Source organism: Ruditapes philippinarum, unplaced genomic scaffold (genome assembly GCF_026571515.1).
Source record: "Ruditapes philippinarum isolate M1 unplaced genomic scaffold, ASM2657151v2 ctg5837_1_1_1_1, whole genome shotgun sequence".
NCBI lineage: Eukaryota > Metazoa > Mollusca > Bivalvia > Venerida > Veneridae > Ruditapes > Ruditapes philippinarum.
The window spans coordinates 39,410-106,807 of NW_026866863.1; the positions used below are offsets into that span (position 1 = coordinate 39,410).

General features: G+C 32.6%; 2 protein-coding genes and 1 long non-coding RNA gene across 8 annotated transcripts; 1 reads left to right on the plus strand and 2 right to left on the minus strand.

Moving 5' to 3' along the window:
* Window positions 1–23,247: 23,247 nt before the first annotated feature.
* Window positions 23,248–51,698, minus strand: LOC132734034 (uncharacterized). 6 transcript variants are annotated; one of them, XR_009626252.1, is made up of 5 exons: window positions 44,651–44,665; window positions 38,053–38,206; window positions 29,989–30,108; window positions 28,201–28,362; window positions 23,248–23,642 (listed from the first exon to the last, which is right to left on the minus strand). It is a non-coding gene; the product is annotated as an uncharacterized LOC132734034 (long non-coding RNA). The 6 variants fall into 6 exon arrangements; XR_009626250.1 differs by lacking the exon at window positions 44,651–44,665 and adding an exon at window positions 51,358–51,698 and having other exon boundaries at window positions 23,249–23,642; XR_009626251.1 differs by lacking the exon at window positions 44,651–44,665 and adding an exon at window positions 48,031–48,156 and having other exon boundaries at window positions 23,249–23,642.
* A 250-nt stretch (window positions 51,699–51,948) lies between these two features.
* LOC132734035 (uncharacterized) lies at window positions 51,949–53,064 on the plus strand. The gene is made up of 2 exons (XM_060720734.1): window positions 51,949–52,041; window positions 52,300–53,064. The coding sequence occupies exons 1-2, from the start codon at window positions 51,956–51,958 to the stop codon at window positions 52,661–52,663; spliced, it is 450 nt and encodes a 149-aa protein (XP_060576717.1). The 5' UTR covers window positions 51,949–51,955; the 3' UTR covers window positions 52,664–53,064.
* Window positions 53,065–54,924: 1,860 nt separating this feature from the next.
* Window positions 54,925–59,130, minus strand: LOC132734033 (uncharacterized). The gene is made up of 3 exons (XM_060720732.1): window positions 58,911–59,130; window positions 55,919–56,125; window positions 54,925–55,148 (listed from the first exon to the last, which is right to left on the minus strand). The coding sequence occupies exons 1-3, from the start codon at window positions 59,128–59,130 to the stop codon at window positions 54,925–54,927; spliced, it is 651 nt and encodes a 216-aa protein (XP_060576715.1).
* Between the last annotated feature and the right edge of the window lie 8,268 nt (window positions 59,131–67,398).

A 67,398-nucleotide genomic window follows, 5' to 3' on the forward strand; every position in this document is an offset into this window, starting at 1 on the left:
CTGTAGCATCCTTGTGACAGTCACACCTAAATTTGCTTATATGATTTCAATTGACCCCTTTTAGGGGTCAAGAGAGCTAAAAATAGAAAAACCTTTAGACATCTTCTTCTACAGAACCAATTTTATGAATGATCACCAAACTTTGTCTGTAGCATTTTAATGTAGTCTTTTATCAAATTTGCTCATATTAATGTGATTGGCCCCTTATAGGGGTCTCTAGACCTAAAAATAGAAAACCTTTAGACATCTTCTACAGAACCAATTGATAAATGATCACAAAACTAACTTTGTCTGTAGCATTCTTAGGTAGTCTTTTATCAAATTTGCTCATATTAATTTGATAGGCCCCTTTTAGAGGTCAAGGGAGCTAAAAATGAAATAAATCTTTAGACAGCTTTTTCTACAGAACTTACTAATGAATGATCACCAAACTTTGTTATTAGCATTCTTATAGTAAAATCTTTTATAAAAATTGCTCATATTAATTTGATTGGCCCCTTTTAGGGATTGCTAAAGCTAAGATACCCCAGACTATGGCATTTCTTTAAATTATAGTTTAATGAAAGGGGAACAACTCATGTTGAAATGTCAATGACCTGTTTGCTGATGAAATTATTTGAGGTCATGACCTCTTATGAAATAACTTGAGCACATTATACAGGATATATAAAGACTTAGTATCAAGCTTTATTTGGTTTCATTCATATTCACTTAATTACATCACTACATGCAGTGTTTTCTCTAGAGAGCGTTCTCTGCCTTTTTGACGCAGAACTTTTGCATTTGACGCGGTAATATACTAATATTATAGCCGTGCGTTTTCCGTGACACATATTTTTGCGAGCGTCGTAGTATATATTTTTCTATAAATAGCATGAATTTCATCAGCTGATCGGTCACATAATTTATCTTAGACGCTTTAGTGAATATAACACGTTAAAAGCGCTCAGACGCTTCAGATTGTGACGTCAATATCTGGGTAATCACAATGTCTGCTTCGAAAAAAAAAGCAGCGAAGATTGACTTTATTCTTCAATAAAGACAATGTTAACGTTGATGGGGCGACAGAATCTACCGTAAACAACTCTGCGCTTATACTAAATGAGGATCAATCGGCGAATGCTGAAACAACTGTAAAATCCAAGCAAAATGATAATGATCCAAAGCGAGTTTTTCGTACCGAGTGGCTTGAAAGTAATTTTTGGTTGCGATATGATGGTAAATGACTTGCACAGTTTGTATAACTGAAAATAAAGACAATCCATTCACATCGGGATGCACAAACTTTAGAGTTTTGTAGTACCGTATGGTACTGGTTACAGGAGTTGACGGAAGTTAATGGAAAGTTCGAAACTAGTGTGTAAGGCTTGACAGTTGGGCGCAATATTAATGTAATTTATAACTACAAGAAGAAGGCAATTCCTAGCTTGGCTACGATCCAGACGTGGAAGCTAAGTCGATTGTTTGTATTGTCAATCCCTTTATAATGAATCGCGACGGTTCTATATTGGTGGCAGCGGTATTTTTAATGAATTCCGTTCCGAAAGATAGACGCTACCAAAGCTCCATAATTTTACAGATTGGGCACGAATTTGCCCTCAAATAAAAAAAATTATTGTCCCATACTCACAAAAGTAATAAAGAAAAAATGTTCCATCAAAATTAACCCTGCTGTACTGGTCATTTATCAGGTCTAGGATTTCATGATATTTATTGACTGTCCGTAAATTTATGGATAGTATAGAAATTTAAAGATTTTTCAATCCATAAATTTAAAAATCTATATTTAATGTGAACTTTGCTGTTTTTAGTTTTACACTAAAATCCGCAGCTTCTGACTAGTTGTTTATATTTACAAAGGTAATGTGGTGAGTTTCATCTTTGTATGATGATTTTGAAATATTTGATAAAAGTGAAAATTGAAAGTCATCATATTGTTTTGAATCTTACCATAAATAGTGTTACATTTAATCTTAAAGTATGTAACCTTTTTAATTTTAACCTGTGGTTTTGTATTTTAATGCAACTTCTTCTATATTCTTACTTGATGTCTGTAAATTTACAGATACAAAAATCTGTAAAATTATGGATCGTCCAAAAATTTACAGACTGTCCGTAAATATCATGAAATCCTAGACCTGTTTATTCTGCATTATTTTATTCTACATAGTCTCATGGGAACACACTTGCAACATAGATATTTTTAACAAAGCCTCCAAAATATTAGGGCAAAATATTTCAATAACTAGAAGGGCAAGTAAAAGTTGAGCCGGACTAGTCTTTCAGCAAGTTCATTTGAAAAATTACACTGAAAACAATTGTTTTTGGTGAGCGACTCAGGGCCATCATGGCCCTCTTGTTTTTTCTTTTTACAAGCAAGAAAATAATAAGTAATAAACAAACACTTATATTATGTATTTAAGCTGACATCCGTTTCAGCATCTCTTTTTCATTACAATTCTTATGGGTTAAAATTGGTTTAACAATTAATAAACATGGCGGCATTGCCGTGTGGAAACGTAAGCTCTAAGGATTGTTGGCTCGTTGGTGTCAGAAACAAACTGTTATTTTATAGCACGACAATTGTGTACTTCGCGTTGTGTCTAGTGGAATTTGTTACAACAGCACAAGTTTTGATAGAACACTAATTCAAATCAACTTCTAAACAGTTTTTATTTCTCGGTTAAATAGTCCCTTATTCCGCGATTACAAATAAATGTAAATCAACAAAATAGCTCACCGTTTATTAATTATAAAATGCGAACAGAAAAATAAGTCAAAAAGTATCAAAGCCGCCCTGACGCTGAATTGGCAAACTTGAACTAGAACAGTTACACCCAGGATGCGCACTTTGAAGAAGCGCTAGCCTATTTTATGGAGTTCAGTTAATTATGCAGGTCATCGGGGTTAATTAATCATGCAATCAACTTTTGCGGGGTTAATTAATCATGCAATCAACTTTTGACCAATCGGATCGGTTTGACCTATTTACGCACGTCTCGTGAGCAAAAACCCCGGCCAAACCTATAAAATATCCCATATTTAGAAATGACCCCGAACTTTTGTGCAAAATAATGCTGACTGTATTGCTTCCTGGTCATCAGTCGTGCAGCAGGCGGAAATACAACAAACCTCCCGGCCGCAATAAGTCACAAATAACTTACATGTATGAAATATGCGCATTTGCATGACCAGTTCAACTGTCCGAATATTGACCTGGCTAGTACTTATAGCAAACATGTATATACATGAGGCATACCGTTATAGTGTTATAATTTCAATGATGAATATACTTCACACTTCTTGCTTAATACTTGTTGTTTCCAGGAATTGCAATGAGCTTATAACTTTATATACACTCGACCTTTAATAAATGCCGTATAAACTAACATGGCTTTGCTTGATGGATATTTATGTTTTTTCTTGTTAAAGGAACTTGAAGATAATGACAACGGGAAAGTGCAGCCGGATGAATTTCAAGCTTTTCTATGAAAACAATACATGGGAACGTGAAGACTGTATTCATAAATTGGCAGAATATGTTATGTGTGAAAGTAAAGAAGAAGGTACAGACAGCGGTAAGCAAAAAATAAAATCAGAAGGTTCAGTGTGAGCTATTAGTATAATACGGGGATACGCCGGCGTTCGTTGTCAGTAATCATGCGTCAACAATCATCTTCTTCTTTGAAACTGATCGGCAGATTTACCTCGAATTTGGTCTGTAGCGTTCTTGTGACAGTCACACTTAAATTTGCTCAGTTCATGTCATTTGGCCCCTTTTAAGGATCAACAGAGCTAAAACTAGAAAAAAACTTAAAACATCTTCTACTACTAAATCAAATGACGGATGATCACCAAAATTTTTCTGTAGCGTTTTATCAAATTTGCTCATTTTAATTTGATAAGCCCCTTTTAGGGGTCTCTAGAGATAAAAAAGAAACAATCTTTAGACATCTTCTACAGAACTAATTGATGGATGATTAACAAATTTTGTCTGCAGCATTCTTAGGTAGTCTTTTATCAAGTTTGCTCATATTATTAATAATTTGATTGGGCCCCTTTTAGGAGCCGCTTAAGCTAAAAATAGAAAAAAAAACATTTGAATATCTTCTCCTACTAAAATAATTGCTGGATGATTACCAAACTTTCTATGTAGCAAACTTTCTATTACCAAACTTTTGTCTGTAGCATTCTTAGGTAGTGTTTTATCGAGTTTGCTCATATTAATTTGATTGGCCCCTTATAGGTGCCGCTTAAGCGAAAACTAGAAAAATCTTGAAAAATCTCCTTCTACAGAACTAATTGATGGATGATCACCAAATTTTGTCTGTAGCATTCTTAGGTAGACTTTTATCAAGTTTGCTCATTTTATTAAATAATTTGATTGGTTCCTTCTAGGGGACGTTTAATCTATAAAAAGAAATAAAAACCTTTGAACAACTTTTCCTACTGAAATAAATGATGGATTATCACCAAACTTTGTCTGTGACATTCATAGGTATCAAGTATTTAGTGGCCGCTAAAGCTAAAATAGAAATACATTTAAACGTCTCTTTTTACAGAACTAATTGATGGATGTTCACCAATTTGTGTCTGTAGTATTCTTAGGTTGTCTTTTATCAAGTTTGCTCATATTAATTTGATTGGCCCTATTAGGGGCAGCTTAGGCTATAAATAGAAAGCATTTGAACATCATCGCCTACTGAAATAATTGATGATCACCAAACTTTGTCTGTAGCATTCCTAGGTAGTCTTTCATCAAGTTTGCTCAAATTTATTAGATTGGCCCCTTTAAGCTTAAGCTTAAATTCCTTGGGCCATAGCATTTCTACAAAATTATAGTTTAAAGATATGCTGTGCTCAAATTTAATATTAGAAAATATTGACAATGGATACACAGTCTCTTTATAAGTATAAAGTAAACGTATTTTGACTTCACACAAAGTAGTGTTTCAAACTCTTTACACAATAGGTGGTCATAGAATGAATATATAGTGTCATTAAAATAATTGCCTGTTTTTTTTATTGAAAAGATCAACTTTACTTGACAGCTTCCCTTACATAGTTTATTCATTCTTTAATCCGAATAAGACATATTCAGTAAGAATTTATAGATATTGTATATAAAAATTCTATTTCTGGTACTATTTAGTGTTCCAAAGTGCAAGGTAACAATAAAATAATGTATAAATATCTTTCAACTCTAGAATATGGATAGTATATTGCATTATTGAAGGGTAAGTTGTAGGCCAGTGTAAGGAATATTCCCCAGGAAATAAAATTAGGCATAAAGAAAGGTTATATTTGTTTCATGTACCTTACTAACAAAGATGAGTTTGTATGCTCAATAATTATTATCTTTATTAAATTTTGTTAAATATTGTTGTATTTTTTCATATTTTGTTGAATTGGATTCAAACTTAGACATAAAACATTTCAATAAATTTTGGAACATACTGTTAAACCTGAAGGTTCATGTGCATAATTGAATTTGGTATCAGTTGAGCTGTTACGGATATTTTTGAAACAATTTCACCTACATTCTCGGTGTTTCATGTACATACTTGAAATTTTGACCAGGTTGCAAATTGAATTAAAATATCAACATACTATTTTTGATATAATTATATGATATTGTTTGACCTAGTTTCTCGTTTTTTTGATGTACCTACTTGAATTATGGACAAGGTGTTTAGTTTCTGATCCTGAATTGAATTTCGGTATGAACTGGCCTACTTTTGATATTTTTGATATCGCTTAATCTGTTTTTATCTTTTATGTACAGTCAAGGGTGTAATTTGTGTTATTTGTTATTGAATTTGAATTGAATTTTAATATCAGCTATCCTACTTTTAATATCATTGACAATATTTGACATACTTTCTTGTTTTTTGACATATAGACTTTAAATTTGGAGCAGGGGTGTAATTTCTGTTTGATATCAACAGACCTTCTTTTGATATTTTTATATTGCTTGAACTACTTTCTTGATTTTTTGATGTACAGACTTGAACTTTGGACCGTGAGTGTAATTTCTGATGCCATATTAATTTTGATATCAGCTGACCTACTTTTGATATTATTGATATCAGCTAACTTTCTTGCTTGCTTTTTTGACATACAGACATTGAATTTGGATCATGGGTGCAAGTTCTGATTTCAAATCAATTTTTTTTATAAAATCTGATCTATTTTTTGATATCATTTGACCTTCTTTCTTGCTTTTTGCCGAACAGACATGAAATTTAGACCAAGGGTGTAATTTCTGATGCTGATTTTAATTTTGATATCAGCTGGCCTACATTTGATATTTTTTACTTTTTTACCTATTGTCTTTTTTGAAGTACAGTACTGTTATGTTACCATATAGAATGTATAAAAAATATGTTGTCCCAAACTGTAAACTTCAAACATATACACCCAACATAGTTTGCATATGATATTTTGTGTATTCATTCACAAAAGTTATAAAAAAGATTGTCCCACCAAATTTAACCCTGCTCTTTTGGTCATTTATTCTGTATTTATTCTTTATAATCTCATAGTAACACAATTGCAACATAGATATTTTTAACAAAGCCTTTCCAAAATATTTGGGCAACATATTTCAATTTATATAGTGGATAATGAAATGATGGGTTAGATGAGTGATCTAGGGCCATCTTAGTGGCCCTATTGTTTATTATGAAGGAAAACATTCAGTGTTGTGAAAATATATTACTAGAGGGGCACGTTAAAGTTGAGCTGAACTTGTCGAAAGAGCTGGACTTGCCTTTCAGCAAGTTTATTTGAATAATAATTTCCAACACTGAAAAGCAGTCGTTTCTGGTGAGCGACTCAGGGCCATCATGACCCTCTTGTTTCATTACTTGTTAGTATTTGCAGCAACTTCTGAGATTCGTTTATGTAAACGAAGCATAAATTGTTAAAAAATATTTTAATCATCTAACTACCCCCTTTCTTGAACTGTTACAGTTATTTGTTAAACTTATTAAGAAAATCGTAATGATTGATTTTCCTTCCCATTACCGAAAAATTTTAATTTTGTACAACTTACACATTGAAATGGCTTTGATAAATTAACTTAGGTGTAGCAAATATTTTAATACATTTTCATCCACAAAAGCACATTTTATCCTTATAACTGTTATTTAACAAAACAATGAAATATCATATATAAAAAATGTATAGAAATTACCATATTGCAGTTCTGGTCAAGTCCATACATACCTTCCGTGACACTGAGCTTGTTATGATCCCTGAGCAGATACCGGCACAAGATTATACCGGCAATGTCAGTGTACAAATAACTGGTGCAAGATGCGATTATAATATGTCATGCACATACTTATTCGCCAAAAATAAAATTGCATGCCAATCTGAAGGAGTGTGGGCGGAATGCAGTATCAATCGTAGGTCCTACAATGGTTGTTTCTATGTAGATTATAGTGTGGAGAAAGTATAAATGGTTACATTTAAAATTTTGAAAAGGATGAAATGACTCATATTTCAGGAAATGCATACGTAACTATGTTCAATAGACAAGTAAATATAATTCTACAATTTGGATCTAAAATGTTTCAGTCACAAAATACAGCTGTTCCTTCGTAAAATCACGTAGTTTGTCCTGTGAAATCACAGAACTTGTCCTATAAGTAAACTTCTTAGTCCAATGATACTGCTTTTCACATGAACATGTAAGCAATATTCCATGCTGACATTGCAAGACTCTAATCAAGCGCATTAAACCGTTTACCAAGATTAATACCGTCAAATTGAGGAGAGGAAACAATCTCATGTCAAATTAAAGGATTAAGTCTGGTTCAATATCTTTAATTTTATCGTCGCCATTGTTCGAGACATACGAAACATTAAATGTTAATACAAAATGCCGTTTGCTTATCAATAATATAATTAAAGCATGTTTAGAAGCTTCCTATAATGAATCTCTATAGACTTAGATATTTTTTTCTTATCCAACCGTATTTACGTATTCCATTACTTTGAAAATTTCAAAGGCTGGTCATAAGTGTTCAGGTTATTTTCAAAATGTTTCATTTTAGTGCCTGCAAAGACTGATTCGAATGTTACATATGAAAAGTACCTGGGTACTCTCAGCGTAACATTCTCAGGCAAAGTGTGTCAAAGATGGGACCGAACCATTCCACAACAACACATGCTTGACGGCAACATGTTTAAAGTAGGTCCAATTTATGAATAGATAGATACTCACGAACACTTTATTCCATTCAATTATGACATCCATGCTCATTTCAATTTACAATTTCAGTTGTACATTTTCTTATACAATGTAAGAATAACCTGTATTGTAAAAATATACATTTCACTGATTACTGAGAACAGGTATGAATTGACTTTTTATTATCAGTTTAAATATGAGTTTATTGTTTATCTTTCTGAATATTATTTACATGTATTTCTATGTGTTGAGTGTTGTTGCGCATGGAATATAGTAATAATCTTAGTTTTGCAAAGAAAAAGCAAAAAAAATCCAATTCGGATGTGTTGGCGTTGTTGTTGATTAATATTGTTGTTAAGATTTTGTTTTTGGATATTGACATAAATACTGAAATTCATATAATATTGAAACTGTAATAGTTGACGCGTCGTTATAAGCCCATTTTCATGTTTACAATTAATGGAGATTCATTCCACCAATCAATTTAAAATTATACTCCCTTTCCTTTTTTGTTTGAATTATTATGAGCCCATTTTCATGTTTACCATTAATGGAGATTCATTCCACCAATCAATTTAAAATTATACTCCCTTTCCTTTTTTGTTTGAATTATTCTGTCCGGCATAAAAATAGTTGAACGGGCTGCTCCTCGGACAGCTAATGTTTTAATCTTGTTTCGGCAAATAAAAATGCTCATATGTCAATCCGTTACACCTGTATCTTTATATATTGCCATTTTGTTATGTATACTTGTTTGCGTAAGGTAATGACTCAAATATTGAAATTATCAATTTAATTATTCTTTTCTCTCTTTGGAATGTTTCCCATTATGTAGTACACCAATATTGAAATAATGAAAGAATTTCTAAACAAGCTTTCAGCTATCTAATTCACATTTTAATGCATTTGATCGATTTTAGTATTTGTGTGCGTGCGTATGTGCGTGTGTTTAGACGTGAATTTTAGTCGTTTTATTATTTAGAAAAAAGTAATCACATATGTAAGTTATACTGTTTTTTACCCAGGGAGAAGGTATATCTGACGCAGCTAATTATTGCAGAGACCCTTGGGATACAGGTCATCTTTGGTGCTTCACAACAGAATTTAATACACTATTAGAGCCCTGTTTATTACAAGGTAGAAATTGGTTTAAATGTAATCAAAGAAACACTGAATATTGTGGTCGAATTTTAAAGTTTTGAAAAAAAAAAGTTTTCTTTTTTTTCTAAAAATCTATTTCATGAAATGAAAAAGATAGTTCGCTAACATTGGATTCTTACTCCTCGGAAAATAAGATTATTAATTCCTATATCATTTTCACACCTGGATAAAGAAATCGAGGATCTAAATTTCAAAATAGTAAATTGCTTCACTTTTTCGTACAAGTTAAACATGTAGCTGGTAAAATAATACAAGAAATTCCAACTTTATTTACCTGTTTTTGAACCTTCATTTTGTTAGGTTTTATTTGTTTAACTGTCTTTGGAAACTGGCACGTGTTTTGAAATATACTTAGATTAATTAACTTTTCCCTCATTGCGTTTGATTTGAAGAAAAAGAAAATATTATTCTTTCATGTGAGGAAGCTATTCAGCTCTCTATTCTTGCCTGACAAGGTTAGCTGAGGTAGTAAAGCTGGAAAGTCGCTATATGACCTATACTATGTTGGTGCGAAGTAAAACCCAAAGAATATTTACCAACTATTGTCTAAACTTTACAACTGGAACGTAGATTTGTTTATCTAAAAATAATAAATATGCAAAAGTTATTTTGCAGTAAATTTGACTTTAATTATTAGGCCTGAATGCTACGATTTGCATTTGGTAACTAATATTTCTTTACTTCATAACTGACAGATATCAAAACTGAACGTATTTGTGTTAAAAATATAAAATATACGGGAAAAAGAAATACAACGATAACTGGAAAGCAATGCATAAGCTGGAACAAACTGAATCGTAAAACATCTTTATTTTCCACCGCTGATCTTGGTACATCATTCAACTATTGTCGCGATCCTTCAAATATAGGTTTCAATTGGTGCTATGTAGCGGTATCAAACTATACTGAACAATGGGAACCATGCCAAACAGAAGGTGACCGAAATTAGTATTCTTCAATTACTTGAACTTCTATTATCGTCTTTGTTTCCAGAATTTTATCTCTTCAGATATCAAGAAGATATAGCCACGTATCTGCAGATGCTCATTTGTAGATAAGAAAGTTTTTTTGTTGTACAAAATTAGGATTAAGAAATAGTTTGTAACTGATTAGATGTGTATCTTTATTTGATTGTCTTAATTTTCTCTTTATAGCTTTTTGTTAGTCATAGGTTTTATTCAGTTTTGCAACGATTAAAAGAAATAAATAAGACCATATGTCGCGCACTCGACACGAACAATACTCAAGGTCATGCAATAATATATTTTACATAAACAATTACAATTTCTGCTAAAGTGCTGTTTGTCTTTTCCAGAAAGTGAGATAAACATTAATGAAACCACCTTTCACATGAAGGACAACCTATTCATTTGCGACAATGGTAAATTGCTCCCAAATAGTTTTCGATGTAATAGAAGATTGGACTGTAATGATGGCAAAGATGAAATCAATTGTACTTTTTTTGGTAAATAGATATTGTGTTAATCTCATTACATAACTTAATAGGATTTTATCTTATTTTTTGCGGGTTTTTTAAAGTATACTCTATATTTATCAAAAAGGCAAATATGTTACAATGTTAATTATTCTTACAGATGTTATACCTGTTAAAATTATTGTATACATAACATTCACTCGTTCAGATGAAACATATATTTCTTAAAGAGTCTTCCTTATGAATTGTAGTTTGTTTGCCTTCAGCATCTGCAGGGCCTTATGGCCAAAGTATATTTTTAAGATAACGTAATTAGAGACTCCTTTACAAAAAAAATGTGTTGGTCCTGAAATGCCGATGGCTAATTGTAATATTAAGAGAGTAAAAGAATATCAAGTTTTTTGTTTAATTTGTCTACATCATCATCAACCACATCATCGGTCTCAAGTAAGTTTTTCTTCTTCTCAAATATCGGTAAGCTTGTTTAAATGACATGAAGCGTGTCTCTGACTGCCTCTATATCATTAACAAAACATCTAAAATTTGCAACCTATAGTTTTTGGATATTGATGTGTTCACTGGATCAAGTATATTAAAAAGAAAAGGAATAACATGCTCCAAAGTTGGAAAATGGAGCATGGTCAGCATATGTAGCTGTTGCACATTGGGTTTTGCTTGTGAAATTCAGTATTTATAGAGTTATCTCCCCTGATGTAGTAACAAATTGCAAATCTTTTAACTTTTGTCTCGCATAGTCAAAAAAGTATTTGCCTTGGGGCCGTGAAACGTTATAGAAATTTTGAAAACATATTGCTAAAATTAATAATTAATGTTTGTCTGAATGGACTTAATTACTTAAAGTGTTTGTGATGAAACCAATACGATTTTTGAAATATTAATTTTAAGTAATAGAATTTGTTTAATTATCACAACAATTATATTAAAAAACTAATTCCTATACATTGATTAAAGCCTTATAAACAATACTCTGTATCAAGACTAAGACAAGAATAGACTAAATGATTTTAAATTTTGTATAAGTTTTACCCTTTATATTCCTTTAACTTCAGTTCATCCAATGGCAGATAAAAATTTTGGAAAAAAATAACTCAAGACGATTTGAAATTGGATCTTTCTTTCGATGTAGATCAAATGAATATATTTCTGTAATCGCTACATGCGATGGAGTGATAGACTGTTTTGATGCATCAGATGAATTAGAATGTACCGAAAACAAAAATGGTATGATGCATATTATCAGTTTAACTGCTACGTTATAAGTAAAACATGGATGCATAGCCTTCAACGGCATTATATTAGGTCCAAAATTGACCAGCATAAGTACGTAGTATTCAAACAAGAAGATTATTCATAAATATTTTTATCAAAATCAGAATGAAACAGCATGAAATGAAACATGAAACAATGAGTAATATGCATAATATGCTCAATGTGTCTGGGACAGTAACCACACGGTCACGGATGCCCTATCCGTGCATTAATAAAATATATTTCTGCAAGCCTAAATTTTTTTTTAATTAAATTTTAGAAGGTAATACTTGCTCTAAACATCAGTTCCAATGTGACGATGGTGATTGTATACATATCAGTCAAGTTTGTAACTTCAAGAAAGATTGTATCGACGGGTCTGATGAAAATTGCGGTATGTGTTCTTAATGAGGTCATACAAGTTTCAATTAACTTATTTTATCTCTTTACTTTAAATCTTATAGCAAATGATATTTTGAAATCAACTTTATTAAAAAAATTCTTAGCTAATAATTGGTGCAGTGCTTTTTTCAAATCCAGCGGAGTCGCACACACAGTTGCTCCTGTATTAATGTGTGCATTTTTATGTGGGTGCATATAGCGTTGCACTTGTCCGTCCGTCCGTCAGTCCGTACGTCCCGAAATCTTGTGAACGCAACTCCTCTTAAACCGTATGGCAGATTTTGCTTAAACTTACAGGAATGAACAACCTTATTGTGTAGATGGTAGTACAGGAAGGAATTTTTGCTGCGACCAAATTTAACATAATTATGGCCCTTTCTTGATATTTTCACTATTATACTATGTAGAAATTTTGTGAACTCAACTCCTCTTAAACCGGATGGCAGATTTTGCTTAAACTTACAAGGATGAACAACCTTAATGTGTAGATGGTAGTAAAGGAAGGAATTTTCGCTGCGACCAAATTTAAGAGAATTATAGCCCTTTGTTAATTTTTTCACTATATACTATGTAGAATTTTTTGAATTCAACTCCTCTTAAACCGGATGACAGATTTTGCTTAAACTTACAGGGATGGACAACCTTAATGTGTAGATTGCAGTAAAGGAAGGAATTTTTGCTGCAACCAAATTTAACAGAATTATGGCCCTTTGTTGATTTTTTCATTATATATTATGTAGAAATTTTGTGAACGCAACTCCTCTTAAACCGGATGGCAGATTTTGCTTAAGCTTCCAGGGATGAACAACCTTAAGGTGTAGATGGTAGTAAAGGAAGGAATTTTTGCTGCGACCAAATTTAACAGAATTATGGCCCTTTGTTGATTTTTAGTTTTCAACTTGTGGCACATGTAGTCCAAAAAATGTTTGACCTAGAGTCATAAGATTGACAGAACAGTGGCGTGTAGGGGCATCCGTGTCCTATGGACACATTTCTAGTTATGCCCCCACAATGTGGGAGCATATAGCGTTGCACTTGTCCGTCCGTCCGTCCGTCAGTCAGTCCGTCCGTACGTCCCGAAATCTTGTGAACGCAACTCCTCTTAAACCGGTTGGCAGATTTTGCTTAAACTTACAGGAATGAACAACCTTAATGTGTAGATGGTAGTAAAGGAAGGAATTTTCGCTGCGACCAAATTTAAGAGAATTATGGCCCTTTGTTGATTTTTTCACTAGATACAATGTAGAAATTTTGTGAACGCAACTCCTCTTAAACCGTATGGCAGATTTTGCTTAAACTTACTGGGATGAACAACCTTAATGTGTAGATGGTAGTAAAGGAAGGAATTTTTGCTGCGACCAAATTTAACAGAATTATGGCCCTTTGTTGATTTTTTCACTATATACTATGTAGAAATTTTGTGAACGCAACTCCTCTTAAACCGGATGGCAGATTTTGCTTAAACTTACAAGGATGAACAACCTTTAGGTGTAGATGGTAGTAAAGGAAGGAATTTTTGCTGCGACCAAATTTAACAGAATTATGGCCCTTTGTTGATTTTTTTCACTATATACTATGTAGAAATTTTGTAAATGCAACTCCTTTTAAACCGGATGGCAGATTTTGCTTAAACATCCAGGGATGAACAACCTTAATGTGTAGATGGTAGTAAAGAAAGGAATTTTTGCTGCAACCAAATTTAACAAAATTATGGCCCTTTTTTATTTTTTCATTATATATTATGTTGAAATTTTGTGAATGCAACACCTCTTAAACCGGATGGCAGATTTTGCTTAAACTTCCAGGGATTAACAACCTTAATGTGTAGATGGTAGTAAAAGAAGGAATTTTTGCTGCGACCAAATTTAACAGAATTATGGCCCTTTGTTGATTTTTAGTTTTCAACTTGTGGCACATGTAGTCCAAAAAATATTTGACCTAGAGTCATAAGATTGACAGAACAGTGGTGTGTGGGGGCATCCGTGTCCTATGGACACATTTCTAGTTTCTATTTAAGAGCACCAATTGATTTATTTAAGAATTTACTCATTTTATTATCTAAGGCCTTATAACCGAAATGGGCTCCGCAAATACGTATAATATATTTGCATTTGTGAGTATAATATAACACATACATTTGACGCTCAATTTAAGAACAAATGTACACTTTCTCTGTTTGATAAATAGATAATGAACAGTGTTCGTATTTTACGGAATACAAATGCGGTAATGGACTATGCATTCCATTGACACAGCGCTGCGATGCAGTTCAACATTGTGAAGACGGATCAGATGAAGAAGCTTGTGGTTCGTTATATCTATATGAAATTGATAAAATTTTATTGTGACATCTTACCGGTGATGATATTTATGAAACAATATACATTCATGATTTCATCATAATATATATATTGATATATATTAAGGAAAAATATACCATTGCCAATCAAGATGAATCATAATGTAAGTTTCATTAAGTCAACTAAAATATTTTCATAACCCATTAGCAGATATATACGCCTTTTTACGCCTTGTCCACCCCCTTTTGATTTGTCTCAAATGGTGAAAAATGCCTTTTTTAGGCCCCCATCACTTGTTTTTATTTGAGAAAAGTGACACTTTTTCCGGCGCCGTCCCCTTTCAAAAGACACATCAAGGGGTTGCCAGATGGAGGATCGGCCCCCTTCTGTTTTGGGGGATTGAAGTGGGCGGCAGCCCTTCTCATTGCCAAGAAAATTGTGAACTTGTGGGAGGCTAAAAATGACTCCAGGTCGATCGTAAGGTAACGTGTAACCTAAGCTGAAAAGCCTTTGACACTATCTCAGGAAGTTTAATGAGTTTTGCCATTTTTTAAATGTCCCCTCGTTGCAATGGTAGCAGGAATTTAAAACTGAGCATGTTGTTACAAAGGCACTGGTCCAGTGAACATTTGTGCCAAATTTGATAAGTATTGGATCTGTTTTTATAGTTTTATAGCTATTAGAACTTGTAACGGGAGACTTTTTAATTAAAACAGCCATTTTTCCCAAAATGCTTATGCGGTAATGGGTTAAATGAATTGATATTCACCAGCCGGATAAATTTTACAATGCTCTGCTTTTATATTCTTTAAATTTAAATGGAGAATCCTACCAATTTTTCATAGATATATGTCAACATAACCTCGCCTTTCATTGTGACTTTGGAAGATGTATACCTGTAAGGTTAATTTGTGACGAGTATCAACATTGTGAAGACGGCACAGACGAAACTGATTGTGCCAACACAGTATTTGATTCTTGCCAAGATGTCTGGGAAAGTGGATATAGACAATCTGGATATTATGACGTTATGGGTTAGTTCAATGATATAGAAATTAAGTATTACTGTGTACAAATTTGCAAAATTAAGACTGAAAAAAAAAAAAACACTTTACAGTAATGTGTGCATTGATTTTAGAAAGTTCTTGTATAGGTTAAATCAACAAAATTGAGAAGACTTTGTTTTTGAGACGTTTTTTGTAGTACAATTGTAGTACAATTTAGTTTTTAGTTTTTTTTTCAATGATGATTAATATATATGCAGATACATTTCAAAAGACCTGTCTGTAAACCTTTAAAGAATATAAATATTTGTTTTGACATTTTACAGATAACCAAAGAAAGCTTCAGTTTTATTTGATGAAATGGACAATAACACAATCAAAACTGTTTTGAATTATGATATTTCGTTACGTGTTATTATCATCTTTTTTTTGAAATATATCGTTTTGAAATTTACGACAATCCAACAACATCGCGTGAAACAAACACGAATTTCGTACTTTATAACAAAGTTGATACAAGCTGTATTCTACAGGTATGTACATGGTAATATTTTTGGCCAGCTGAAAAATAATTTTCTTAACCAGGTGTTATATTTAACTAGAACTATCCCCGAAGGCGATTCATGCCCCCAACAATGACCTTGACAGAAATTGGAATAACTTTCATAGCAAAATATGTTTATTATATTGATTGAAATTGACACTGTACAAAATAAATGATAGTATTTATTCAGTTAAAGTGTTTTCAGTACTGATATTTTTAACTGACAAACACAATAGCTTTCTACATTTTCCTTAAAATTAAATAAATCATAAAATGTTACTTTAATTATTTGTAAAGTTTCAAGTCAATATAACTTTACACTATTCCATTCAATTAAAATTTCTTACAAGAGTCAATGCCAGATAGGGGATGGTAATTCTGTCAAAGTATATATCAATTTTATAAATAGATCTAAATAAAAATATAATGACAAAAAAAAATCCAAATGTTCTTATTTGACCTTAAAGGTCAAGATCATATTTGAATCATCCGACATCGATTGTGTAAGAAGTGTTGTTTTCACCAAAAAGGTATCACATTGATAGCTAATAACAAAGCTTTGAGAATTCAAGCTAAGTTCAAAAATGTGATTTTGGCTATAAAGTGTCTTTAAATCAAATCATTAAATTTTGTCTGCAAAATTTGAAGAAAGAGGTTTTTTAATAAAAATTTAATAAAAACATTTTCAATGCCAATAAAAATTTACAGCAAAAAAAAAAACAATGGAAAATTTTAAAAATTAACTTTAAGGTCCATGTCTTTTTTGAATACAGGTAAAGGTGAGTAAATTTTTTTATTAAGGTTTTGGGGTCCTTTATAAATGTGATGGTTAAAAATATATGTTATCACTGTTAAAAAAAAAACCAAAAGATTAAATTATTTGACATAAAGGTCAAATTTTTTTTATATCATAATAAAGGAAAAATGCCAACCTTGAAGGAAAAAATTCCCAGATGATTGATGTTCCAACAAGTATAGAAAAAATTCATTATGGTAGCAAAGTTTTTACCCCCTTTGGGGAAAATTTTTTGTGAAATTTTAAAAAAATTTTAAAAGGATGCATGATTACGTCTTAAAATAAATCTTAAACTATCTAAGTCATGTCACTTGGCACACAGCGTGCATTTGTACGAACGCACGCGCGCGCGCAGTTCGTTCGCTTGCACGCACACGGCACGCTTACCGGTCACGGCAATCAGGGATTCTCTCGATGCAGCGCATTGCTTGTGTTAGAGCTTGATGTGATTCGCACGCACGCACGCACGCACGCAACGCACGCACGCACGCACGCACAACACACACACACACACACACACACACACATACCGGTCTTCCCAACATTGAGAGGTATCTTATTCTGTAGGCATACATCCCTGAGGTCTACCCTTTATGAATAAAGGTATTCTACTTCTAAAACCATAGATCGGCTACAATTTTTAAACAGTATTTTATGCAATCACCTTTGTTTAAAACGTATCTCAACTTTTTAAATATACGTAACATCGCATACATACTGTGGCCCCTTACCTCGGGGCCTGCGGCCACACACAACACATGTGCATGTTGATTACCAAGTGAGGTGCCACCCACACACTCAACTATCGCTGTTCATCACAGAGAGGTTATCTAACGCGGTTTGTTACCTCAGTGTGTCACAACACAACACTTGTGCATGACAACAGACCTGGGGGGGTATAACACACGCTACTAGATGCCGGTCCATCACAGATGAGGTTTTTAACGGGATCTTACCTCAAATATGTCTCACACTCACAACAGCGTGCACGTCAAAGACCTGATGGGGTATAATCGTAACTAACACAGTTTCAATCAGAGAGGGTTAAACCTTAAAATAAACATTAAAACTTTTTGAAAAATGTTTATTCTGTCCTCCGTCACGTGCAACTAGGACAGTCTCCCATTATAAACTAGTTTTCTATTAAATGTCCAAATTTAATTAAATTCACATTACTAAAATTCTTTGGAAAACTACAAAATGTTCTTTTTAAGACCGAAAAAAAAACGCTTTTCTTAACCGACATATAGGTACTTTTTAGTACCCACATGTCTCTCGTCGGAAAAATAGATGAAACGTTTAAAGGACATTAGTAATGGTTAATCGTAACAATTATTCGTCCCAGAAAATTCATATTTTACGTGCCCTAGTCGTTCAATTTTACTGGGAATACATCCCATATATAGAGACTGAGGATTTTCGTTAGTGGCGAAAATACCTCAACAGCGGGAAATGTTTAAAAAGAAGTGAAATCATATGTTTCCTTTAAGCCTTAATTAATTTATATTAATGACCAACTACAATGATAACTCTCTTTGAAGACCCATTCTGGGACTAGTCAAAATTGGTATAAATAGTGTGGTGTCTTAATTTTGGGGATTAAACTGGCACAAATCTATTTAAAGAGAACTTTTAAAAGTTTTGCCTTTTTATCGAGTTGGTCTTAAAAGCAGCACGCCTCCAGATTGCATGCTTCCCTTCTCATTAAGCCACCAATGTGGTCTATTAATTACAGTATGGTGGTTGTCAACTATAGCACCTCAAAAATGTGTTTTTGATAGTCCAGGCCATGATTGGCAAGTTTTTAGTATGGTGCTAGTAGGAGCACTTACTATGCTGAAATTACTGTTTTGAAAACGGGCGTTGAACCAAACTTTTATCAGTTTTTGACCATATACATGCCATACCTCTGTATCTTCACAAAAAGAACTGCCAAGAACAAATACCAACCAATGTCACAATAAAGATTGTTAGGGAATACAAATGTATCCACATTTGTGTCACTTGTTTGTTAAACCTGAATAAGACTTAAAAATCACGACGTTAAAAATAGAAGAAACAAGACCACTGCTAGGCCTGAAAGTGTTGTTTTTTTATGTAAGGACGAAGCATTTGTAAGACATGGGAATTAAATGAAGTATTACCTCCTTCCAAATAGCAATCCTCTTATGAAGTGTGAATATTGTGGGCCAAATGGAAACTTAAGTTATGCTCCGGAAACTGTTTTTCAAGTTTTAAGGTAATAGTGACCTTGAACTTTGACCTTGTGACCCCAAAATCAATAAGGGAATTCTACCTAATATAGACAATCATCCTATGAAGTTTAACACTGTGGGCCAAATGGAATTTAAGTTATGTTCTGGAAACTGTTTTCAGTTTTAAAAGTAATAATGACCTTGACCTTTGACCTTGTGACCCCAAAATCAATAGGGGTCTTCTACCCAATATGAACAATCATCCTATAAAGTTTGAATATTGTGGGCCAAATGGAATTTAAGTTATGCTCCAGAATCTGTTTTTAGTTTTAAGGTGATAGTGACCTTGTGACCCCAAAATCAATAGGGGTCTTCTACCCTGTATTGACAATCATACTATGAAGTTTGAACACTGTGGGCCAAATGGAACTTAACTTAAGCTCCAGAAACTGCTTTCAGTTGTAAGGTGAAACAGAAAGTGACCTTGACCTTTGACCCCAAAATCAATAGGGGTCTTCTATCCAATATGGACAATCATCCTATGAAGTTTGAACACTTTGGGCCAAATTGATCTCAAGTTATGCTTCAGAAACTGTTTTCAGTTTTAAGGATATAGTGACCTTGACCCTGTGACCCCAAAATCAATAGGGGTCTTCTACCCAATATGGACAATCATCCTATGAAGTTTGAATATTGTGGGCCAAATGGAACTTAAGTTATGTTCCGAAAACCAAATTGTTAACGGACAGACGGCGGACGTATGCCAGGGGTATAACATTCTTTCAGGCATATAAAAACAACAACACACTTTTCTTATAATCTATTTTATTAGAACAAAACATGTTTTGACACGAGCAAATTTATGTTCATACCTATCAAGTAGTTAGAATTAAAGCTGCAAACAAAAGAATCCTGTTCTCACAAGGTTATAGATGGTACTATTCACATGTAATTTTGTACATTATACAAACTGTATTGAAGCTAATCTTCTCACTTCTACAAGGTAGACTGAAGGACAGCTTAATAAAAATAGTGATTACTTATGCCTGATTATTTCAAAAAATGTTTAGCGGTTTAAAAGTTATGGAGGGACACAAACATTTTTTTTAACTTTGACCTGTAAGTGTGACCTCCAACTTTGGGATACCAACATAATTATTACACTCATTATTGCACATAGTCTAATTATGGTGATCACTTGTGCCAAGTTATTTATAAAAAATGTTCATGGTTTAAAAGTTATAGGAGCCGCGTCATGACAAAACCATCATAATGGGTTTGTTACCAGCACGAATCCAGACTAGCCTGCGCATCCGCGCAGTCTGATCAGGATCCATGCTGTTCGCTTACAAACTCTATAACAAGTAGAGAAACCGATAGCTAACAGCATGGATCCTGATCAGACTGCACGGATGCCCAGGCTGGTCTGGATCCATGCTGGTCACAAAGCCACTATGTTGGTTTTGTCATGACACGGCTCAATTTGAATGGACACAAAACTGTTACAGATCAACAGATTACAGAATGGGATTAAAACTTCAATTTCCAATTCCTCCATCCCTTTATATCATGTGTTAAGAGTGTAGATCCAGATCAGCAGGGACATGTGTCATCTGCACTTTTCCGTAAAATATAATTTATCAAGTTATTTCTGACAAAAAAGCTGTGCCAGTTGATCTGGTTCTACACTTGTTGCACACAGGAAAAACAAGTGTATGTGTATATGGATACATATGGAGAGGATTGATAGACCATGATCTTAATGGTAAACAAGTTGTAAATTTCAGGGCTATATCTACAAAGGAAAGGTGACCAGTTCTACCTAACCAATTTTCTAAGTCAAAATGGGGTCATAATTCACTAAAATTGCTGGACACAGTTACATCCTATTGTGGTTTGACCATGATTTTAATAGTAATAAAACAAGTATAGCAAGTTTCAGGGCTATATGTGCAAGAGAAGGTGACTGTTGCTAACTTGCCAAGGTCGTATTCGAACGAGGCCTTAATTCACACAAAATACTGAACACAGTAAATAGAGACTATTCCTTTCCTCCTAGCATACACCTTATTGGTTTGCAAACAGTGTAGATCCAGTCTGATTTGGATCTTCATTGCCTTTGAAATTATCATGTTATTTCTGACCAAAAAGTGAACATTCCTGCATAACATGCATATATGGTAATCAAGTAATCAAGGAAGGGATGAAGAACAACACACAGATGTCTTCCACATTCTACATGTTCTAATAAATCTACATTTTAACAGAAATATTATATGTAAATCTGTAAACTACTCCAGAAAGCTTAAATATCAAACATTCGCTATGCATTTTGTAACTTAATCTATCATTCAATCACAAATTAGATCATTACAATATCAAACAAGAGGGCCATGATGGCCCTGGATCGCTCACCTGACACAACCGCATCCAAGCAATGTCTTAAACAAGCATCATGATCAAGTTTGATGCAATTGAGTCAAACATGTGACGTCTAGTGTGTTATAAAGATTTTTCCATATTTGGGCAATGTGACCTAATTTTTGACCGGACACAACCCATATTCAAACTTGACCTAGAAATCATCAAAACAACCTTCCTGACAAATTTCCAGGAAATTTGGATAAAAAACTGCAGCCACTAGAGTGTTAAAAAGATTTTTCTATTTTTAGCTCCTGTGACCTAGTTTTTTACCGGACATGACCAATCTTAGCACTTGACCCAGAAAACATCAAAACAACATTCTTGACAAATTTCCAGAATATTTGAATTTAAACTGCAGCCACTAGAGTGTAAACAAGCTTAATCTATTTTTAGCTCCTGTGACCTAGTTTTTGACTTGAGATGACCTATCTTCGAACTTGACCTAGAAATCATCAAAACAACCTTCCTGACAAATTTCCAGAATATTTGAATCAATACTGCAGCCACTAAAGTGTTGACAAGCTTTTTCTATTTTTAGCTCCTGTGACCTAGTTTTTGACCGGAGATAACCCATCTTCGAACTTGACCTAGAAATCATCAAAACAACCTTCCTGACAAATTTCCAGAATATTTGGATGAAAACTGCAGCCCCTTATGTGTTAACAAGCTTTTCTATTTTTAGCTCCTGTGACATAGTTTTTGACCGGAGATGACCCATCTTCCAACTTGACTTAGATATCAACAAAACAACCTTCCTGACAAATTTCCAGAATATTTGGATGAAAACTGCAGCCTAGAGTGTGTTAACAAGCTTTTTCTATTTTTAGCTCATGTGACCTAGTTTTTGACTGAAGATGACCCATCTTCGAATTTGACCTAGATATCATTAAAACAACCTTCCTGACAAATTTCCAGAATATTTGGATGAAAACTGCAGCCTCTAAAGTGTTAACAAGCTTTTTCTATTTTTAGCTCCTGTGACCTAGTTTTTAAACCGGGATAACCCATCTTCAAACTCGATCTGTATTTCATTGAGACAAACATTCTGACAAAGTTTGATGATGATGCAATCAAAACTGTGACTGCTAGACTGTTAACAACTCAATTATTAAAGTGTTAACAAGCTTTTTCTATTTTTAGCTCCTGTGACCTAGTTTTTGACCGGAGATGACCTATCTTCGAACTTTACCTAGATATCATTAAAACAACCTTGACCTGACAAATTTCCAGAATATTTGGATGAAAACTGCAGCCTCTAGAGTGTTAACAAGGTTTTTCTATTTTTAGCTCCTGTGACCTAGTTTTTGACCCGAGATAACCCATCTTCAAACTCGATCTGTATTTCATTGAGACAAACATTCTGACAAAGTTTGATGATGATCCAATCAAAACTGTGACTGCTAGACTGATAACAACCCAAATGTTGACGACGCACGACGACGGACGCCGGACATAGCCCCATCACTATACCTCACCTTGACCACTTCGTGGTCAGGTGAGCTAAAAAGGAAAATATGTCCCTGGTTAAGCATCTGTATATACAACACTTTTCACTGATATATAAACATGAAGGGTAAACAAGAACCTTACTGTCAAGTCTTAATTGAAAACATAACATGGTATGTCCAACTAAATATCTGAACTACGTATCATTTTCAAATAAAATTAACCTTGTAATCCATAATTTTTTGACCTTGGCCACATTTTTGAAGAGTTTTGATTTATACTTTCAGTCATAATCCAGTTAAGTACAGTGTTTTTATTTTCTTCCATGATAATTCACTGAGACACTTTTATCTGTGAATTGCATTGATACAGTTCATCATTTCAGTTCACACCGCAAGGAAATATTTGCTTTAAAAATATCATGTAGAAGCTGGTCCTGTACATCAGAGTCGCTGGATTTGTGTGGCTAAAATATAAAAAGAGTTCAAACTTACTAATAATAACAACAATGATTTTAAGCTATAAACAAGAGCGCCATGATGGCTCTGTATCGCTCAACTGAATAATAACGTTTTTATTTTGACCTCAACAAGAGCCACAGCAAGCTGGGACCATGCTCAAACATTTTGTTATTACTAATGAGGCTTTTTTGTGATGGTCCTTCAAATGTCAAAGGTAAATATGAATTCCTCAATATTATGGGTGAGTGCCACATGCAGTTTATGTCAAAGTATGAACCAAATCTGTCTATAAATAACAAAGTCTGAGTTTTGTCATATCCGTTGTTTTGTCCAAGTACCAATCTAATCTATCAATCCAATCCATCTATTAATGACAAACTTACACAAGTTTTAGCTAAACTCAATATGAAGTTTGAAGTAGATACATTAAGAAATAACGAAGTTATTTAAAAAAGACAACATTTTCTTTCATAAAAATTCTAAGTTCAAGGGAAGTAATTCTGATATTTTGTGCTAGAGTTGTAAAACTGTCACATATGATGTGGTTGATGACCAGAAACTTATATTTAAAGTTTGAAGTAACACCTAAAGAAATAAACAACTTGTTGAGAAAAAGTATAAAAATTCAAATCAGAAATCTTGAAATTCAGTTAATTTGTTGCCATATCAACCAGAATTTTCAACATAGGAAGAAAAGAGAAAGATGTGCATAATTTCCAGACTGGCATCTACCTATATTTCAAGTTTCATAAATTTATTTTCAGTACTTTTTGAGTTATCACTGGATATCCAGTTTATGTGTAAAATTTGCCATATTTTCAGTCTATTTGTTGCCATAGCAACCAGGATTTTCAACATAGGAAGAAAAGAAAAAGACGTGCATAATCTCCATACTGCCATTTATCCATATATCAAATTCTAAGTTCTAAGTTTCATAAAAATGTTTTCAGTACTTTTTGCGTTATCGCGGGATCCAGTTTTGTGGACGGACGGACTTACAGACAGACAAACGAAGGAGGGTTAACCTAAAGTCCCCTCCGGTTAAAATGGTAGGGGACTAATACAGAAGTGACATTAAACAATAATATTTTTCAAGAAAAATTCTAAATTCTAAGTTCAAGGTGAGATAAATCTGAAAATATTGGTGCTAGAGTTGCAGGGCTCCAGATAATTTTTTAGGGCATTGAGTATTTACTCATTGATTTTTTTGTGAATGAGTAAAACTTGAAATCTGAAATTTGGCAGGAGTATTTTTACTCCTTAAAATGTTTGTAAAGGAGTAAAACATTTAATATGCTTCCATGTTTATTGTATTTTTATACTTGTAATAAAAGATATGTCAAAGTTATTTCTTATAATCTTGCATTTCCAAACAGCATACGTTTTATCTGAACCTGAGGAATGTTTTTGTTGCTCATACGTGGCAGCGCTAACTACAGTCAAACGTGTATTAAGCGACCGGGCAAGGGAATCACCAAAAACGGTCGCTTAATGAAACGGTCTCTTAAGACAGTCAGCATGATATAAAAGTCAAAATTTATAAATGACATCTTTTTTATTCGGTGGAATTGTTTTTCAACTTAATTCTTAGATAAATGTTGAATAATAAGTACGCTCCGATAATCTAAATGGATGCAAATGTAAAAATAACTTTCTGATATTTATTGACAAAACAGTTTTGATCCATTGCGTACATGTTTGACATTTTTTTCCAGAATTTTTTAACTTCTCCGTTGTTTTTCCTTGTCTCCAACACGAAAACCCTATTAGTGAAGATGTTTTCTGTTGTGCATTTTTTCATTTGAAATAAACAAACTACATCTATTTGTTACGATTAATTTAATGGCTGATCAAGTTCAAGGTCAATTCAATGCAGTCTAAATGTCAACAAGCGAAGCGTATACACCATCTCAGTATGGGCGGAGCGTTGCATTGTTTATCCGATATTATTGGATAATACACGTCACGCGTATACTTAACATCATTTGCGTACGCTAAAACGGTATGGGAAATAGAGTTTTTCACACGTTTATTGTTGTGTTTTGATTGCTGACACTTGTGACATAACGAGGTGGCGTTCTCTAAAAACACAATTACTTGAAAGGTAAAAGTGGTCGTTTAATGAAAAGATTGATGTCAATTAGGTGACTAATTAGCGGTCGCTGGTCGCGTTGAGCAAAAGTCGCTTAATACATTAAAGATATAGAGAGAAAATGATCGGGGGGAATAAAAAGTGGTCGTTTAAGACAAAAGTCGCTTAATACACGTGGTCGCATGGGCAAGTTAGACTGTATTTCATTAATTATAACCTTCACAATTACTTTCCGGTCGATTTTTTTTTCGGCTTAAAATACGAGTCAATTTGACAGCGACATTGTACCGGATGTTTATGAAATTGTGTTAATTCCACCACCTTACTATACATACGATAATAACCGATGATAGTCGGAACTACAGGAAGTTACCGTTAGATGTTGCAAAGCATTCATAGTTACGAAGTTAATTTCACCACCATACTATACATACGATAACAACCGATGATGGTCGGAACTACAGGAAGTAACCGGTAGACGCTTGCAAAGCGTTCAGACGAAATAATCACCGAGTTTACTTTCGGTTACGTTTACGCGAAAGAAATGTTGCTCAATGCGTAACCTGAATTTTGTGTGCGTTTTCATACTCTTAAATTTTGTTTTGAATGCGTAAACGTGTTATTTCCATGCGTAATTTACGCGTATACGCATCTTATCTGGAGCCCTGGAGTTGTGAACTTTGTCACATAAGATATGGTTGATGATAAGAAACATACATTTAAAGTTTGAAGTTGATCCCTTAAGAAGTAAAGAAGTGACAGTTAAAAATAATATTTTTTAGACAAATTCTAAGTTCAAGGGGAGATAAATCTGAAAACATTGATGCTGAAGTTATAAACCTTTTCACATCAGATGTGGTTGATTATAAGAAACATATATTTGAAGTATGAAGTTGATCCCTTTAGAAATAAAGAAGTGACAGTAAAAATTAATATTTTTAAGAAAACTTCTAAGTTGAATGGAGATAAATCTAAAAATATTATGAAAGTTATGAACCTTGTCACATTTGATATGGTTGATGATAATTAACATATATTTGAAGTTTGAAGTTGATACCTTAAGAAATGAAAAAGCAATAGTCTAGAGAAAAATACTGCACCAAAACTTTTATCTGAAATCTGGACGCGGACATGGACGTTGACGCCTGGGCCAGTAAAACAGTTCTCCATATACATCGTATAGTCAAGCTAAAAATCAAAACTATCTTGAGCATAATAAAATTTTCATGTACAAACTATTCAAGCCTCTCAAATAGATAATACTATTACATGACATGAAAGGCTTACTCATCATGTTTTTTTTTGAAAATTAAAATACATGTATCAAGTTTGTTTGTTTGTTTCATTAAGGGTTTTAAAGGGACTCCACTGAGGTTTTTTGACATGATGGGACTGAAAATATTTTTTCCAGATAATTGTACCATTTGATGTAGGTTTAGACCACTAATCTTTGTGCAAAATTTCATATCATTTGAGCACTTCGTTTTTTCCAAAATAATTATTCAAATGGTAAAAAATGACCCAAAAATGAAAAGTGTTTAAATGCTTGTCACTCAAATCGGACTAAGGAAAGCATAAAAATACGATTTTCAATTTATTTCAAAGTATATTTCTCAACTATCTTTGTATATATTTCTCTTTGAAGTGCCCCAGCTCATTTAAGTAAGAAATTCAAATGTTATGTTTTTAGGCTTTTAAACATCAGTGGATGGAGTCCCTTTAAATACCAATTTAACATCTTTTGCTCATATCTCAGTGGGTCAGTCCACCTAACTGGCTTTCGTGGAAATCTAACCATTAATTACCAATTTCTCTCCAAGTGACTGACTACTTTTCCCACATGATCTGCTTAAGATCACTTGTGTGAGACGAATGGCCATCAGACACAATGTCTGAGATCAATTGTAACAGAGAAATTTGCAAACAGCCTAGAAAAATCAAGTCACATGTCAATAATACATTGTAGGATCAGTTCGGATTTTATTCTAACACGACCCAAATTTTTCCCTATTGAACATAGAAGAACCGAAAGTGTGTGTTATTACGCTATAAAATCACTGTTTGACATTCTATATTGTGACGTAATCATTATACACGTGACATAACCACTAAAAATGTGACGCACTGACAATAAGTACGGAAACAAATCAGACGCAATTTAGCTAATTATCATGTACGGCAGCATTTATTTGTTGATGTTGTGTTAGAATCGAAATAATATATCCAAATCGATGATTTTATTGCTTGATAACATCACTGTTTGTCGTTCGGATGCGCATCATTATATCACTCGGGCTACGCCCTCGTGATATAATTCCCCGCATCCGAACTCCAAACAGTGATGTTATTGAGCAATAAAATCACAGTTTGGGATATATTATTTCTTAAATAGCACATCATTTGTGCTGTTATTCATGCTTCTTTTTAAACACAAAAAACATAAAACTACAAGTGCAGAAACATATTTTTACCTTGCTTCTTCTCTTTGACAGATAGTTCCATTGGGGTGACCACTGAGCTTGGTCAAAGATGGATGCTTTGAATTGAAACATTATGTGTTTAAGTCCATAGTTACACAAAACATAGGCACCAATCCAATAAGTTGTAGTTTACAGTCCAAGGAGGGAGTCGAGCTAAAAAATAAACAATTAATATCAGTGACAATTGAAACAAAACCCTGGGCAGCAATCCTTCACTGTTTCTTGATATAAGTGATCCACACACTGAGCTTGGAGTACATAGATTAAAGGATACTAAAGATACTGAGCAGAAACAAAAAGATGACACTTTAAATCTAAAACCCTTCCATGAATATCAAATTTTTGGTCATAACATAATTATTTAATGTCTCAAAATGCATCCATGAATAACAGTCTCAAAATGCATCCATGAATAACAAAATTAGGCCAGACAAATTTCAAGATATATAGACCGACCAACATGGTGACTGCTAACAGGCTCTCCCTCACATTTTTCTTGTGGTAGTTTAATAACTAATTAGACTTTTTTTTATTTGTATATGCAAGTAGCCTTCAAAAGTAACCCTTTACCTTTATGTTTTCAGATTAAAGGCAAATTCCTCATTAAAGTAACAAATGTCAATAAAGCAGTTTATCACTGCCACTATTGTGCAATACAATTAGTTAACTGATTGAATAATAAAGCACTATTTTCTAGTACATACAGTTGGGATTACAGGCAGCGAGACAGAAACGTACACACTGAGGTATAATAATTTTAAGTTTGAGTTTTAGTACAAACGGTGTGAGGTTCACTACACACAGTTTGCAGAGTGATCATACTATGTCAAACACACACTTACTGAGGTATCAATTACTTGTTATATAATATACATACCCTCCAATTCTTTCCATTATTTTCCAATTTACCTTTAAACTTGTAATGATATTTATGGTTTTTTAATGCCTGTACATTCAGTGCTTTTAATATACTAAACTCTTCATATTGCATTGTAGACTATTATATATTGCATTGTAGACATGCTAAGATTAAACACTGATGTAAACCAAAAATCAAAGTTTTTTTTGTTATTGTTGTTTTTTTCATTGTCCGAGTCATAATACATATTTCTTTTATTACTGTAAATTTAATTTAACATATTTATATCATTCTGTAAATTGTTTAATAAACACTGAATAGATTGGAAAGCATGTCGTTGACCCACACCAAACTCAGAATTCACAGACATCGAGATTTCTTTTGTGATAATATTATAAACAAGAGCTGTCAGAAGGACAGCAACGCTCGACTATTCTTAATGCTTGATAGTAAAAAAAAATGCTTGATACAGTAACCTCCTCCTGTTTACAGGTTGGGGTCATGATGGTGAACAAGTGCGCAAAGTTTCAAAGCCATATGTCAATGGACTTTGAAAATATTTGAACTATCACAAAAACTTAAACATAAATTCTAAGTCGAAAAGGGGGCATTATTCTGTCAAAATGCTTGATAAAGTTACCTCCTCCTGTCTACAGGTTGGGGTCATGATGGTGAACAAGTGTGCAAAGTTTCAAAGCCATATGTCAATGGACTTTGAAAATATTTGAACTATTACAAAAATTTTAACATAAGTGGTTACGCCGACGCCGACGCTCGGTGACTACAATAGCTCTACTTATTCTTATCGAATATTCAAGCTAAAAAGAACATTAACTCTGAGACTATCTAGCATTACCATTAAAAATATTCCAAGTAGGGAAGTTCATCAACATCACATAAATTACAGAATAAACACAAACCTTTCTGTCCCTCGACCTTATATGTCGATTTTAAGATATGTGTTCCAACTTGAAAAGCCTCATTATCTTTTAATTGATGCAATTGTCAACGTCATTTTTCCCCCCATGGATTAAGAATACCTGAAAACAGAAAGTATTCTATAAAAATTTTGAACATGCCGTTTTGATTTAAGTTGTTTTTTTTAATGCAAAGGTATTGTTTGAGTCAGTGTTGTTAGTTTGAAACTATTTACTACTATTGCTACAAACTTGATAAAAATGACAGGTTAATTAAGGAAAGTAAAAACAAAACAAACAAGAGGGCCATGATGGCCCAGAAGTCGCTCACCTGTATATAGGCCCCCCGGAGTGGGGCAAGTTTAAACCCCAGGGCTTTTATTTGAATAAACTTGGTAGACACCCATTAGAAGATGTTTCATGCTAACCATCTAAGGTCTAGCTTGTTTGGGTTTTTAAAAAAAAAGATTTTTTAAGTTTTTTCTTTACACATATACTAGTATTTAAAAACAATGACACTCCTGGGGCTGGGCCAGTTTTGACCCCAGGGCTTTTATTTGAACAATCTTTGTAGACACTTACTAGAAGATGTTTCATGCTTAACTCTTTCGCTGCCAATTTTCTGAGAAAACGATTGTCCCAGTGCCAAATAAATAACAGACAATTCCAGGAAATATAGTGTATATAGTGTATATACAAAACTAGCCCTAAAATAGTTATTTGTTGTTAGATTTTGATGAAACTTTCAGGAAATATTGTATTTATGTTACTCTTTATGATGTTACATTCCAAATATGTAAATTTTGAGAATGTGACCTTAACCTTGACCTTGCCTGACCTTAAACGACAAAAATTAGGAATAATTTCATTTATTGTCATTTCTCGGTATACCAAACTCTTCAAAACTCTTCAAAAGTTGTCTATATTTACAGTTATCTTCCTTTAACATAAAAAAGATACTAATATAAATATATTAGCCTTCTATTACACATTTGCAATCATTAAAAGAACGTCTGTAGTTGAATAGCGAGTCGCCATTTTGTTGCTACCAATTACAAAACAAGTTTCACTCGAAAAAACTGCTTCAAAATCGATAAAAATGACTTTTTTACATTGATTTTTCTTCACTTCCGCGTTTAATAACGTAAAACAGTCTATTTGCCGTAAAGTAGTCTAGATGTCGTTAAAATGAGTGTCGCAAAATGAAAGTAAACACACGTGGCAAAACATGTGACATCTGGTCGCCGATAGGCGACATTGGCAGTCTATACGAAAGTCGCTTATCGGCGACATTGGCAGCGAAAGAGTTAATATCTAAACTCTAGCTATTCGTGTTATTTCCAAGAAGATTTTTATATTTTGCTATACACATATAAGAAAAATCAACGTCCGTCGGGAAGGGCCAATTTTGACCCCAGGGCTCTAAGTTGAACAAACTTGGTAGACATCCATTAGAAAATGTTCCATGCTAAATATCTTAGCTCTAGCTCTTTGGGTTCTTTAAAAGAAAATTTTTAAGTTTTTATTATATGAATATAGGAAAAATCAATGACACCCTGGGTCAGGACCAATTTTTACAATATTCATATAGGGAAAATCACTGAGCGCCACGGGCGGGGCTAATTTTGACCCCAGGGCTCTTATTTGAACAAACTTGGTAGACATCCATTAGAACATGTTTCATGCTAAATAACTTAGCTTTAGCTCTTTGGGTTCTTTAAAAGAAGATTTTTAAGTTTTTACTATATGAATATAGGAAAAATCAATGACCCCCTGGGTCGGGACCAATTTTGACCCAAGGGCTTTTATTTGAACAAACTTGGTAGACACCCATTAGAACATGTTTCATGCTAAATATCTTAGCTCTAGCTCTATGGGTTCTTTAAAAGAAGATTTTTAATGTTTTTACTATATACATATAGGGAAAATCAATGACCCCCTGGGACGGGGCTAATTTTGACCCAATAAGGGCTCTTATTTGAACAAACTTGGTAGACATCCATTAGAACATGTTTAATGCTAAATAATTTAGCTTTAGCTCTTTGGGTTCTTTAAAAGAAGATTTTTAAGTTTTTACTATATGCATATAGGAAAAATCAATGACCCCCTGGGGCGGGGCCAATTTTGACCCAAGGGCTTTTATTTGAACAAACTTGGTAGACACTCACTAGAAGATGTTTCATGCCAAATATCTTAGCTGTAGCTCTTTCGGTTTTTTAGAAGATGATATTTAAAGCTTTTTCTTTTGGTTGCCATGGCAACCAGAGTTCTGCATGGAATTAAATTCTTTGAACAATTTTCAAAGGTGACCACCAAACAGACCTGGGGTAATCATTAATTGTAATCATTGATTTTGTAATTGATTACATGATTACACTGTAATCATCATGTAATTGATTACCTTGCCCAAAATTGATTATATTAATTGTAATCAATCAATTACAGCCTAAATCAAGACAGTAATTATGATTACATTTTGATTGACATTGATTACTTTCAGATTTAACAGAAAACTATTTAAATTCAAAGGATGCCTTTATTTTACATGATACAGTTTAATTTTTGTTTTACATTTATACTGTCAAAATCCTCAATTAAGACCACTATTCAGACTGAAACAAAGTGAATAGTCTAATCTTACATACTTTAAGACCATGGTCTACTTTAGTCATTTTGTATGAATAAACAATATGTATATAACATGTAACTACAAATACATTATAAAAGACACTATCAAAAAATGCTTTGATATTTAATCTGATAAAAAGAAAACATATTTCTGAAGAAATTTAACTTTAATTTTACAGTATCACTTATTATATGATGTACATAAATCAAATAAAAATTTTTCAAAAAAATAAATGTGCCGAATGCAACAATGTACCACTCTAAAATGGACCTTCTCACCTAATTTCATGCAATAACAGTTTTTCACACCTTTTGAAATCACAGCCCTCAAGCAGATCATAGCAACAAATTTAAGATCTTGAAAGATGTTGACTTAATTTAAGTGTTTCATTAGTCACATTAAAATTGAAACAAAAATTTGGACTGAATATGGTGGTCTTAGAAGTGAATAAGCAGGTGGTTAAATCTGGATCATGAAACCATTGGCATAACAAACCTTTTTGAAAATGGTCCTAAATGCGGGGGTGGTTTTTAATTCTGGGGTGGTCTAATGTACATTCAATGTAATCAATTATCAATCAATTACTCTCTTAAAGTAATTGTAATTCAATTGATTACAGAGGCAAGTGTGAGTAATCAATCTTAATCAATTACTATAAAATCTGAAAGTAATTGTAATTTAATCAATTACTGATCAATGTAATCATCCCCAGGTCTGCCACCAAAGGAACATTCCTGTGAATTTGGATGAAATTGGTTCAGCGGTTTATGAGGAGATGTTATTTAAAGTAAAAGTTTACGGACGACGGACGGATGGGCGGACGCAGTACGAAAAGCGATCACAAAAGCTCACCCTGTCACAAAGTGACAGGTGAGCTAAAAACCAAAACAATTGGTAGTCCTATATGTAAGTTGTTAGAGGAAACATATTTTAACAACTATACAGGATTTTCGCAGAGTGACCCTGATAGGGCTTCTAGGCTTTAGGTGAGGTATATGTAACCAGGAAATGGGAAAATTACCTCACTGTGTGTGTGTGTGTTTACCACGGTATGTTGGTGTGTTCTACAAAACTACCACACTCTGTTAGGAAAACATTACATTGCAAGTTAATTATGATTCTTGAGCAGTCATTTTGGACATTAGCAATTTTCCTCAATCAAGATGAACCAAGAATATTTTCTTATCAAAAACGCTCCCCTCCCCCAAAAAAGCACAAGAGGACCGTGAGGGTCCATGATTGCTCACCTGAGACCATGACAACTAATTGGAGAACAAGGAAAATGAAGCAAACTTGGAGCCAAGCAAGAGTCTGGATCAGTTTTTCTCAAAGGGCAAGATTAGAATCGGAAAAAAAAATAAATACCAGGGTTCTCACTAGGACTTTAAAACATGGAGTCCATGGACTCCAAGCCTGAAAAAGTTGGAGTCCAAAAGCGCATTGCAATTAATATGTTAACAGATTAGTCATTTAATGCTCACATATTTTGAATCTTCAAGAGACTTTCAAAGTTTATAGTTATTCAAAACAAAGTCTGAACCACATAGTATAATTATTGTTTTGTCGTTAATATTTACAATGTATTATGAAACAATAAAATTACAAGCAATTATCATAGTATTGCAAGCAATCCATAAGTCTCCTACCGGTTAGAACCCCAGCAACATTCTGATGGGCCACTGGCCATTCAATTTTACCAGTGAATGAATGACATGAATGAACTTAAATCTTTTGAGTTCTAAGTTTGTCTACATCACAGTAATGTGTTAAGTTTCCCTGCCCTTGTAAGGAAATTATGTTAATACAACCATGTCATATTATTACCATGTGGGATTTTAAAGTAAATCCTATAAGGAATGAAGAAGTTGGAGTGAAAAATACCAATTTCTCAAAAAAAATCTAAGTTCAAGGGGGACATAATTCTGGAAATAGTCTTGCTAGAGTATTTAACCTTCCAGAGTTCCAGATAACGTGCGTATCGGCGTATTTTACGCTTCAAAAGCAACTAAATACGCACCATATTTCAAATTTGTTGCGTTCATTTACGCACGCTATAAATCAAATACGCATAGAACGAAAAATCGAAGCGTATTTGGTGTGTACTTTCATTTTCGAAACAGCTGATTCCATTTCCGTTTAACAGTTGACTGTGTATCTTTTTCCGTTTAATACCCGCCAAAATACTTCCAACTAATTTTCATTCTGTAAACCAGTCAAATTATGTCTTTATCGCGTAGGCGCTTGGTAAAACGTGTGGCTTGATTTCCTTTATAATTGCAAGCGTTTGGTAATAAAGACGTACATCATGGCTGCTTCCAAACCAAAGCAGAGGAAAATTGACAATTTTTTTAACGCAACTCAGTTACCCGCTAAAACAATTGTGAATCCTATTGTTGAAGACATTTTAGATCGTGTATTTAAAACGAAAAGGGCGCACATAACTGTGAATCGCAACACAACACTTGAAAATTGGCAAAAATGTTATCCGTGGCTTCAAATTTCATAAACTGGTACTGAAGTACGAATGAAATATCTGACTTGTCATAAATTTAAAGCTGGCAATGTATGGGCTAATGAAGGTGCAATAAACATGCAGAAATCGGCAATTGACTGGTGATTATTTGTAACGTTACTGTTTATGTATTGTCACCGATTTTTGTTGTAAACAATATAAAATAAAATAAGAATATGGTAAAGGCCTTTCAATTGAAGTGAATTCACGCTGAATATCTGCTAAATTAATACAAAATAAATATCTTTAATGTATTTTCATTAAAATATATTCTATTTTCAAAGGATCATATTATTTTTGTACAAAAAAGTAAGTAATTTAATTGTACCCTTTTGATTTACGATATATCTAAATTTACCCCCACATTCTGAAAAGTGGGGGTAATTACCCCCAGTGTAAAAAAATTATCTGGAACTCTGCCTTCTCAAAAATGTTGAGTGATAATAAGAAACATATATATGAAGTTTGAAGTAGATACATTAGGAAATCAAGAAGTTATTTAAAAAAGACAACATTATTTTTCATAAAAATTCTAAGTTCAAGGGAGGTAATACTGATAATTTTTGTGCTAGAGTTGTAAACCTTGTCACATATGATGTGGTTGATGACCAGAAACTTATATATAAAGTTTGAAGTAAACACCTTAAGAAATAAAGAACTTATAGTGAAAAAGCTGAAAAATTTAAATCAGAAATCTTGAAATTCAGGCTATCTGTTGCCATAGCAACCAGAATTTTCAACATAGGAAGAAAAGAAAAAGATGTGCATAATCTCCGGACTGCCATCTACCCATATTTCAAGTTTCATAAAAATATTTTCAGTATTTTTTGAGTTATCACTAGATCAAGTTTATGTGTTAAATTTGCCATATTTTCAGACTATTTGTTGCCATAGCAACCAGAATTTTTAACATAGGAAGAAAAAAAGAAAGACCTGCATAATCTCCATACTGCCATCAGATCTATCCATATATCTAGTTTCATAAAAATATTTTCAGTACTTTTTGCGTTATAGCGGGATCCAGTTTTGTGGACGGACGGACGGACAGACAGACAGACGGAGGGTAAACCTAAAGTCCCCTCCGGTTAAACCGGTAGGGGACTAATAATGCATCAACACTGGAAATCATTTTTTGTTGTTGTTGTTTTTCACTTTTATACCAATCATATTTTATTCCAAATCAAATTTTATTCTAGTTAAATAAGTCCACTCTAAAGACAAAAAGTTTATATTAAAATTTTGTAAAAAAAAACAAAAAACATAAATGTATATAGACAGCAATTAGCAGAATGAATAGGAAAATCTTTTATAGCTTCACACAGTGTGTAAGAGATTCATCCGATTCAGACAATTATTTTAGCAAATGTCTTCAAAATGGGGCAAATTGAAAATATTTAAAGATTTAACGTTGATTAAATAAAAATAAGGAACAATTCATTTACGTTTGGCTTGGAAACTGAGAATTTTGTGCCCTTAAAAAAATTGCAAAATTTCTGGCAAATGTGAAATCGCAGATGTTCGGAATCAATTTTTGGATAGAATCTAAATATCAAAGAAAAGTGTATGTGTGTATTTTGGTTTGTTGTCCTGGCTTTTCGGCATAATATCTTTAATTCTTATAGAACGTTTTTGCAAAAATGAAAACTATAGCAAAATTTTGCCTAGAAAATGTCAAAAATATTCAACAATAATTCATAATTACACTCATTTGTAATTTGAGAAAAACATTAAAATTGCTGCATAAATAGTTAATCGTTTTGTCGGTAAATTTGCTAATTTCAAATCAACTGTTGATCAAAGATAAAAATTTGTGTTAATACATCCCTATATTTTATCAGTGAATAAAATTAGTTAAGTAATTATTGTCTTCATTGTTTGTTGTTTTTTTTCACACCTCTGTGGATGGCAAATGAAATAATTTAAGTCAAGATATTAACTAAGAATTATAGTTTGATATTAAAATAACATTTGGGACTAAAATTTAAGATTGAAATAAAAAAATCGAAATAAAGAAATCAAAATAAACAAATAAATTATATATTAGGAAGAAAATTGGGAATCTGAAACTCTGATCAAGATCTTTAGACTCACCTGAGTCAGAATACTTGTTAATTTGGGTTAAAAGATTGTATGCATGTAAGGAAAATCAATGACCACTGGGCCAGGTCAATTTTGACCTCAGTGCTTTTATTTGAACAAAGTTAGAAGATGTTTCATGCTTAATATCGAAGCTCTAGCTCATTGGTTTTTTAAAATTTTTACTATATACATATAAGGAAAATCAATAGCCACCTGGGGCGGACCGATTTGATCCTAGGGCTTTTATGTAGACACTCTAGCTCTTTGGGTTTTTTAAAAGAAGATTAGTTTTAGTTTAACTATATATATACATGTACATATAAGGAAAATCAATGGTCAAAAGGGGCGGCTTAATTTGACCCCAGGGCTTCCATTTCAACAAACTTGGTAGTCACCCATTACAAATGGTTCATGCTTTATATCTAATCTCTAACTCTTTGGGTTCTTTAAGAAGAAGGTTTTTTAAAGTTTTTAATTAATATTTACATATAAGGAAAATCAATGACTCCATCAGTGACAAAAATAACAGAAAAAAAAATTTCTGTTAGTTTGATTTGTCTGTTTGGATTTTTACGGCGTGTCAACGCATAACTGGCCATATCGTGCCGAATGCTAAAATAGGATTAAAATGTTATGCAAGTATTTGTAATTTCTAAATTAATAGAAGCATGCATAACACCATGATCCCAAATTTTAATATACATTTAAATTTTTTTAATTGCATTACTGTCAATGTAAATATATCAATATATCGTCAATATTTGTCTATCGATATATTGATACAAAATTTTCCATCATTGACAGCCATAGTAAGTTATACATGTTATGTGCAATATCAAGTATTTACCATAAGATTTTCACGTTGGATTTCAAGAAGAACCCTAATCCTGTTGAAAGTTCCTTTTCTCTGTTGATCCCTTCACTAGCTTTAATGATTTCCCCTTTGTAAACTAAAAGGAATACCCTTTTCTTCTATTTATTTCTGTCGCAACAGTCCCGGCCTGAAACGGAAAATGTATTTTAGAGACAAACAGGCCTGAGGCAATCTAATCTAATGTTAAAAAATGTTTCAAATGTATCATGTCCAAACAACAAACAAAGCAATCCTGGCAAGTACAATATCTCCCTGTGCATGCGGGAATGTTGAAAAGGTTATGCATACAGTTACTTAACCCTTTACCACATGTATACGCGAAACAACGCACTTTCGACCCCCCCCCCTTTTTTAGGCCTCAAATTGTGAAAAAATGTCCTATTTGGGCCCCAAACATAAGTTTTCGTTTGAGAAATGTTGCTAAAAAAATGAGCACTTTTTCGGCGCCGCCCCCATCCAAAAGATACATCAGGGGGGTGCCAGAAGGGGGATGTGCCCCCTTCTGTTAGGGGGGTTTGAAGGGGGACGGAGTCCCCCTCATCGCCAAGAAAATTTTGGACTTGTGAGAGGCTTAAAATGAGGCCAGGTCGATCATAATGTAACGTTTAACCAACGCTGAAAAGCCTTTGACTCCATCTCAATCCCTTGAGCAGTTGCAGCACTTTGAAATAAACTTTGATGGAAAAAATCGAGGCAAAAAAGTGATTTTTGGCAATTTTTAGATGTCCCCTCGTTGCCATGGTAACAGAAAATTTAAGACTGAGCATGTCTTTACAAAGGCAATGGTCCAGTCAACATTTGTGCCAAGTTTGATTAGTATTGAAGCATTTTTTATAGTTTCATAGCAGGTTGAACTTGTAACAGGAGGCTTTTCAGTGAAAACGGCCATTTTTCACAATATGCTAATGGGGGAAAGGGTTAAAAGCAAATCAACAAATATATTTGTGCAATGATAATGAGATTTAATACTCAACACTGTAACACTCATAGCCACAACTAACGCCACACTTTTTGTCCAATAAACAATACTGTGCATTTAATTAAAGGGAAAAACAAGGTTAGAATAAAAACTTGATTTCAGAAAACGAATACTATAAATAATAAATCTGCAAATTTTATGCCGCCAAATAATAATATTAAACCAATGATAACGAAATTTAAATCGCTAAATCGCCGATTTCTACAAATCAGTAGGCGCGGCCATGTTTGTGTATTGGCCGTATAAAAACAGGTGCGCGTGATGTCATTTCCCCACATCTTAGATTTATGATAAATCTAGTTGAATCGTAGCGAAATATTTACATAATAAAGTATTGACCAGACAATTTAATTTTCACAGGAGGTGTAGAGGCGATTTTTTATTGTTCAAAATACGTAACAATATCAAAAAATAAAAAAAAATAAATAAAAAATAAAAATTAAAGAAACAAATAAAAAATCAACGTCTACCGGTCGCACCACTTCAGGCCAGTGATGCCCGTTACTCCAAACAATGCTATGTTCATTAAAGTCTCGTCTTAATGTAATTAAACAATATTTCACAGAGTTAATAAATACACATGTTATTATTTAACAAAGTTTCACAATCAAATAATGCAATTAAATAAACAACGCACCAACGAATAATTGGCTGTTAATTATTGAACGGCGATAATTATCATTATTATTAAAATCCTACTAAAACGTGTTCTTAATAGTACATGTAATTAAATTTTTGCAATTTGATTCTGACTTTCAAATTAAAAGGTGTGAACATAATTATGTTGGTAGTAATGTACACATTTCAAAAATATAAGCAACTCTTTTGAAAAGTAAATTGTTTACATGTCTGTCAATGATGCTTCGTGGTACAGTAGAACTTCGGTAAGTCGAAGTTGAAGGGACTTGCGTAAAAACTTCGACACATCGGGACTTCGACTCATGAATCGCTCTCAATTCCATGACAAAATTTCGACCCGTGACTAGTCCTAATTATAAGCTCTATAACAAAACATATTTCATGTTTTTCCATCATTAATCTTATCTTTAAATTTTACAATGATAAATATAGCATGTCAAATTACGTTTTTCACGACTACCCAAAGAGTTACAAAAGGCGTATGAATACGAAAGGGCGATAACTAAACCAGCTTATAGTAAATATTTCGCGTGTTATTCTCACGCGACACCGGGTCAAGGATGTTTTCAAATGAAAGTAGTTCTTACTGTTTACTTTCAAATACCACTACAGCAATTAAAAAAGTTACGATTAAAGCATTTTATCACACATTTTATCGCAAACAAAGGCTGTTTGAACACACGGCTGTGTTATTAACACCTATCACACAAGTTGATTGGAAATCGTCTTCGCAGCCAGATAAGGTGTGAAAAATGTCTCGAGGTCAAAGGTGTCAAAACAATCCAACGACTTCGACTTATTTGTGGTAAATTGCACTAGATTTACTTTATACGGACCACGAAAAAACCTCGACACATCGAAAAATTCGACACATAAAATTTCGACTCATAAATAGGTTTTTATAAGGAATATATAGGGGGGAAAGTCGGGACTTTCATTTTTATTCGACACATCGAGAAAATCGACTAATCGAAGTTCGACTCATAGAAGTTCTACTGTATTTATTTACATCGTAATCGTAGCCTAATATTAACTGCATGCAAAACATTTTTATTGGCTGCTCAAAAATCTCATTTGCATAATTTATTCACACAATTGCTGGTTCTTACTACTTATGACCAATACTGTGCATTATCCATTTTAATTGTTCCTAATTTACACCAAATGTTCCTGTCACACTGTGTACTAACGGTTTTTATTGCTCCTTGTATGCCTCTGTGCCGACAGACCTTTTGATCATGCACAATGTTGCCCTGATTGGTTAATCACCCTTGTCAAATATTCTAATGACGAAATAGACTTTTTTTACACTTCATCAGTGAACTGAATGACCTTAGGGGAGTCAAGTTATACCGTAAATTACAGCATTTCATACTATAGCAACACATTTTTTCAGTTACCAATAATCATTTTGAATATTAAGTAGATTAATGTTTTTTGTTTTATTGGATTAAATTTACGGTAGTAGAAATGCGTATCTGTGTGGTAAGTAGATAACGTGGAAAAAAGCTATAGGGAACTGGATAAACCCGAGAATATGCGTAATAATAGGGGAATTATGCCTAATGGGCAACCTGTTGCTGTTGGTACCAGATTTGACTGGGTGCCTAATTAACCGAACGGACAGTTTTGTTTTCATACGATATTAGTCTAGCTGCCGATTTTCCTGCGCCATTTTATTTTTAGCGTCAATGTCGGAAAATCGCGTCCTCAGGAAATATCTGCATATTGGATTTAGTTGATATTTACCGCTGAGAAAAAGATACATGACCGGCGATGTACCCTATTCAGACAGCTTGTCTAGCGAAAATTAAGTACCAAATAAAAGGATATATCGTCAATTTGAAGAAGTTTCTCAAAGAACCCAAATTAAATTGATGGTTTATCTTTGAAAACTAAGCAGTCATTGCTTAAATCATGTGGTGGGATCATCAGCAAGCTTGAAAATCGGACAAAATTAATGATAATTAATGCCGCGGCGTCTTCAATTAATTAATTAAAGCAATGCAGTTCCATATGATGTTTTCATAAATAATAAATAATGTACGCAATAAGATTAATTAAGTTCTTCGTCAAGATATATTTCAGTTGTACCAGCGTGTACACCTTTACCGGAAGTGGGTATAACACGTCACAATCTCGGTCTCGTCTGTCTCGCGAGAATGACAGAACGCCAAAATGGCGGCGCCCATGAACTTATTTCTCAAGTAAAAAACAGTGTCTTAAAACACGAATTTCTCACTTAAAGGGTTGATGTCAACAAAAAACTGTCATGGTACCTCTTTTTTAATGATGAATATTTATATAAGACAGACATCAACCCATCCATTCCTATTCCTTTAAGATATGATTATTTCTGGTTATGACTTATTTATAATTTCCTGGACTCAGGGTGGTTAGAGTTAAGTTAAACCATTGTCCTTCACTTTTGACCTTGGCCCTGAACCAGCACAGTTGAAACATAATTTTTCATGCTTTGCATATTTCAGGGTTTTTTCTCCCTATTTTTTTCGAGGAGGCCTTAGCTTCTTACTTTTGGGAAAATTGTTGGTAAAACATTAATTTTTGGGAAGTTATTTTGTTGATATTTAGTTGGAATTTGTTCCAAACTGTGCATCAATGGGCATATTTAAATTCAAAATTGTTGTCAGACATATTTTCAATCATGATTGTACCGAAACAGACTGTATGTACATTTGTACACTCTCTCTAGATATGTTTAAATCTGACCCAATGGTAGAACTACTTTCACTCTGTATTGTTTCCTACAGATAATAGCCGATGACGTTCCGATTGCTGGGATGTAAGCATTTTTGTGCAACACAGATTAACAGTAAATAAATGATTTGTACCACAACCGGATCTTGTGAGAAGATCTCAACATCAGTTCCTTACAAACAGGCGGGATAACCCATAAAACTTTTAAAGACAGCTTGCATTTAATCTGTGGGGTCATAAAAACATTTGAATCATATTAAGAAAATAGTTTGTCTTAGCTTGTTTATGCATCCATAACATGCTTTGTTAAATATATGCACATATATTGCTGTGCTCTTTGATTTGTGTTTTGTTTTTGTCAACACACTCCGATAACACAAGCAAATTTATGCCTAAAATTGCTTTACTTCACTTTAACTCATATCTGAATCTTAACTTTATTGTCTTTACCTCATGTTACCGGACAGACACTTGTATACATATCTTTGAATATTGATAAAAATTAGTAAATAATGGAGGCGAACTTTCTGATACTGTACCCGTCTTGCTAAAACAGTTTTAATGATCTGTACCCTTCTTGTGTTTACACTGAACCATAACTTGGGAGTCATTGTTGAGGATTTTTATTGTTTTTTGTCATAATTTCCTTATTTTATCATGCAGAATATGAAGTTATTGTCTCTCTCACAAGAGCATGACACATCTGTTAGATCTATATAAATTAACCAATACTGCACAATGTATGAATGGAGCTTCATCATGTTTTCACTGTCTATGGAAATACCAGCATGAAGAAGCTGGCGGTTCAGTAATGAATAAGAAAAAATAACAAATTATGTATCTCATCTCCATTTACCATTCATTTTTCTATGGAAAGATATAAAGCTAAGCTATATCAAAAGTACTATAAATGTTTCTACAATTAATTATATAATGTCACATATCAATCCTCCTGGAAAAATCATTAGATGGATTTTTGGCAGATTACTTATTTCAACATGTTGAAAAGTGTTACACCTACAGTTGATTTCATTATGCTTTTTAAAACACCGTTTTATATTCTCAGAAATGCCTTGACTTTTATTTCTGATCGGTATGACTAGGATCACTCTTAATAAATCATTTTAAGGAGTTTCCTGAATACTGTTGTTGAACGTGTAAAAGGTAGTTTCCACTCTTTCAAGTTTATTTCCACTTATTTAAAAAAAAATTAAATTCTTGCCAGTGTATACAATTTCATAATGTTACTTGAAGTTTTCCTTTCTCATCCAAGGGTATATAGTGAGTGAACGGGTGAAGATCAAAATATGTTTTCATTTTGCCATAATCCCTTTTAATTTAATAATTAACTCTGCATAAACAATAAATAACATACAGATCCGAATGAAATTTCTGTAAATGTCCATTAGAATTTACGTATAACGCTTAGTTTATAAAAAGAGTGGGCAGTCTTTTTAAATTTAAGGCATATTTATAATTTTATCCTTAACTTTTCCCAATATCAGCTGTTGGTCAAACACCATTTTGACAGTCAATCTTTTGAAATATAAAGTCAATTCAGCTCAATTTGATTATGAAAATATGAGCATAATGTCACTTTAAAAAGTTTATCATTGGCTATAGTTATCTTAAGACAAAATATACATATAAATCCAGTTCCTTTCTGTAAATTGTCATATACATGTATTTCAGATGGATTTTGATGAATCATTTGAAGTAAGGGTCTTGACAGTTAAGCTTAGTGTAACAAACACTCAAAGTGCACCCATGAAAACACAAAATAGATGTTGGATCTGTGAAATAAGTGTTGACACCAAGTTTAATCATAAATGTTTTCTCCATTAAATCTTTAAAAATAATCACAAGTCAGGGTACAGATAAAATTGGTAAACTCACAAGTAGGGCTCACAATCACAAGCAAGTAACGTTCAGTTTACAGAAATGACCACAATGGTAAAACTTTAAATTTAATGTTCAAAATACATCAATATTTTTTGCAGAAGACTAAATTTTCGTTCGTAATTGATAACTTTATTAGTTCGATATCACAACCACTTATTTAACTCAATCAGCCTTGAAATAAGATGGATATTTGTTCATGTTCAGTGTTGATCACCTAAGAATTGTTTGTGAGTTTTCGATTATTTTATAGCCTTAATGCTAACATTTATATGTTGCATTACTTAGACGTTTAATAAAGTTTCTCTTCTACATTATACATATAGATTTACTGACCTAACGTCCATAAGTATCAACATAAATACCAATATATTAAACAAGTTAAACGGCAGTAAATGGCTGACACTGACATCTTCTCGCAAGATCTGGTTGGGGTTCAAATCGTTTATATACTGAGAGATTAAAAACCCGAAATATTAAAACATCACAAAGAAATAAAAACTCATCTTTTTGTTCAGACCCATAGACAAATCGGGTATGATTAGTAGAGGGTCATTTCTTTGTAAAAATTATAGAAAATACGACAATCTGTGATCAAGTATGATACTCTCCCAGAGCAAAACCAGTGTTGACAACTTTAAAATTGCCAATGTTCCAATCTAGGTGCTTATGTAACACAATTCTCTTTAAACTTAACCTTGTTGAAACTGCATTAAACATTGAAATGTCCATGAATCTTGCCTTTAGTCTTTTAACTATTTTTTCATGTGAATAAAACATAAAGAAAACTTTTTTTCTTTATTTTGCACCTACATACTTTGGGCCTGTGAAAATATCTCCAGGCCTATAACTTAGCCTAGGTTGAAGGCCCAAATGGCCTATGATCTAAAAAAGTTATTTTGTAGACTTCATTCATTCTAGGGATTTAGAAGTTATAAAGGGGATACAAAATATATGGCTGAATCTTTAAAGACGGGGAAGTCAAAGGCAGGGTTGGCTATAGACTAACTACATGCGTATATTTAAGAGAAAATCAAAAAAAAAAAAAAACAATTAAATAATATTCAGAATCCTATACTTATCAATGAAATTTTCAGTGTCAGTTTTAGTGGAGTGCTGCCAATTTCAATGTAACACAATGATAATTGGTGGGGTATTCCGATAACGGAACAAATCTCAACTTTTCGGATTCATAATAATAGTTGAATGTTCCGAGTGAAACAGAAAGAGGTACATAAAAAACCGCATGACACTTATAAAAACGGAAAAATGAAGAGATTGTTTTTACCCACTCCCCGGTTCATACAATCATGTAGGCTTTGCCTATATAATTTCATATTATAAGACACCACTGGTGACCATGACCTTGAACTGTTTGGGTCAAGGTATATGCACATTGTCTTGGTTGAACATTTGAGAAAAGCTTTTAGAAATTACTTTCAGAGGTTTGAAAACTATGGGGTGGACACAAAATAAAAAGGTTCAAACATTTTAACACCACTGGTAACCTGGACCTTGAGCTGGCCAAGTTAGAACATGGGTTTGCTTACCAACTTGATGGGATGAACATTTTATCAAAGTTTATTAAATTCATTCCAGGCATTTAGAAGATATAAACCAGACATTAAATCTATGATTCAAATCTTCAAACACCACTGGTGACCTTGACAGTGAGCCATCCAGGTTTGGACATGGCTCCTTCACCTTGTCTTGATTGAGTGAACATTTGACTAAAGTAAAGTAACGTTTCGTGAAATTCCTTCCGGTTGAAAAAGTTATGGAGCCAACACGAAATGTGCATGCATGAACGCAAGGTCTTTATGGAGACCATTCCCATGTTTCCTACAGGTTTTTTTTACTAACAAATTAATTGACACTGATTGTCTGAGCCTTTCCCTTCACAGACGCTTGTGGTTTGGAGCTCAAAACGCCTTTAAAATCCAAATAAAATGCATATTTGTCAATCCCAGGACATGTACTGATCATATATATCAAAAAATCTTAATATATGCCGTTTTGAAAAAAAATCATATTTCAACATCTATAATAATACACAAGATAAAAATGTTCGCCGGAAAAAATCCGCACCCCTACCGTCATAATCACCATGTATTTTAATCCATTTCCAATATTTTCACATAATCCTTTGGTCCATCGACACAGAAGATATAATTCTTCACGATGATGGTCAATTTTAAACTTCAACGGTAATATAAACAACGCAACAGCCGAAATAAACATCAATATTCTCGCCGTTTTTTTTCAACGACAAAAACTTTCGATAAATTCAATGGACCAGACGGCTATGAACGAAGCTATCCGATTATGTGGCCCCAGCTTTGCCGTGTGCAAAATGCGCAGCGCTTTTAAGTTTGGGAACCACATAATCGGATAGCTTCGTTCATAGTCGTCTGGTCCATTGAATTTATCGAAAGTTTTTGTCGTTGAAAAAAAAACGGCGAGAATATTGATGTTTATTTCGGCTGTTGCGTTGTTTATATTACCGTTGAAGTTTAAAATTGACCATCATCGTGAAGAATTATATCTTCTGTGTCGATGGACCAAAGGATTATGTGAAAATATTGGAAATGGATTAAAATACATGGTGATTATGACGGTAGGGGTGCGGATTTTTTCCGGCGAACATTTTTATCTTGTGTATTATTATAGATGTTGAAATATGATTTTTTTTCAAAACGGCATATATTAAGATTTTTTGATATATATGATCAGTACATGTCCTGGGATTGACAAATATGCATTTTATTTGGATTTTAAAGGCGTTTTGAGCTCCAAACCACAAGCGTCTGTGTTTCCCTTGATAAATTACCAAGTTTTTTCCCAAAACATTCTATTTTCCCTTTGAACTGCTAAGGGATTAAATACTTAAAATGTAAAAAAATATGAAGTTCTTCCATTTCAGCAAATAAAACCTACCAATTTATATTTTAAAGATACAGACTATCTGTCTGCAACGACGATTAAGAAATAAACTTTACGAAATCCGCGGTAAATTTACATTTTTTATATAAAAAGCAGATATTTGAAATTTATTATTACGGTTACATTATAAATTCAATTTCAAAATAAAAAAGAAGCCAATGTAAGTTATTCACAGTTGATCAAAGATGCAATAATTAAGATTTATTTGGTTATGTAGTCAAATTAATTGAGGCACAATTGCGTAAAGTGTTTTACGGGTAATGTATTGCGGGCTTTACAATTCGAACAACACGTAAAAGTAAATTTATTCATTTTTTTAAATACAAGATATATCTTGTGAAAAAGTGTCACATTTCACACTCCGAGCGTTCCGCCATCTCATTCTGTCCACCTTTATCGGATTCCGCGCATGCGCGCGACGGGACTTTAAGGTAAACGAAAGTGTCCGATCCGTGTAATATAAATCCGTGAGTGAACATTTGACTAAAGTAAAGTAACGTTTCGTGAAATTCCTTCCGGTTGAAAAAGTTATGGAGCCAACACGAAATATGCATGCATGAACGCAAGGTCTTTATGGAGACCATTCCCATGTTTCCTACAGGGTTTTTTTTTACTAACAAATTAATTGACACTGATTGTCTGAGCCTTTCCCTTGATAAATTACCAAGTTTTTTCCCCCAAACATTCTATTTTCCCTTTGAACCTCTAAGGGATTAAATACTTAAAATGTAAAAAAAATATGAAGTTCTTCCATTTCAGCAAATAAAACCTACCAATTGTAGCTCATAATATGAATGCAGGAAACTAGTGTCTGAACATGGGGGCGGCCATTTTTCTTGGCTATGTTCCGTAATGAATGGTACTTTTTCTGGAAATCAAATTTATGCATTCAAAATATCATCATTTTCTTGGTTATTTTTTAGTAAAGAAAGATCTTTGAATTTGTATTTCTAATTTTGAAAATGACTTGATTGATGCAAGTGTGTCACAGATATACTATCTATACCTACATGTATTCTGTATTCAATTTCATACAAAAGGCCATTAGAGACCTGGAAGTGAGATCATTCACCACAATATACAATACATGTTGTACTGCAAAACATGAAATAATACTTTGCATAATGATAAAGTATTTAAGGTGAAAAAATATATTGCTGTGACTATTATGTAGTTTAGTATAAATTGTATCAGGCTGGTGAAAATGCCCGATCGGGCTTATATGACATTAAAAAATCACATTTCAAAAAAGTAATATAACATGTTAATTTCTTTTAAGCTTTGTTTGTTTAATGAGAATAATATTTGACATTAAACAGGAAGAAAAATAATTGGCTACTGTCACTTTTGTGAGAATTATTTCCCTTTTTCATGTTTTTTGTAACACCTAATTTTTGAAGTCCTTAAAAATTATGTTACATAATTATGCAAAATGTAACACAAAAGAAAAATTATGTTACATAATTATGCAAAATGTAACACAAAAGAGTTTAAATATCTTCTTTATGCTCTTAGTCATTTTGCAAACTTCTGTCTGCTTACGTTTCATTAATTTTCAGTGAAAACTTCAAAGTATAATGTTCAGTGTCAAAGAATTTTCGAAATAAAAATGCCAGAACCTGGAAATATTAATTAAATTTATATACTAAAGGTCTTGGCACAATAATTTAGGGCAAAATGTAGCTGATAATCACTTTTCTATACAGAATTTAACATACAACATAATTTTTATGAATTTCAAATATTTTGTTTGAAAAAGAGAAATAATTCAAAGAAAATAAAAGATAACCAAAATATTTGTATCTTGATTTGTATCATATATAAAGGCTTAATAAACACAACAAATTGGAAAGAAACAATTATTGATTTATTTTTTTCCTAGAAATATAGTATTTTATGTCATAAGTCCGATTGGGCATTTTCACCAGAATGTGTATGACTGTTTATATTTTAATTTCCCCAAATTGTTTTTTTTTTCATTTATTTTTCCCTCCCCACCATCTTTCCCTTTTCCTAAAAAGAACCCTGTCCTTCAGCTATTCGACAGGGGATAAACACCTTTTTAAATCTGTTTCATAACAAAAAGTATAATAATTATTGTAAAGTCTATATGATGATAAATTTTATCTTTTTTTTTTAAATATTTCTACTCTAGAACCAGAGGGGTATAATGGGTATTTTAGCTTCTTGACTTATTCCTCGGCTCTGATTGAAGGACTTTCTTTAATGTTACCAACTGTAAAACTAAAGAATTTTCCTGGAAAACAATTAGCAAAATCTGATGTTCATTTAGACCCAGAAATTTGGTTACTGGATAATGTAAACTGCAAGTTACCAAACAACCACACATTAGATCATGGAAGTTATAGTTCTTTTATTTGGTTACAAAATTTCATATTTTTTCAATAACCAGTGTTTTTCCTTTACTGTATATATTGGTAAAAAGTCAACTCAGCCTTATACTAACTCAGCATGGGTCAACTCTGCCCACTTTTAAATAAAAAAAAAAATATTAAGTTGTTCTAATTACTTGCATGTTATCAAGACAAACTGTTTTAAATGAAAAATAAGAGACATCTGGTATATTATTAAAGAATTATACATTGTATTTCTGCAAAATTAATGCATATTAAGAAGAAATTTGTTATGTTTACAGTATTCTTGCAGATTCTTCAAAAGTTACTGTTATACAAATGTGTTCCATTTGATAGTTTTTGTAAAAAAAATCAATAAAAATATGACATAAAAAGTTATTTATTTATTATATAAAATATTTTTAAATGTTTGTTCTTTATCATATTATTATAAAACAGCATGTAATACAACTACTAATATGCAATGTATTTTTTCAATGTCCCAAGGATTAGTTGTAATAGGTTTTTATTAACCAAATCATTGAAAATTTCTTCATTACCAAAAATGCAATTATAATTTAAGAAAACATCTTTCGACGTTTGTAAAAAGTCCAGGTTCCAATAATAAAGACTTAGAGTGATTTAACAACGAGGCCCCCTAGTATGTTTTAGGGCCAAGCTGAAACTGATTCTATATATCTAATAGATCTACCGGATAACTGCACTGTTCCCAAAAGAAAATAGACAGCAAATTTCCCGATTCATTACTGATAAATTCCAAAAATAACACTGAAAATTTCCTCAAAAATCAGCAAATTTTAAGGTAAACAAAAATAGTAATGGATGCTAACATGTTGAACGTGATATACAATAAAACCAAGTATAACCACAAGAGTAACATTCATACTTGGACTCTCGGGCTTTGGGTCTATCTTTTGTGTTAACAAATAAGTCAAATAAAGCATTAATTTATATTTCTGCATCGACTGACACAAAATTTATGAAAATCAACTTAAAAGTCAAAACTGTCAACAACTGTTATAGTTTATGGAACAGGACTACAGCGGCTGTTTTCAAGCCTAGCTAGCGAGTTACGTTCCTTCTCTATATCAACTTAAAAAAATAATTACTCATTGTATGTATTGTGAACATCAAATAATATGCCGAAAGCCCATACTGAAAATCTTAAGCTAGGATAATTGTATCCTTGGGTGGCCCAAGTACGTATATTGACGTACCTGGGTGGCTGTGATTCAACACAACAGTCAAGCTTTCTTTGTTGATCAGTAAAAATTACTTTATTAGTTGAAAAAATCAATTATTTGTATTCTAATCAAACATTTAACAAGCCCTTGAGACGTAAACAGTGAAGGTGTTGACTCGGACTGGCCCTGTCAAAGGGAGGAAATTTTTTAGGTCAACCGACAATATATCGATCTTGTTTTATTTCAATCTACTTTTATCTGTAAATCAAATAATATAAGATGATATAATACATTTTAAATTCAGTCACTGTTTATATTGTAAATCAATGTTGTTTTTATTTATTGTAGTCCAGGTTTTTTTTTCGAATCATTTTATGTGCCAAACTAACAGTTTTATCTGCCGTTTATGTCCGTTTGAAATTATTTCAAAACATGGTGCATGACATACATATTCAATTAACACATAATATTAGTTTTATGACACATGTTTCCAAATCTGATGCACCTGATAAACTTCCATAAAATGACAAATTTACCATACCTCGCTGAAGTGTTCTGGCACGTCTAGCGTCAGCCATTTTGTTACAATCCGGATATGAAACGGGGGTTACATGCGCATGCGCAAATAGGATATTTGCGCATGCGCGTGTGTAACCCCCGTTTCACGGGTCGGGAAAACAAAAATCGAATTTCACTGGCGGGTGTGTGTTACACATTCCGACCACACACATCGGTAGTACATCGATATTCCGAGGTTTACCTAGAATTTTCACAGAATGACCCTGATAGTATTTCTACGCGTTTGGCGAGGTTTACATACCGAGGTCATGGGAAAATTACCTCGCTATGTGTGTGTACCACGGTATGTTGGTGTGTTCTTCAACGAACAACCACGCTGGGCATGGAGAACAAACGCACCAACGCAATCACGCACACACGCACACACGCACACACACACACACTAATATATATATATATTGTTGTTTGTTGTTCCAGTATGTTAATGTTTCAGGATTTGTTACATATAGAGTAATCTATCAGACCAAAATTTGTAACAAGGAAACATATCAATTCCACGTCATGAATAATATAATTATTTAAACAATTTTCACGTTTTACTGTTGGTGTTGCTGTTGCAGATGGTAAATATTCCACTGAGTGACGAGTGTATAGACATCCTTATACATAAGCTTGATGTGGACGGTGACGGTGAGATAGACTTCGGGTAAGTGATAAAAGAAATATTTAAACTTGAACATTATGTAAAAGTTAGACGCTATTAAACGTTTTAATACAGGTCAACAGAGGAGGATATGGATGTTTGAGACTTTTTTCTAATAAATGTCCAATGTCCAACAACAAAGGCCTAACCCGTTCAATTAGTTTGAGGGAGAAGGAAAAATTACAAGCAACTTTTATAAATTGTTATTGCTTATTGTCAGTGTATGATATGGAAAGCAAATTTATTTTTTATATTTTATAGAGAATTAATGGCAGCACAAGCAGAGCACAGGCGAAAAATGAGCAAATTTCTAATGGCCCAGGAGAGCGACATGGATGTTGAAGACACTGACATAGGCCGCATAAGAATAAAACTTTCTCGACTTATGGCAAAGAAAATGTCGGGAAATCCTGCATTCAAACACGAAGTCGAAAAGATGACAAAAGTAATAAACCAACAAGGTGATGCAAAATTTACCGAAAAGTTGAGTCAAAGTCTGGTGCAGAGAATGAGGGGATCCTTGTCACATTTTATTGATAAAGAAAATCTTACAAGATCTGGGTCCATCACGGGAGCGCATCTTACGTTATCCGATAAAATAAAACAATGGAAACATATGAATTGATAATGTTATCTTGAAAGAAAACCAGTCATCAATGGTGACCAATATAAGATGGTTTGAACATATATACAACAAGTCTGAACAGGTGCATGTTTTATCCACAGCAATCAAATTTACCCACCTCACTAACTATTTACAATTCTAACACGACCCGCTATTTTCCCTATTGAACACTATAGGACCGAAAGTGTGTGCAAGGGGGTAGTGGGGCGTGGGGGATGTTGCATTTTTTTATTATCCCTCATGTACAGACTCAATCAAACCGCGTCTGCAACTTTCATGTAATTTTGCTGTTTTCGAGGGATCACTTTGTTTCAAGATATTTATTATGCTATAAAATGAAAGTTCACGTTCTATATTTAGACATGTGTCGTTACCATTAAACATGTGACGTAACACTAAAAATGCAAAGCGAGGAAAATAAGTAACGAAACAATTCTTGTGGTAAGTTATACTAAATATGTATAATTACACACAAGGGCAACAAACAAAATTTAAAACTTTAAAAACCAAAAGCTATCGCACGATAACGACATAAAACTGATAAGACATAAAACTGACAAATTCCACATTGTCGTACAAAAAAAACTACATAGAACATGGTATTTTTGCATCTTACAGTTTCATCAACAGACTGATCATGTGAATATATTGCTTTGCTGACACAAACGTTTAGTATCAAGTCAATGAAAGAGGCTAGATGTGAATATTTCGCCATTACCAAGAAATATCAATGAACATCACCAGTGTTTGTTTCTTTTTATTTTTTTATTTTTACAAGGACCATGAAAGAAAAGCGACATTACACTATATTAACATTAAAGCAGCAGAATAATAAAGAAGATATAAATAGATATAAAAGAAAACACACTTGTTTATATTATACATTTGAATATCATTTAAGAATAATATTGGTATTGCATGACTTCATTGAATGAACTTTATTTGCTAGGACATTACATGAAAGGAACTGAAATGTGTTGATATCAAGAAATGAACAAGTTTGGCAGCATGATAAAGCAAAGTTCACATTGATTCTGTAGACACTTCGTCACATTTGATAGTCATACTTACGAAGTAAAGTACTATTAAAATGTAAAAAATGATGATGTCAAATAAAGTGGTTATTATATATTTCTGACAACAATACAGATTTTATTGGACTCGTACATAGCTGCAAAATCTATATCAGAGGCTAGAGCTAGAGCCTGCTCCAATATATGTTTGACATCTATATACTCGTATATGTATAAAGGTACAATAAATATAATTTTCTGAGTTTGAACGCAGTGAATTAGAAGATAATTATTTCCCCCTGTTTCGTTGTAATTGTTTGCAATAGGTGGCGCTGTGCAGCGCACGAGTTTCTCGGTATAATGTACAACGTGGTCATTCAGCGCTAGGACAGCCGACGATAATGAGTGAAGAAAATTCTAATTTTAATATCTAACTAATTGTAAGATATGAAGTTGCGCCAAATTAATAAGATTTTTGTATTACATATGTTTATGTTGTTAATGCTGTTGGAAATAAAGATGATAACGCTTATCTTTTGACGTTACATTTGTATTCTATAAATGTTTGTACTTTAAGTAAAAGTATTGTGAAACAGTCGGCATATCCAAAGTCGCTTACAACAAATTAAACAATTTGAAATGTTTATGTTCGTTTCTTTCATTTTGTCACTTTGCAAACAGTTTGCAATGATCTAGGGGGAGAATATTTCTCCTCTATAAAAAGGCAAACTTGTGTTTTATAATATAGTGATTATGGATTAATAACAGATTATATCAGGTGAAGAAAAAAGTGTTAAATAACAAACAATTTTGTCAATAAAGAAGCAAAACATTAAACATTTAAGCAAAAAGGTTAAAGAAAGTCGAAACCGTAAAAGATCATCAATATTAATTAAAATGATAATTATAACAATAATAATATAAAAAAAAACATTGGAAAAAATACAAATAATAAAGAAAACTTTATTGGGTATTATTGAGTCTTCAATTAAATCACAAGGTTTGCTGCACTAGGATGTTAAAAAGGGTCAGGATTATCACATTGTTAATTCTATGAAAATATTGGTTATATGATTGATTCTGGAGAAGGTCTAAGCTTGCAAATACCATTACCGAACAAGATCAATCAAACCGTTTCAATGTCTCGTTTTTTGTGCATTTAAAGGAATTCCGTTTTTTTGTATCTAATAAACAGTAGTAAAAATTTATTTGAAGTTCGTGGAGATGCGCACAGTATGTTTTAAACATTTAAGGTGTATAAATGTAGACCTCACATAACGCCATCGTTTCAGTAGATTCATGCTTGATTTTTAGGAACATTCCGAAGATTGTATTTGTACAATTGATTGTTATGCTAAAAGGTTCATTGTTTATAGCAGGACCAAAGTAAGATCCACAGTCTGTTCCGGCATCATTAATGACATTTTCACGACTTTTAGCAACGGTCACTGTGAAATTTGTCTGTCTTTCAACTGAAACATATTCATGTTTGTAATATATTGCTTGTATGATTTAAATCAATCTTTTTAAAAAATAAATTAAAAGAAATACAAAATCACCTTTTTTGTTTTAACTTTTTAGTTGACTCAAAAGTAATATTATTTGAAAGAATAGAATAAATCATCGGGTTTGATCGTATCCTAAAGATTCTTACAATGTTTTATCCTTGCTGTTGACTTTCCTTTGTTTTTAAAGACAGTGAACTGTTACTTTGAAATAATATCATTGTAGAAACTTTTGAATAGTTAAAGACTGTAAGGATTTAACACCAGCTGCCTATACAGACTAGAATTTCTAGCTCGAGAGTAACTGTTTGCGGCGGTAATGAGGTTCTGCCCTAAACTACCCGAGAGTTAGATTTACCTGTGTGTAACGTCAGCCGGTGTTTGATTCTCTTTCTTGCATCTTACAAATTAATTATGTTTCGAAAAGAAATTAGGAAAACTGATATTTTCGTTAAGCATTTTATTTCTCATAGTGGCGTATAAATTTGTAACATGTAGCGGAAAAATGACGTTATCCAAGAACGCATTTTATTGATAATAGGCGTGTCCGAATGACGTCATTTAAGACTAGCTACTTATAAATTCAAATGAATTTAATGAGATGTTATAATGTTATGTTACAAAATTCTCTGAAATAACCTTAGCGGTCCGACGTCTATTGTGAAAAAAGAGGGATGGAATTAAATTAATTAATCTTTAAAACTCGTTTACTGATAAAATGAATATTAATATCTTACAACAACAGTCTCTTCGTAACATTATTTGTACTGATTTTACAGGACCCGGAGTTCCAAACTCAACAGCCCAGTATGAGAAATTAAGTGTGTGGGCACAGTTGTGTATGCCTTCTACCTTTCCGTCTATAGCCTTGTCTGCGATCATATGATGTTCACTTCTAAATGTAGTGGACTGCCATGCTTCAGCTCCTTGTAAAAGATTTATTCCTGTAAAAATAACAACAAAAAGAACATTTAATTTTTTTTAGATAGATTCTATGGAATATCATTTATAAAGTATACCTCATGCTTATACGAATGCCATTATTTTTTTGTAAAGTTTAGTGAAGAAAATGAAGAGGAATGTTTGTTTAGACAAATTCGTGGAATGAAGATTAAAGGTTTTAACGTCCGATTTGCGACAAATTGTGTTTCAAATGTCGGACTTAATCCCTTTGCTTTTTACTTGGCACGAAGTAAACATACTTGTGTAAATCAATTGCCACAATTGATCTTTGTAGTAAACTTTTATACGTTATACTTTAACCACTTTTTAAGAAATGAACCAGTTGATTTAAATTTTTTCTGAAAAATTCCGATTGCCTTAGTTTATTTGCAAGTAGAATTTCTGTTTAACAGTTTCTGAAAAAAAAACTAAACAAATATTCTCTTCGTCGGTCGTAGTTGACAGTTTCACATCTGTCACTTCTCGTTGCATTGGCTTAAGCGTTCACTTATTAAAATGTACTTAAAATTCTTTAGAAACTTCTTAAATGTTGTCACACGAATGCACTTTCACAAAAAAAATACAATGTGCCTATAATAATATATTTAAAAAATTACTGAGACATTTATGAAAAGCTTAATGAAACTCCCTGTTTCAGAAAATTTGAAAATTTGCATAAATAGTTCAATAAAATCGATCAAAAGAGTTCGACTACAATTAAAGTTATACATGCATATAATACGAAATGTGGAGAATTTAATGCCAACTCCCAACTCTCAATATATTTTTTTATCAAAACGACCTTATTTCTTAATTTCCAAAAGTAAACAAATGGATAGATTGATAATTACAGATGCTTTACGAAAATGCAATTCAACAGCTCTTACAACGATGCGTATGGCTCAAATGCAAAACAGACCCCCTTTAGATTGACGCATTATTAAATTTTTATGTTAGCATGGATACACATGAAATCAGACAGTTGCACAGTCTTTTATTTGTTACTGAGAAATAAAAAATATTGTCTATCCATTTGATGGAAATGTACATAAAATGTTTAGCATCAAAAATTATTAAAATTTCGCCTGAAGTTAAATGTTTTATATACTTCTATTTTTATTGACGACTCGCAAAATAAATCGGGTCATTCCGCAGTAAATCATATGTCTTATCCAAAACCAGAGGGCGCCACCGCTGAAGTCACCGTCTTTACTAGCTGCTCGAGCACCCTAAAACTGTTCCTTTTCGTCTCTGTTACATTTTAGGGTCACTCACTTGTTTCAGTCAGGAAATCGGCAGCTTACTTTAAACAAATTTTTATCGTACCGCCTTGAACGTATTCCCGGATTTAAAAAATGCACGCGAACTTTCCGTCTTAAACGTTGCAGTGGATCTTCAATCTGTGCCTTCTCAACGACGTGAATGTACCGAGGGGAAAGAGGAGAGATTTTTAATTCTTTAATAGTAACACACTTTTATCTATATGGGTTGCTGGGCCGTATCATCATTAATCACCAAGGTCAATATGAAATGACTTATAACATTTCAGATGATTACGTCACTTATCATAGCTGACCCTTACAGGAGTTTGTTCGTTAAAGTTACATTTAATAAATTTCATAAAAAACTAAATAGCGACATTTCATTAATAAATCGGGTTTTATATCGACTCCAGGTCTTATTTTTGTGTCCAGACAACCAAAATGAGTTTTATTAGCATAAAAATAGGTAACCTCATTGTGGCGAAATGGGAAGTACAATTTCTGTTTGCATGAGAAACTCCGCCTTCGGATCATCCGTACATCAATATTAAATCAACAAACATACCAGCAACTGTTATTTACATACGATGTCGTAGGACTGGATATTTTTCGAATTCTTCCATTGTACGTTTGAGTGGTATTTTGTATTTTTATTTCCTTTCTTTATAAGAAAGACAATACACACATAAAACATTTAAAATGAAAACGTCATACTTTTATTATACTTTAAAAGGAATATGCAGTGAAGTTTAATTATAAAATTTGACCTGCTTGCTTTCAAAACAAATAGTAAAATATATTTTTTAATCATTATAATATTTTTTTTCATTAAAACTTTTCGAAATGAATATAGAGCTATGTTATTGTCTCGTTAACACACTTTCTCCCAAAGAAGTTTTGCAAGTCCGAAAATGTTGCATTTTATGTAAAATTATTAAAGAAAATATTCCTTACTTTCATAATTACTATGCTATTAAACTATTATGACTATTTTTGTTACTCTTACTGATAATTTTAATGTCCTTAAATCAGAAAATGTTGCTGTAAATACAAATAAAACGAAATATTGAAAAAGAATACTTTATAACAGGTAACATGTATACTACTACTACTACTACTACTACTACTACTACTACTACTACTACTACTACTACTACTACTACTACTACTACTACTACTACTACTTACTACTACTACTACTACTACTACTATACTATACTACTACTACTACTACTACTACTACTACTACTACTACTACTACTACTACTACTACTACTACTACTACTACTACTACTACTACTACTACTACTACTACTAACTACTACTACTACTACTACTACTACTACTACTACTACTACTACTACTACTACTACTACTACTACTACTACTACTACTACTACTACTACTACTACTACTAATAATAATAATACATGTAATAATAATAACGAAAAAACGAAACGGAATCTTCATAGTTTAATAACATTTTTATATAAAGGTGTAGACAATGAAAAAATAAATCTCTTACCAAAGTTCCTCCGAAAATATATTTTCCATCCGTTGTTAGGTATTCCTGACGTTGTATTATCTAACGGATAATAATCTGATGGCTTACACTGTTTATTTACTTCATGAAAATTTACAGACAGACATCCGAACAAACTATCACAACGAGCAACACATTTGTTGATGGAACTATCATTAAAGCTAGATATGGGATTCCCATTACTTTCATTGCTGGCGTTCATTTCATAAACAAAAGATTTTGTTAATCCAGCAGCAATGTGAAAGAAAATAAAAGATAGGTAAAAATGCTTTAGAATCTTTATTTTTGTGAAGGACACAAATCTAAATTTCCAAATCTTAATACAAATTTTAGTTTTGGAAATGACCCTAGAAGATGTTTAAATGTTTAACAAATCGTTTCTTTTAAGAGAATGAGAAGCAAATATACTGCCGGTACTCGAGTGAATACAAATGAATAATGAATAAAAAATTTGCATTAAGTATTCCCGACAGATATACATTTTACAAGAGAAATATTGAAAAAAGGTGGCAAATTGTTTTTTATGTTATCTGATGTCGGTCGACCATAAAAGGTCACTTTGTTAATGTGTTATGTTTTGTCTCGTTAAATCTTAAATTTGAGATTTTTTACAAGAATATTTTTCAGGAGAATTCTGCCTGAGAGCGGTTTGATGATTGTAAATTTAACAGGAAAGAACAGAATATTAAAACGGTTCTCATTGGTCATTTTAAAATTACAAACTTAAATCAGGGAATCTTATCGGTCATTCCAAAATAATTATAATAATCTAAAGGATCTTTCTGAAACGTATACACGTCCGATTTGTAAAATAATCTTAAGAAGTATTAGAAACAAATGTTCTAGTTAAAATTCTCGGATATTTGAAATCTATGAACATTCTCCCAATAAACAATTTAACAATTTATACGGCTTTAAAATTTTTTCTTTTTTTTCTCTGGTGAATATCTTATTAAACATAAGAATATACCAAGATGAAAACTACATTTTATAAGTTTTGTCCAAATTAACGAGATGCTAATAACGTCCACGATCCCGGAAAAACATATGCATACCGAAAGACATCAATTTAGTAGATTATGTTTAGTGTTCATGATATATCATATGATGATTGACGTAATCAATTGATTTTAATTTTAAAAGAATCGATAAATGTTTGCATATTGATTAAGCATAAATAATGCGTACAGTGTATATGAATACGTATGTGTAAGGTACAGCGGTTACGGAAACACTACAGTTCCATTTGTAAATATTTTTGCAGTGTTTCCTAAACCTAAAAATACTAAAAACAGAAAAGAACAGCTTAAAATAACCTATGATAATAAAAGAAGTTTTATCTGGTCCGATTATCTTTTTTAAAGATTATTCAGTAAAATCATTCAGAATTATGTATAAGAGTAATGTAAAGCTTTTTAAAACCTTTTAACGGCCACATATACATGTATTTAGAATAAAAAAATACAAAATAATAATAATTCTAAAACACAGAACATGAAAAATTAAACAGGGAAATGTTATTTTGGATTTTACTCACTACAGTGTTGGAGCAGTATCTCAAGATTGTTTCGATGTTCTTTCATTCTGTTCAGATATAAATCAGTGTGAAGAGATGAATAAGGTGTCTTAAAGTGCATTTCAGCGGGTGAAAATGGATACTTATTTTTAGCGTTTCTGTATTCAAGCGCCTCATCCGGTATGTACTTGGATACGGTATTTCGTGCGGTGCTCTAACACTTTTATGTCACACGTTTTTTTTACAGCTAGCTTATTGCCAATTATTAATCATGAGTGTCATAATATTTTTTCTTCATTCGGCCGTTAACTGCCTAGAATCACATTAACTTCCTGTGAGATTCCAAGAGAACAACTGAGTATTCTCCCCCCCCCACCCCTAACAAGTTCCTTACCCTGACGGTGCACCCTAAACTGTTTCCTCCCCCGATAGTCATCCTCGAAATTTAGAATATAAAGAAAGTTTTGCCCCAAAAGATTTTTATCATTTATTTAACTTTCACTTTTTTGTATAAACGTATTCTATTGATATTAGTTAAAACTGTATTTCATAAAAATGGAGAAATGTTTTGCCGTCGATCTAAAAAACTGAGCGCGGTCTACTCCTTTATTAACCCTTTTGAAAGCATTGTTGTTAATCATAACAAATACTGTTCAGAAATTATAATTTTAAAAGGAAAACCACACGGTAGCATTAAAGTTTGTATCCGAATTCTAACGAGCAAATGAAGACTGTAATTTGCTCGTGTGTACTCATACTGTATTTTGTCCTATTATAATACATACATTTTTATACATATATTCAAAAATTCACAAAAAACTTGCATATGAGGATTCAATTTTTTTAGAATTTCAAGAGGCATTATTTCAATGAGAAACATATTCAAGACAATTACATTAAGACATGATTCATAAAGTACAATTTCAACTTATATAAACAGAATATAAAAAGTTAGGTAACTTGTTTAAACAGAATATCAAAAGTTAGGGAACAATCAAAAATTTAAAAAAAAATGCCCTAAAAGGATGATGAAAGAAACTGAGAAGAGTAAATCGGAGCCCTAACGCGCGTATAGAAAACATTTTAAAAATTGATCATCATTCAAAATTAGGTGCTGTATGAACTGATTAGCAGTGATTACCTAAACCTAGGTAAAATACATCATCATGCTTAAAGCAAGTAAATTATTAACAAAGGAAATAAAAGACGACGTTGCAGAATATAAGTACAGGTTTTGGCACAATAACGTATCATTTGAATTTTTGTGAACAGAAATATTAATTGTTCAATTTTAGACATTCTTACAAATGCATTATTTCTGGTTTGAGTTTTATCAACTCATTTCTACATCGTTAGTAATTTAAAAAAATGTCTGGTTCTGCACATTTTGTTATTTTTAATGTATTATTTGTAAAATTTGGGTTACTCTGTTTATTAACCTTTAAAATAACCGGCTTTTTTGTAGAAGCGGTCTGGAAATCACTTACCGACCGCCAAACAAATCCGGCAAATGTATTATTAGGTAGGCCGAAAAAAAACAAGGAAGTATTTTAATGCAGTTTTGCACTGTGTAAAACCGACAACGCCAAAGTTACTTTCAGTTCGTAGATAGTTAGTCATTTTTTGAAAAGCGCGTACTTTGTAGATATTTTTTTTGTAAATACGATTAAAAGCCGTATGCGCTGATTCATTTCTTTCAATTTCGTCTCGATTTTTGCCGTTACTTTTGAGTGACTTTTTGCACAATCGTGTACATTTTCATAAATCTGTCATCCGGCACATAAATAGCTATAATTTAAAAAGTTATGAATACATCTGCGGATGTTTCAGAATTCAAAAGTTTGCATTCATGTTAAATGTTGAATACTGCTTAATTCGATGCAATGAGGCGTGGACGGTGATTTGCACTTTCCATCACCGTTCAAGAACAGGCTCATTCCAACCGAGCTTCCAACTTTTTCAATGTATATGCCGTTTTGTGCGTTCTTTAGGGATTCTTTATTTTTCTATATTTGTTAATAATTTCTGGATATATTTTGGAGGATTGGGATAATTATTTTGGCACTGTTTGTTAAGCACGTCTGATAATTGACCCAGTTGCATTTCATACTTGAACAACCCTCGTGATTATAATTTTTGTTGTTGTCCATTGTCTTTTTTTTAGTATTAGATTTAACAATATCTATACCTGAATGTACAACATAAACATATAAAGTAAGCATATACAACCACACTGATAGATTTCGTGAGTTGGATAAGAATTTATATGGTTAAATGTTGAGTGATGTATGCCATATTGTTTAAAGAAGTTTAAAGATATTTTCGATGTTTGCTTTCAAGTGTCTAAAGCTGCTGGTTCTGCTTTGCATATACTATTGTTATTCTTTTCACGCACCATAAGTCGCAACTTTGAAGTCACGTTAATTCCAGCCAACACGATTACAGATAAATTTTTTTCACGGAAGTTGTACGTCATTACCTAGTTAAATTCACAGAGATTCATCCTCGACGAAGACTGTCTTAGTTGCCATAAAACACGATACCAAGTGCAACGGGAGAATAATGTTGCTCTCCAAAGAAAATAAACCCACATGTCGGTGATTGGAAAACATATTTCAATGCACTTGATAAGGATTCTTGAGCGGTTGAGCCACGATGAATAAGTGTTGTGTAACTTTTTATTATGGCACATTGTGATCCTGGATTGTAACTTTCATGCTATACCTGTTCTTTTGCGTCGCGCAGGAAAATAGTTTGTTCGGCTAGAAAACGTGTGATGTTATACTTATTTGGCCTGCATATAGATGAAATGATGACACCCGGACATATTTTGACATTTTATTCATGTAAATATTATTTTAAGTGATTTGGTAATCAATGATTATTTCATATTAAAGCTGAATTGACATGTGTTTTCACCGCCGACTTCCATGTTTGAGTTAGATCAAATCATCATCAGAAGTGGTTAAATATTATTATATTAAGGGTAAATTTACACGGCACATAATCGTTATCCCCCTATGAATGTCTGTATGACTTCCTCTTAAAATATAATGTTTTTCCGAAACATTATTTCATTTAATTACCGGTATGCATTTTAACTGAACCTAACAATCATCATTGACTAGCTTTTTTTCTTTGCAAGTGAGACTCGCGCTCGCTCACGGCTCCATGAACCTTTTTTGTACGTGTACGCACGGGCTATCTATGTGTGATCTTATTTATCATACAAAGCGGTTCGGCAAAAAATAGTGCCACTAAAGCGATTACTATACTTTTTGGCAGACCATTGACGTCATCATGAATATTACACTATTTCAAGGGCCACTGACGTTTATATAAATAAAAACATTTTTTATAGTATAATTAGTTGGCATTAAAAACCCACGAAAAACGAGTTAATTTTCAAATACATTTTAACACCTGATTGGTTCAAAGAGCGTAGCGGTTGGTATTTTTAAACTACCTAAGTAAAAGGTTACGTGTGTTTAACATTAACAAATGTCCACTTAAAAACTGATCTTTGGTAAGAAAACAAAAGAGAATGTTGATAATATATTATTTACAGACCCGGTGGTCTTTTAACAACATCGACAGATACGCGCTTTGTGTTTTCAAATCGCCATCCTGGTTTGAAAATATTATGACGACCTATCCTCGTCTGGTAACTATTACTTCAGAATAAAATGAGAAAATGTCCGGTTTTGCTGTTTAGGTAATTAAACAAAAGAATGTTGATGGTCTTACAAAAGTAATTATAAGTTCTGAAGGCTTATTGAAAGCATACCATAAAATTATTTAGTCAGTCTTTTGAACAAAAATAGAGTGTATGGCATGTTCAACAAAAACCATAGCATAAATAATTAATTGACTTGAGGAAAAAGGTTTCATCAATTAGTAATTATGTTCTTTTTATATAGCCTTATCAAAAAAAAATGTTTTCATATCATATTCTATGCATAACAATGTTTAAAGGCTGTGTACTAAGTGATGTAGAGAAGAATTTCTAATGATATACGGAACGCCTCTAAAATATCAAACAACCATAGCCCTAAGGGGCAATCCCTTTGTTTTTACGATATTGTAGTGATCTGAAACCAACTCATTTATACGGGTTATGAGCAAGATGTAAATCTATCCTTGTTCTATCTATCATGTTTATTTCTATTTTCACATTATGGAGCTCAATCTACATCTAAGGAATTGTCACTTTCACTAGTTAGCTATGAGAATATATCCCACTGTAAATGATTATAAATTATTTATGTCACTGTTTTGCTAAGTAACATTATCAGCTATTTTCTCTCTGATAAACGTGTTTCTACTTTTACTTAAAAACGTCCTTTTTAACTGCTTTGAACTGTTTACGGTACGTTACTAGGGCTCAATTATTGACAGAATTCTACAGTCTGATTCTTTTATAATTTCTTCGTAGTAAAGGTACAAACCGGTGATACTTTTATAATTGTATGAAAATACTTCAGAGGCAAAACCTTATTTCGGTGATTGTCAAATTTAGGTGGAAATTTGATGTAAGCCGTCTGCTGCATTACGTATAAAAGTAATTAAACCATTCCTGATAGATTACGATGTTATTTTTCAGAGCAAACAGATCTGAACTATTTGGGATTTTTTTTTTTGGAAAATAATTTTTATTACATGTTTTTATTAACAGTTTACATCCTGAAATAGAATATTTAACTGCTTGTTGGAGTTAGGCACGGTTCACTGGTACGCTTTTTTCCGTGTAGACTAATAAAGAAGGTACATGCGTTCAGCCTTATAGCCGATTAACTTAAACTGTTATAGCTGTATATTTCAGAAAACGGTTTTAACATAACATAGAACTTGAAAACTGCTGATAATCTTTATTTTGTTGCCATTTTTTTTTGTAATTGCTTTTATAAATCAAATAAACTTGTATTTTACAACTGTAATTATCAGTAATTAAACATTAAAGTGATTTTTCTTGTTCATATAGAGATTCCTTTAAAATATGTTAGATGATTTTTAACAAGCAAAGGGGTTTAAATGAAAGAGAAGTAGAAAAAGAATACCAATCACTATAAGAGTGAACATTTTTCAATCAACCAACTACCTTGACAGACTCCCTGAATATACCTCTATTGATAGTCAACACTACCAAAGGTTCTTACCTCTTAGTTAAGACAGTGACACTATTGGGAAAATTATCACACTCACTGAAACATTGCTCAATGAAAGCAAAAAATAGGTTTAAATTTGCAGATTGGGGACATAGATAATTGGGAATCGGGTAAAAGTGCTTTCAGTTCAGGAAATTTTTTATAGATATTTGACGTATTTGTTTTGTAACTGTCCGTTTAAACCTGTTCATGAATAACAATACTTTTTTTACAATTTTACAATACAATTTTAATACTTTCAAGTGCCTGAAAATATAACAAATAATCGTTTTCAAATAAAGAGATTTTTTAATCCAGTAATTGGCATCTGGTCCTTCAGTCCTAATTTTTTCATGGAAAACTTTGTACTGGCGCGTCACTATTATTTACAGGCATCCAACCAACATCGGCCATATTTCTGATTGGGTTTCACATTACGTGTTTAAAAAGATCAAAACAAATATTCAATCATAACATGACATGTAATATATAAAAGTAACAGAGATTCCAAACGGGTGTGCTTTGGTACGAATGTTGTTAATTTAACTAAGAAATGTAATCTCTGCATTAATGTCTAATCAAAACTCTCATTTTAGGTAATCAAGCGATACAAATATGAAAAAGATTTAATCCTCGGAAGCAGACGGAAAGACAATATTACATAAAAATTGCACATTTGATTTGATTGAGTCCGTTCATATGGGATAATAGAAAATGTGACATCTCCAACACTGACCATCAATAATTTGTCTTCTATCATTTTCTCTTGTCCTTTTTATGTGTTATTAAAGTGATTATCCTGTCCATACTCTACCATGTGTCTTGTCCTGTTTTTGTTTGTTTGTAAACAGAATTACAGGAGACCTTTAACTTCTAATGCTGTTTTTTTAATTAGAAGTTAAAATGCGGCTTATGCTAAAAATTATTCAAAGAGTCCCGGGACTGAAAACATTAAAGCGGGAGAATTTAACATCTATTTGACATTTTTTTTACATTTCTTTTAAAATTATATAATTAAATTTTTACACAAGAAGTGTTTATATATGTAACCTTTCTCGATTGTGTTCTCAATAGCCCAGCTTGGTTTACAACGTTTGCATAATTTGTTCATTGTTTTTAACAAACTATAATTTACCAGTGTTCAAACAATGTGTTTTGTTTCAGTTGGCATTGGTTTAGTTAGTAATATTTTGAGAATGTAAAGTATCAAGTATAATAAATGACATACTTTCCAATGTTAAATTGTATAGTATGGTCAATTTTTCTTCTCACCATTTGTATTTAAATATTTTAGTATCGTTTTATTCATTGTACCACAATGGGAAAAACATGCAATAGTTTGATTATATTGAGGTCATGTTTTTAAAATACAACATTATATGAAATTTGTGTAGCCAGGGGGGACAATTCCTCAGTGCATAAAACAGTAAACTGCTGTGATATGGTCTGTGGAGTTGTCTCCCTTAAAAGCAAAAATAAATAGTCTTAGAATGACTTTTCATGTATTTTATGTTTGTGTTTTACGTTTTATATGTAATTTTATGTATACATGTAAAGATGAGACTGAAATAAAGAAACATATATAAGGAGACCTTGAACAAAAAAAATAGTGTTGAGTTTCATTTTTTCTTCACATGTTCACAATAGCTGACCTTCGCAAAAATATCTTTAGACTCTACTATAATAACCGGCCTACATTGCAGAAATTTACTAATTTATTGTGGTCTGAATCTAATTTGACATAATTGAATAATAAATATTTTTTAATATCTATATTATGCAATGTTAGTTAGAAAATAGTTTTTATTTT

What these genes read in the sequence shown, in the direction of transcription:
- LOC132734035 (XM_060720734.1), top strand. Translation starts at nt 51,956, where the DNA reads ATGGTAAATATTCCACTGAGTGACGAGTGTATAGACATCCTTATACAT. An exon ending in GACGGTGAGATAGACTTCGG is followed by an intron (nt 52,042 to 52,299) that starts GTAAGTGATAAA and finishes TATATTTTATAG; the next exon opens with AGAATTAATGGCAGCACAAG.
- LOC132734033 (XM_060720732.1), bottom strand. Translation starts at nt 59,130, where the DNA reads ATGAACGCCAGCAATGAAAGTAATGGGAATCCCATATCTAGCTTTAAT. An exon ending in ATATTTTCGGAGGAACTTTG is followed by an intron (nt 56,126 to 58,910) that starts GTAAGAGATTTA and finishes TTATTTTTACAG; the next exon opens with GAATAAATCTTTTACAAGGA. An exon ending in GTTACGAAGAGACTGTTGTT is followed by an intron (nt 55,149 to 55,918) that starts GTAAGATATTAA and finishes AATATGTTTCAG; the next exon opens with TTGAAAGACAGACAAATTTC.